The 72,089-nt window shown below is 44.0% G+C and overlaps 2 long non-coding RNA genes across 3 annotated transcripts; both read left to right on the forward strand.

The window, feature by feature from the left end:
- Positions 1 to 5,674: 5,674 nt before the first annotated feature.
- Positions 5,675 to 32,021, forward strand: LOC142476210 (uncharacterized). 2 transcript variants are annotated; one of them, XR_012791429.1, is made up of 14 exons: positions 5,675 to 5,764; positions 7,431 to 7,550; positions 9,700 to 9,803; positions 11,046 to 11,156; positions 13,550 to 13,669; positions 14,690 to 14,785; positions 16,230 to 16,333; positions 17,575 to 17,685; positions 20,070 to 20,189; positions 21,210 to 21,305; positions 22,750 to 22,853; positions 28,341 to 28,451; positions 30,836 to 30,957; positions 31,976 to 32,021. It is a non-coding gene; the product is annotated as an uncharacterized LOC142476210 (long non-coding RNA). The 2 variants fall into 2 exon arrangements; XR_012791428.1 differs by lacking the exon at positions 5,675 to 5,764 and adding an exon at positions 5,975 to 6,248.
- A 1,507-nt stretch (positions 32,022 to 33,528) lies between these two features.
- On the forward strand, positions 33,529 to 52,847 carry LOC142476211 (uncharacterized). Its single transcript, XR_012791430.1, has 10 exons — positions 33,529 to 33,619; positions 34,832 to 34,942; positions 37,341 to 37,462; positions 38,481 to 38,576; positions 40,019 to 40,130; positions 43,754 to 43,873; positions 44,860 to 44,957; positions 46,922 to 47,032; positions 50,345 to 50,456; positions 51,826 to 52,847. It is a non-coding gene; the product is annotated as an uncharacterized LOC142476211 (long non-coding RNA).
- The last annotated feature ends 19,242 nt before the right edge of the window (positions 52,848 to 72,089 follow it).

Genomic DNA, 72,089 nt, shown 5'->3' on the forward strand with positions numbered 1-72,089 from the left:
TTGCTCACAAGTGCTATGTAATGTGGAAAAATGTTGCACACCAAAAATCAAAATAAATCTGAGATACTAATACCAGTGGGAGTCCGAGTGAAAAAATGGAGAGAAGGGAGAGTGAGAGAGAAGGGAGCGAGAAGGGAGTGGGAGAGGGAGAAGAGGTAGAGAGAGGTGATTAAAGATTGATTAGTTTGAGTCAGGGGAAGTGAGGCAAGGGTCATATAGAAGGAGATAAAGGGGGAGTGAGTGATAAAGGGAGAGAGAAAAGTTGAGAGATAAAGGGGGAGAGAATGAGCACTAAAAACAGGACTGCTATAACGTCTTGAAAGCCTAAGAAATCAGATCAACATACATAGACCTGAAAATGGAGGATTTTTTAAACCGATCGAATTGGCAGAACCAGACTGAAACAGCTTCTTATCAGCCGTCTACCACTGAGATGTATATTCTTTCAGTGGTAGAGAATGTATCATACCCTCCATTAGCAGTGTCTGATTACAATGGCTGCAGTGAAAGAAGTTAGGGTTAGGGTATCCTGAAAACCTGGCCTGTTTGCGGCTCTCGAGGACTGGAACTGTGCAGGCCTGGCTTACAGCATAGCAAAGTAGGCCAATTCACATAAAGAGAGCTATTTAGAAGTGGTTTGCCTCACTTCAGAGTTACTAGAATAGGCCACAAAATCCTTTGCGGTGTACAGGAAAAAAGAGGCATAACATACCAAGGCTGCCATCTTTTAATATTACAAGGTTACTAGATGCTCTGCAGAATTTTATAAATGCAGTAATTAATTGAAGCCAACTAAAGTGTCACTAATTTTAAATATCTTGGCATTTGGTTTCACTCCCATTTAAAATTTGAGTTGCATATTGATAATCTGACATCCAAAATCATTGCCAAACTGGGTGTACTTTATAGGAACAAATCCTCCCTAGGCCAAGGTGCATGATGGGTTAACTTTTGTATCTTACAGACATGCTTAAATGTAGTTAGTACTGCATTGCTGTGAACAGGACACATAGTGGAAAGTTACCTTAATTAAGAGAAACTCTCCAGAGTTGTATGGGAGTCTCCTGGGCCCTCCCCTAGGTCATGCTTATAGTGCCAGCAACGCGACTGGCGAAGTGACGGGTGACGTCACCTGCGAAAGTTATAATTTAACTTTCGGGGATGTCGCTGGCGACATGGGCATTGATTGGTTCAGAGGCTGTCACATGTGGCGACAGCCTCTGAAAAATCTGATTTCCCCAGCTCCAAATTTTGAGTCGCCAGCGTTACTCCCGTCGCGTCGCACTTACTATAAGCGCTGCCTAACTGGGATGTATACTGAATGCCTGGATGTGTTCTCTGACACATTTGTACAGCAGAGAAATGTGCCAGACTCTCAACTGTGGCAAAGCTGATAGTATACTCAGGACTGCGTGCAGTAAAAATTGATCACATAATAGCAACTATTGGGAGTCCCCTGGTTGTTGATGACATCATGAGCGCTATCCTGAGTGTCATAGAATGCTGAAATATATCCAAAGCTATGTATCCAATAAATTGAGCAGAAAGAGATAGGGGAAACTGTCCAAGCATTGCTGGAGTCAGAGGTAATATGGACCGCAGCCAGTTTGTTCAACTATCTGGGCTGTGGAAATACCAGATGGGTAGTGTAGGGTGGCTGTGCACTGTAGAACCCTAAACACAGTAGTGCCACTGTTGGTCGCTGTCATCGCTGACGTAGTTACTTTGGTGGAACATATGCTGTGAAGTATGTATATACAATTATACCAAGGTACAAAAATAGGAGAATGAGAAAAGGAACATAGAGTAGTACGTCTTTGGCTAAGAGAAGAAGAAACCACTTGATTGTCTCTCTCTCTCTCTCTCTCTTTTTATATATATATAAAAATATAAAAAAGTGTAAAATGGGGGGGTTTGCGAGGTGTGAAATAGGCCTTGCAACACTACCATTTGAGTAAAAGTTGTGCCCTAAAAAAAATGTCATGGTAGGTGTGCTATGGGGTAGGGAGGGGGGCCTGATCCTTGCATTTGTCCTGGGCCCCAAGATTTCTGCTGGCGGCCCTACTGACAAGGGATTCCTCAAATTGGGCCCAGCAGAAGCTACTTCCCAAGCAAGCAATTGCCTTTTTATATTATTTGTTCTGCTTTTTACTATTATCAGTATATATATGTAACATCGCCAAAAGAAGGGTCGTGCGGTCACTGCTGTATTTCATCTCCTGTCTGCACCGCTGATAAGAGGCATAGAGGAATTTGTGAGGGCGGACCCTCGCTCTCGCAGAGGGGAGGGGTTTGATGTCTGTCTGTCTGTGTGTGTGTGTGTGTGAGAGGGAGAGAGAGAGTGTGTGTGTAAGAGGGAGAGTGTGTGTGTGTGTGTGTGTGTGTGTGTGTGTGTGTGTGTGTGTGTGTGTGTGTGTGTGTGTGTGTGTGTGTGTGTGTGTGTGTGTGTGTGTGTGTGTGTGTGTGTGTGTGTGTGTGTCACCCACCCTGTTTCCCTCTGTCTCACTTTCTGTCGCCCTCTGTCTCACTTTCTGTCACCCTCTGTCTCACTTTCTGTCACCCTCTGTTTCCCCCTGTCACCCTCTGTCTCACCCTGTCACCCTCTGTCTCACCCTGTCACCCTGTGTCACACCATGTCACCCATTTTCTCCCTGTCAACCTCTGTATCTCTCGGTATCACCCTGTCATTCTCTGTCTCACCCTGTCACCCTCTGCCTCACCCTGTCACCCTCTGCCTCACCCTATCTCACACACTCTCTGTGTCTCACACACTCTCTGTGTCTCACACACTCTCTGTGTCTCACACACTCTCTGTGTCACACACACACGCACACTCTCTCTGTGTCACACACACACTCTTAACAAGGACTAATTGTAGTATAATGTAATACAATAAATAAACATGTCAAAAACGAATGTTGTTCTTACTAGGAATTTATTCAATTTTTTTTAAAGCGGGCCTGGGGCGGGGCTAGGTGATGAGTAGATTTTTTTGTTCAGCGAGTAGATTTTTGGGTGATTTGTCAACCACAATATATATATATATATATGTAAGGGGGCCACTCCCGGCTTCCCTGATGTTCCTTTGCCCCTTGCCTTACCCCTGTGGCAGTGGGGGAAGGGGATGGCGACTTTTCCCAGTTGGCGCTGCTATCTGTGCCGGCGCCGTCGGGGGCCCTGATGCTCGAGCATGCGCAGATAGCCACAGCGGCCATGTTGTGTTTGGTGCGAGGTTCGCGCAATACGCAGAGGTTGGCAAGGGTAGTGGTGGCCATTACAAGTGTACAGGAGATCTGGTAGGTTGCGCAGGTGCAGTTATGTGTAGCGGTGGCCACTACAGCTTTGCACAGGTGCAGTAGAGACCGCGCACACAGTCCCCATAGGAAAGAGGTTCTGAGTGGACTACATCCCCCAGCAGCCTCTGGTGAATGCCCTATGTTCCCTGTCACCTGCAACCAACCAGCCACTGAGACTTGCAGATTCTCTGCAGCAGGGAATTTGATACATTGTTTTGTGCAGTCAGGAAGCAGACTGGGAAGCACGTGAGTGAGTGAGACTTAGGGGACAAAGGGGGAAAGAAGGTGGGCAGAGAGCTGCGAGATTCTGCCCTAGGCCAGAAATCCCCAGGCTAGAGTTGAGGCCCTGACTTCCCACTAGTGAGGGTGGGTGGTCACAGGGACAGGCCCTAGTACAGGAACCTGTCACTTTAGAGAGAGAGAGAAGTGAAGGAAGCAGAGACTGTCGCAGCACCATTACAGAGGTTTAGGATCAGACCTCTTCAAGCACAGCAGCAACCAACCGGGTGGGATCGCCCTGGAAGGTAACCCTGACGTATCTTCACCGTCGGATCCTTTGCGAAGTCTGTTTGCAGGTCCTAGCGCTGGAGCGCTCGGCAGGTAACATCCATAAGTGCACCAACTATAAATCAGTACATAGTGGCTGTGCAGTCACACACACACATACCTTATTTTGGGGGTGGGGTTGTGGTGTGGGGAGTTGGACATGGTGTGGGTACACGGTGAGGGGTTGCATCCTGCGAGACACGTGAGTTACTGTGTCTCCTAGAAGAGAGACACTTAATGTATGACATGCATAGTTATGTTACTGTTAGAAAAGTCACTGTTCTTTTATATGCTGTGTGCGTGATATTATATTATTGTCCTGTGAGGAACAACTCCCGCTCTGCTTGGAGCCATCACAGGTGGAGGCGCTGCACCATATAGTATTGTTCAGGAGGATACACCCCAGGCTCTCATTGGCGGAGGCTCAGGCCTCCTGTGAGCCTCACAGGTAAAGCACCACACTGGTAATACATATAGCTCCCCTCACATGCACCCTATCTGCGATTGGGTGGGGGAATATGGGTTACATATATATATTATATATATATAGTACCGACACACTTTATTCGAGTGTGGCCGGTACCGCAAGCCGGGAGATTTCCCGGCTTGCTAGTGGCCGCCCCTCGGCGTGCCGCGTGTCATAGACGCGCGGTCACGCGTCTTCGGGAGCGTGCGCCCCCTGCACGCGCGTCCAGGGGCTCCCTGAGGGAGCCCTGGTGTCCCGCGATCGCGGGACAGCGGCAGGGGGTTCCGGGGGACCCGGCGGACCCGGCAGCGGTAGGGAGAGCGCCCCGATCGGAGGGCGCTCTTCCGCTGCTTCGGCGCGCGCCCGTCACTCTCGGGCGCGCGCCAGGCTACTGCTGCGGCCAAGAACGGGCAAATGCTCGAATAAACTTGGCCGCAGCAGTATATATATATATATATATATATATATATATATATACTTATTATTAGGCTATAACTGCAGCACTGATTATTGTGCTACCTAGTTCTTGTTGGTTCTTAATAGATTGCTATGAGGGATATTGTTATATGCACTTATGATATAATACACCTCATTTAGCAATCAGGATGCCACACTCCATATATTTTAGCACCCTCCCCATCAGTTACATATGTTGCTGGTACCATGGTTTTTTACCTCACTACTTCTTATTGGGACTCACACTGGTACTGTCATTTAGCGCATGAATATTTATTTTGTTCTAACAAAATTAACACAGTATAGGAAAATATGCATTTGTCAGAGGGAAAGGCCAATAATCTGGAGTCAGGTCACCCTAATGTATATTAAAAATAAACACAGGCCTGTCTGATACTCCCTGATATTATAAAGTAAAGAGGCCACTCTATAATAAATATTTACACAGGCCTTTTTAAGTCTGTCCCTAATAATCTGTAATCAGGAGGTCATTATAAGTGTTAAAACAGTAGTGGTACTGTGATATTAAAGTGACAATCCCATACAAGTTTAATTCAGCCCAAATCCACACAATAATGTTAATAAATGCATTATAAATATCACATGACCATATGTATACTGACTTAGTTCATGGCTGTGTTATTACATCATTACATGTGTAATTAAATCCGTGACATTCTCAGGCTCCCCCCTTCTGTGACAATCATACAGCCGGGCCGTTACATTGCAGACACAAATCCCGCCCCTAGTGACATCACCTGATCAGTAACCAGTCAGAGAAGCTAGCAGGCAAAGAACTACATTTCCCACAATGCACCTCGTGGAGTGTGGCTAGCAGCTACACCTTCTCTCACTAGTTTGTCTCCTGCGAGCTTCCGTACACAGCGTCTTGTTAGAGTGGGGCGTGGACATGTGTAAACTTCAATGGTGGGAAAATGAGACAGTTTTAGCTGCTAGCTGAGCAGTGGTACAGCGCTCTGTAGAAGGCGCTCTCAGTCGGGTGAGTGATTTTTCAATGTGTGTGTTTATTTCATTTCTCATTTTACTTTCACTTTAAGTACTGCATGCTTATTTTTTTCTTTGGGCATTTAGAGATTTAAGTGCTCCGTGAGCCGAGTCCTCCATTGAAGGAGGAGCTATGAGGCCAACCTATCACAGCTACTGTACCATCTTCAGTTGCTTTCAGTATACTGATTAATCCACGGCACAGAATATGCAACTTCAAATACATCTATCAACTGTCTATATGTTAAGCCCCCGGACAAGCAAGTGGTGAAACATGCATGTCAGGACTTGTCTGTCTCATCTAGGATGTGGTGGTGATCTCAGCTGTTTCTCCTTCTCTCCGCTGAATCTTGCAGTCTGTGCTCCAAGCAAAGGAGCATGTGCTGAGACTCACTCTCCCTGTACCTACGAGCAGTTAAGCTGTGGATATATGCTATCACTCTGCTGGACACTTTGCTGTACACTCAGGACTGGTCTAAGTACTTTTGCTACCTATTTTGGCTTGTTAGTTATATCTGCCAATTTTTTGCTCATCTGTGTGTTTCATATCTATAGGCTTGGATCATATTACTAACTTATATAATTAACTTATTCATTTCCTTGCTTGTTAGTTATACACTAGTTTCATACAAGCACTTCACACAGGGGGCTTCAACTTAGGTAGTACTTGACCGGCCGGTCTGAGTGTTCTCATTTCCATATATTTCTTGCCTCTACACTTTATTTACATACTTTGTACTTATTACTGCAGTGTAGCATTTTTCCCCACACCTTAAGGTTCAGTTTATAACAGCTTTGTAGGTCACCACTGCTCCTCATTTTAACCATTTATGTGTATGTGATTAATAAACCTTTATTGATACAATTTGTGTATGTTAGAGTGCTATTCAGGGGATTCTTTTTTTCTGTGTTAGTTTTCATATATATGTGTGTGTGTGTGTGTGTGTGTGTGTATATATGTATATATTTATGTATATATATTTGTGTGTGTGTGACCTTGGGCAAGTCACTTCATATCCTCTGTGCCTCAGGCACCAATGTCATAGATTGTAAGCTCTATGGGGCAGGGACTTGTGTCTGCAAAATGTCTCTGTATAGCGCTACGTAAAACTAGCAGCGCTTTAAAAGAACATGCTGTTATTATTATTATATATAAATGTGTATGTATTTATTTATATAGCACTATTAATGTATATAGCGTTTCACAGTAGTAATACATGTGAAAATCCTATAAATAACAAATACAAATATCAGGTCATGGGAATAAGTGATTTGGACATAAAAGTAACATTTCGGAAGTGTGGACAACTAATACATCTTGTAGATTGCCTTTACAGTGTGATGTCATTGATTCAGTAGATTGTGTGCAGACCAGGACTGCAGTACAGTGTCACTCACATGGATGACTTGCGTGGTAGAAGCTCAAGAACAAGGATGTCAAACTCCAGTCCTCGAGGGCAGCAAACAGGCCAGGTTTTCAGGATATCCCTACTGAAAACCTGGCCTGTTTGGGACCCTCGAGGACTGGAGTTTGACATGCATGCTCTAGACGGAGCACAGCTGTGGGTGGGAGGTGGATTTGCTTTGCATCAAATGGTTTGGAGCAAGGTTTATTGTATGTATTATCATAATAACAATGCAATGCTTAACTTTTATTTCAGGAGGGATGACTGCAGAACAGAAGTGAATATTGAAGCCATGTGTTCCTTTTCTTGCAAAAGAGAAAATTTGAAGGACAGTTGAACAGAATGAAAATTACTACACAGAGACAGATAAGCAATGTGTATATTTCTCATTTACCATTTAGTATTTGTCGTTTTATTGACTCCACACAATCCAGCTGCTACGGGTTTCACATTGAACATTTTCATCTCTACTCTACCCCTTCCTGTGATCTGAACCATGCAAGTTTTCATTGATTCAATACATCATGAGTAGAGTGTGGCTACAGTATGAAGTAAAGACCCAAGGACCACATCTACTACCATTCATAACAAGAACATGTGCAGTAGCGCACAGCTGCAGTTCTATGTGATTGTTATGAAAGGTTGAGGTGGTTCAATTCTATGAATCTGGAGTGGGATGGATCCTGTTTGCATCACATGGTTTCATCTAGGCCAGTAGATTATATAACTCTCAGTACAGGTTACACATGGCATCAGTATTAGTGATGTAAAGAGGAGGAAAGCTTCAATGTGGAGTACAAAGCCAAGTAATGTTGAAGTTACTCCTTTTACCATTTACTTGGTCAGTCTGTACTGTCTACTCCCCACACAGCTGCTAAGGGTCTTCCATTTTAAATACTTTCACCTCCTATTCTGCACTGCTTTGCTGCCCATTATTTAGAAATGCGTTCCAGTCATGTTTACCACTCTGAATCTCTCTGCAGTCATTGATTCAGCACATCATGGGTAGAGCATGGCTACAGATACAGCAAGCTATTATTATTTTACCGGCTGATCACCCATAATATTGCATTAAAACATAGAATATCACTTAATTTCCAAAAGATTCAGTGATGCTGATAATGCAGAATCTCACAACATTTCCCATCATAATGCCATAATGCACCAGAGGAAGAAATAATCCTTGCTATATCTGTACATTGTGTGACGTATTACCTCCATGACCATTGATAGCAAGTACATCTTCTGTATAGAGCGGCTGTGTTATGATGCAGTTATTGATCATCATTGACATAATCACAAGAATCTTATGCAAAGGGAAATTGTCCGCAGCGAAGTGAGATGTGTGCCTGTTTTAAGTCCTCCAGCTTAACGCCCCTACACCTCCCACTACACAGACATACTTACTTATGCATACACTGACATCTGGCATACCTACACACACCCCAGGGCCACTTCCTTCCCCTGATGTCAGGGAGAGGATGGGCATGCAGAGTGCAGTAAGTCTCCACGTTACTCTGGCCAACAGTCTTGGCCTACCCCCAGCATCTGTCACCCACAACATCTGTTCCCTCCTTGTAAAGTGCTGAACTATCTCACCTGGGTCAGTGCTATAGCTGATCACAGTGCCCGATCATGATGTCACTGTGACAGGCAGCAGTGCAGATTGACCGGTCAATCAATGCAGTGCCGCACCATATGCACTAAATGAGATTTCCGTGCCCCCTGTCAGGTTACTCCCTGGGCAGTGACCCTGCTCACCCCCTCCCCTAGTTCCACCTCTGACCACAATTATCTCTCTTGGAGAGTGTAGCAAATTGGTGTTGGTGGAATCTCACCTCTGCCATGCATGGTCACAATCTGGGCACAGGACCCAAATAGTGGGCAATGTGGCACTTCTTACAGTAGAGAATAAGTAACTATATTCTTTACTTGTGTATTAAGGACCTTATTTGCATTAAAATTCAGTCCCCATGGGACCAAGACTTTCTGGCTTACTGAACAAAGTGGAATTATTTCGTAGAGGGTGGAGAATTGTATTTTATCTGAAATTACCCCCTCTGCACAAAATACAAACAATTATACACATACATGTACCTTGTGGAAGTTGTTGCCCTCTATCTTCCTGTGGTCTCTCCCTGTTTCTCACCGTGCCTCCTCCCATTTCCTTGCACCTCTGCGTCTCCGCATATATCCCTATACTCAGAGCCGGCTCCGGTCAGTGACATGGGATGCCCAAATATGAGCATATCCATACATGGGCATCCATGCCACTGACCGGAGCCCACTCTGTTGCGGATATGGAGAGAGACTGGGAGATTTACATCCCCTTATAATTCATATGGTGCATAGTACCGGCACGTATTGTTTTACCGTTACTGTGTACCTTCCTACTTTCACACTGGTACAGTATGTGCTGCAGTGGGACTGAGAGGGATATATTGGTAACACATAGTTATTGTTGGGGGAATTCAATCCATTTTGAAAATAGTAATGCAATGTTTTATACTTTTTTTTTTTGCAGTAATGAAGAATGAAAAAGTTCTGTTAAAATTGAATTGGAGGTGAACTGGAATCATCATCAACTCTGCACCAGTGTGAATTGATGTTCTTTAATGTTCTGATAAGGTACATGCAACATCTCTTCCTCAACCCCTACACCACTCTCTGCCTCTTGCCTCTCTCTCTCCACCTCCCTGCTAAGCGTATTAACCCATCTAATGTAATCCACATTCCATGTCTCACTTTACTCTTCACTTCTCACGTGCCCTCTGGAATGTCTGCTCTCTGACTAACAAGGTCTATTTGTACATGACCTCTTCTGCTCTCATCATCCACCACTTCTCATTCCCCTCACCCCTGTCCTACTAGATACCTCAGCTTAATTGAACTCTCTCCTCTGACATCTACCCTTATCTCTAACCTCTCCTCACTTTCTGCTTAAACTAACTATCTTGTTAACTTTTACAATGCTATCATCTCCTCCTCCTCCCTCCTCCTCCCTCCTCCCTCCTCCATTATATATTTATATGCCCCTTCTAGGCTCTGACACACTCATCCCTCTAAGGCCATGATTATCATGGGCACATGCTTGGTCATCCACAGTGCGTGCGAGCGATGCAGAGCCGCCTCGGACCTCAGTGCAGGGATTGCTGCATACCCCAGCATCTGTCACCCACAAACAATACACACACTAATACTCCCCACAATACACACTATAATACCTCCTCAATACTAATCTCTCCAATAATATTATAGCTCCAAACACAATATACACAACACCCTTACACAAGATACACAATCTAGTACTCTCCTCTGCACCTCTACACACAATATAATACTCCCACACACACAATATACACACTACCCTCCTACCCCCATAAAATACAACCAATAATACACACACACTTTGTGGATGTTGGGACCAGCTCCCGGCATGCACCAGTGAAAGAGAGAGGCCAGCAGAAGCTCGGAAGAACTCCCTCTCTCCATCCATGCCTCCCTCCGTTTCCCATCTTCTCCCTGTCTCTCTCCCTCCCTTTCCTTGCATCTCCCTGCGTCTTTACGTATACCCAGTCAGTGACGGCTCTGGTCACGTGATGCCTTAATATGGGCTTATCCATATATGTTCATCCACGTCACTAATGTGATGCCCGCACTGTTGCGGAGCTGGTACTTACGACGCGCACTTATTGTTTTATCAGTACTGCGTACCTGACTCTACCGGCCTACTTTCAACACTAGTACAATAAGTGCTTCACTACGAGTGAGTGGGGAATATTGGCATCACACAGTCACTGTTGAATATGCCATTCAATCCATTTTGAAAATAGTAATGCAATGTGGTTTTGTTTTGTTTGCTTTTTGCAGTAATGAAGAATGGATAAGTTATATTAAAATTAAATTGGAGGGGAACTGGATTCAGCATTTCATCATGAACTCTGCACTTGTGAGAATTTACCTTCTTGAATGCCCTGACAGGTACACGCAACTTTAAGACTATAATCTGCTGTGCAAGCTTTCGTGCTATACCTCCCCCTCAGGTTTTGATTTATACATTTGCTCCCTCAAGTCATGTCCTCTAATATTTGAAAGCTCTCTCCTAGCATTTTCTCTCTACCACAGAACGTCATCCCAATGTAACCTCTCTCTTGTTCTCTCTGCTTGCTGTTTCCTCACTCCTCTGTTAAACTTTTCTAATTTCTCTAACTTCCACACTCCTGCTTTTATCCACATGTTCTCTTTCCTTCCCCTACCTTTGCATGTGTCTACACACTGCACCATTTGTACAGACCTCTATTGCAGCTATTTCTGCACTGCTCAATGAAAAGCACTCTTTAATATCCTATTCTCTGTGCCCCCTCTCTCTGCGCCCCCTCTTTTGGCGCCTCCTCTCTCTGCGCCCCCTCTCTCTGCGCCTATCTGTCTCATTCTCTCTACGTCCCTCTCTCTCTACATAGAGCTATCTCTGTCTCTCTCTACACCTATCTCTGTGTCTCCTTCTATGTTTGCTGATGTGTGGGATATCTCTTATAATCTTGAACCTGCTCATATACACATCGGGCCTCCCTGCCTCTGCCTCCCTGCTAAGAGTGTTAACCTATCTAATGTAATCCACATTCCTTTCCTTACTTTTCTCTTCCCTTCTCCTGTGCCCTCTGGAATGTCCACTCTTACTAACAAGGGTCTAGTTGTACATGACCTCTTCTGCTCTCATCATTCACAATCAGTCATTCCCCTCACCCCATCTTACCTGTCCCACTGATTTTCCTCTGCTTAATTAAACTCTCCTCTGACATCTACTCTAACCTCTCTGCTCTCTCTCTCTCTTTCTGCTTAAACTGACAATCTTATTAACTCTTACAATGCTATCCTCTATATGCCCCTTCAAGCTCTGACACACTCGTCCCTCTAACCCACACCCTTGGCTAAATTCCCAAACATGTTCATCACACTTCCACTCGCTGTTCTTAATGCCTATGAAGGAAATCTCACACTTGATGTTTGATTTTTCTACAGTAAAAATGTCTCCAGTCCTGTATAAAGCTGCTCTCTGGGGCCAAACCACACTACTTTTTTTCCATATTCATCAACACACAAATTTAATTTACGCTGTCTTTTTTCCCCTGTATTTGACTCCCTCCACTAACCTTCTTCTCACACTTGTCATCCTTCCTTCACTTCTCCTCAAGCATTTGACTACTTCAGAGGCAAGGTGGATGCCACCCACAAGGAGATTCCTTCTGTCCCTTCCCCCTTCTCTCCTTCTACCTAATTCTCCTTCTGCATTTGACTCCTTTTCTTCTCTTACAGAGCTGGAAGCTAATCATCTTCTCTTCTCCCTCTACCACATGCCCTCTAGATCGTATCCCCTCACACCTTACTGCATCTCTTAGTCCCCACTCTCACCCACATCTTCAATTCCTCCCTATTCTCTGGCTCTTTACCCTCTTACTTTAAGCCTGTAGTGGTCACCCTTTTCTCAGAAACAACCTACACCCTATACTAACCCTATACTAACTACCGCCCTGTATCCCTCCTGCTGTTTGTCTCCTAATTGCTAGAATGTCAACATTCTTAAATCACATTCCCTCCTGGATCCTTTACAACCTGCCTTTCGTACAGCTCGTTCTACAGACTGTGCTTAAAGCAAATTCCCAAGGTCACTTTTCCCTACTAATCCTACTTGATCTATCTGCTGCGTTTGATGCTCTCAATCACTCTCCTCCTTCATATTCTAAACTCTCTCTTGGTATCCGTAACACAGTTCTATCCTGGTTTTCATCATAACTTTCCTGTCACACATTCTCCATCTCTGTTGCTAACATGTCTTCGTCTTCTATTGATCTGTCTGTGGGTATACATCAGGGCTCTGTTCTGAGATCTCTCTTTCTCTCTACATACTATCATTTGGTGACCTCATCAACTCTTTGTGACAATCCTATAAATAACAAATACAAATATCAGGTCATGGGAATAAGTGATTTGGACATAAAAGTAACATTTCGGAAGTGTGGACAACTAATACATCTTGTAGATTGCCTTTACAGTGTGATGTCATTGATTCAGTAGATTGTGTGCAGACCAGGACTGCAGTACAGTGTCACTCACATGGATGACTTGCGTGGTAGAAGCTCAAGAACAAGGATGTCAAACTCCAGTCCTCGAGGGCAGCAAACAGGCCAGGTTTTCAGGATATCCCTACTGAAAACCTGGCCTGTTTGGGACCCTCGAGGACTGGAGTTTGACATGCATGCTCTAGAAGGAGCACAGCTGTGGGTGGGAGGTGGATTTGCTTTGCATCAAATGGTTTGGAGCAAGGTTTATTGTATGTATTATCATAATAACAATGCAATGCTTAACTTTTATTTCAGGAGGGATGACTGCAGAACAGAAGTGAATATTGAAGCCATGTGTTCCTTTTCTTGCAAAAGAGAAAATTTGAAGGACAGTTGAAGAGAAGGAAAATTACTACACAGAGACAGATAAGCAATGTGTATATTTCTCATTTACCATTTAGTATTTGTCGTTTTATTGACTCCACACAATCCGGCTGCTACGGGTTTCACATTGAATATTTTCATCTCTACTCTACCCCTTCCTGTGATCTGAACCATGCAAGTTTTCGTTGATTCAATACATCATGAGTAGAGGGTGGCTACAGTATGAAGTAAAGACCCAAGGACCACATCTACTACCATTCATAACAAGAACATGTGCAGTAGCGCACAGCTGCAGTTCTATGTGATTGTTATGAAAGGTTGAGGTGGTTCAATTCTATGAATCTGGAGTGGGATGGATCCTGTTTGCATCATATGGTTTCATCTAGGCCAGTAGATTATATAACTCTCAGTACAGGTTACACATGGCATCAGTATTAGTGATTTAAAGAGGAGGAAAGCTTCAATGTGGAGAACAAAGCCAAGTAATGTTGAAGTTACTCCTTTTACCATTTACTTGGTCAGTCTGTACTGTCTACTCTCCACACAGCTGCTAAGGATCTTCCATTTTAAATACTTTCACCTCCTATTCTGCACTGCTTTGCTGCCCATTATTCAGAGATGCGTTCCAGTCATGTTTAGCACTCTGAATCTCTCTGCAGTCATTGGTTCAGCACATCATGGGTAGAGCATGGCTACAGATACAGCAAGCTATTATTATTTTACCGGCTGATCACCCATAATATTGCATTAAAACATAGAATATCACTTAATTTCCAAAAGATTCAGTGATGCTGATAATGCAGAATCTCACAACATTTCCCATCATAATGCCATAATGCACAAGTGGGAGAAATAATCCTTGCTATATCTGTACATTGTGTGACATATTACCTCAATGACCAATGAGAGCAAGTACATCTTCTGTATAGAGCGGCTGTGTTATGATGCAGTTATTGATCATCATTGACATAATCACAAGAATCTTATGCAAAGGGAAATTGTCCGCAGCGAAGTGAGATTTCAGCCCCCAAACGTCTGTAATATTAATGCAATGTCTTACTTTTGTTGCAGTGAACACTGAAGAGACGGATCTACTACAACACTGTACAGGATGAGCATACGCTACAAGCAGCAAAATGATCTTGCAGTTGACAGTATGTTGTTCTGGTAATGTGCACAATTATTATTTATGGGCTACACACCACAGTGCTGGACATATTCTGTTAACTTCAACTCTACTCCTAACATGGAGATGTCTTCCTGGTGTTACTGATTCAGTACATCATATGCACAGTGTGGTTATGATATGATGGATTGATTTAATGAACCCACCAACCAATGATGACATCTGCATCATCTTCTGTAAAGTGCAGCTACAGCATGATATTATCAGCATTTGGTGCGGTATAATCAGAGGTATCTATGTGCTTTTGTGCCTGTTTTAAGTCCTCCAGCTTAACGCCCCTACACCTCCCACTACACAGGCATACTTACTTATGCATACACTGACATCTGGCATACCTACACACACCCCAGGGCCACTTCCTTCCCCTGATGTCAGGGAGAGGATGGGCATGCAGAGTGCAGTAAGTCTCCACGTTACTCTGGCCAACAGTCTTGGCCTACCTCCAGCATCTGTCACCCACAACATCTGTTCCCTCCTTGTAAAGTGCTGAACTATCTCACCTGGGTCAGTGCTATAGCTGATCACAGTGCCCGATCAGGATGTCACTGTGACAGGCAGCAGTGCAGATTGACCGGTCAATCAATGCAGTGCCGCAACATATGCACTAAATGAGATTTCCGTGCCCCCAGTCAGGTTACTCCCTGGGCAGTGACCCTGCTCACACCCTCCCCTAGTTCCACCTCTGATCACAATTATCTCTCTTGGAGAGTGTAGCAAATTGGAGTTGGGGGAATCTCACCTCTGCCATGCATGGTCACAATCTGGGCACAGGACCCAAATAGTGGGCAATGTGGCACTTCTTACAGTAGAGAATAAGTAACTTTATTCTTTACTTGTGTATTTAGGACCTTATTTGCATTAAATTCAGTCCACATGGGACCAAGACTTTCTGGCTTACTGAACAAAGTGGAATTGTTTCGTAGAGGGTGGAGAATTGTATTTTATCTGAAATTACCCCCTCTGCACAAAATACAAACAATTATACCCATACAAGTACCTTGTGGAAGTTGTTGCCCTCTATCTTCCTGTGGTCTCTCCCTGTTTCTCACCGTGCCTCCTCCCATTTCCTTGCACCTGTGCGTCTCCGCATATATCCCTATACTCAGAGCCGGCTCCGGTCAGTGACATGGGATGCCCAAATATGAGCATACCCATATATGGGCATCCATGCCACTGACCGGAGCCCGCTCTGTTGCGGATATGGAGAGAGACTGGGAGATTTACATCCCCTTATAATTCATATGGTGCATAGTACCGGCACGTATTGTTTTACCGGTACTGTGTACCTTCCTACTTTCACACTGGTACAGTATATGCTGCAGTGGGACTGAGAGGGATATATTGGTAACACATAGTCATTGTTGGGGGAATTCAATCCATTTTGAAAATAGTAATGAAATGTTTTTTACTTTTCTTTTTTTTCAGTAATGAAGAATGAAACATTTCTGTTAAAATTGAATTGGAGGTGAACTGGATTCATCATCAACTCTGCACCAGTGTGAATTGATGTTCTTTAATGTTCTGATAAGGTACATGCCACATCTCTTCCTCAACCCCTGCACCACTCTCTGCCTCTTGCCTCTCTCTCTCCACCTCCCTGCTAAGCGTATTAACCCATCTAATGTAATCCACATTCCATGTCTCACTTTACTCTTCACTTCTCACGTGCCCTCTGGAATGACTGCTCTCTGACTAACAAGGTCTATTTGTACATGACCTCTTCTGCTCTCATCATCCACCACCTCTCATTCCCCTCACCCCTGTCCTACTCGATACCTCAGCTTAATTGAACTCTCTCCTCTGACATCTACCCTTATCTCTAACCTCTCCTCACTTTCTGCTTAAACTAACTATCTTGTTAACTTTTACAATGCTATCATCTCCTCCTCCCTCCTCCTCCTCCCTCCTCCTCCTCCCTCCTCCATCATATATATGCCCCTTCTAGGCTCTGACACACTCATCCCTCTAAGGCCATGATTATCATGGGCACATGCTTGGTCATCCACAGTGTGTGCGAGCGATGCAGAGCCGCCTCGGACCTCAGTGCAGGGATTGCTGCATACCCCCAGCATCTGTCACCCACAAACAATACACACACTAATACTCCCCACAATACACACTATAATACCTCCTCAATACTAATCTCCCCAATAATATTATAGCTCCAAACACAATATACACAACACCCTTACACAAGATACACAATCTAGTACTCTCCTCTGCACCTCTACACACAATATAATACTCCCACACACACAATATACACACTACCCTCCTACCCCCATAAAATACAACCAATAATACACACACACTTTGTGGATGTTGGGACCAGCTCCCGGCATGCACCAGTGAAAGAGAGAGGCCCGCAGAAGCTCGGAAGAACTCCCTCCATCCGTGCCTTCCTCCGTTTCACATCTTCTCCCTGTCTCTCTCCCTCCCTTTCCTTGCATCTCCCTGCGTCTTTACGTATACCCAGTCAGTGACGGCTCTGGTCACGTGATGCCTTAATATGGGCTTATCCATATATGTTCATCCACGTCACTAATGTGATGCCTGCACTGTTGCGGAGCTGGTACTTACGACGGGCACTTATTGTTTTATCAGTACTGCGTACCTGACTCTACCGGCCTACTTTCAACACTAGTACAATATGTGCTTCACTACGAGTGAGTGGGGAATATTGGCATCACACAGTCACTGTTGAATATGCCATTCAATCCATTTTGAAAATAGTAATGCAATGTGGTTTGGTTTTGTTTGCTTTTTGCAGTAATGAAGAATGGAAAAGTTATATTAAAATTAAATTGGAGGGGGACTAGATTCAGCATTTCATCATGAACTCTGCACTTGTGAGAATTTAACTTCTTGAATACCCTGACAGGTACACGCAACATTAAGACTATAATCTGCTGTGCAAGCTTTCGTGCTATACCTCCCCCTCAGGTTTTGATTTATACATTTGCTCCCTCAATTCATGTCCTCTAATATTTGAAAGCTCTCTCCTAGCATTTTCTCTTTACCACAGAACGTCATCCCAATGTAACCTCTCTCTTGTTCTTTCTGCTGGCTGTTTCCTCACTCCTCTGTTAAACTTTTCTAATTTCTCTAACTTCCACACTCCTGCTTTTATCCACATGTTCTCCTCTTTCCTTCCCCTACCTTTGCATGTGTCTACACACTGCACCATTTGTACAGACCTCTATTGCAGCTATTTCTGCACTGCTCAATGAAAAGCACTCTTTAATATCCTATTCTCTGTGCCCCCTCTCTCTGCGCCCCCTCTTTTGGCGCCTCCTCTCTCTGCGCCCCCTCTCTCTGCGCCTATCTGTCTCATTCTCTCTACGTCCCTCTCTCTCTACATAGAGCTATCTCTGTCTCTCTCTACACCTATCTCTGTGTCTCCTTCTATGTTTGCTGATGTGTGGGATATCTCTTATAATCTTGAACCTGCTCATATACACATCGGGCCTCCCTGCTAAGAGTGTTAACCTATCTAATGTAATCCACATTCCTTTCCTTACTTTTCTCTTCCCTTCTCCTATGCCATCTGGAATGTCCGTTCTCTGACTAACAAGGCTCTAGTTGTACATGACCTCTTCTGCTCTCATCATTCACAATCAGTCATTCCCCTCACCCCATCTTACCTGTCCCACTGATTTGCCTCTGCTTAATTAAACTCTCCTCTGACATCTACTCTAACCTCTCTGCTCTCTCTCTCTTTCCGCTTAAACTAACAATCTTATTAACTCTTACAATGCTATCCTCCTATCTATATGCCCCCTCTAGGCTCTGACACACTTGTCCCTCTAGCCCACACCCTTGGCTAAATTCCCAAACATGTTCATCACACTTCCACTCGCTGTTCTTAATGCCTATGAAGGAAATCACACAATTGATATTTGATTTTTCTACAGTAAAAATGTCTCCAGTCCTGTATAAAGCTGCTCTCTGGGGCCAAACCACACTACTTTTTTTTCACATTCATCAACACTCAAATTTAATTTACGCTGTCTTTTTTTCCCTGTATTTGACTCCCTCCACTAACCTTCTCCTCACACTTGCCATCCTTCCTTCACTTCTCCTCAAGCATTTGACTACTTCAGAGGCAAGGTGGATGCCACCCACAAGGAGATTCCTTCTGTCCCTTCCCCCTTCTCTCCTTCTACCTAATTCTCCTTCTGCATTTGACTCCTTTTCTTCTCTTACAGAGCTGGAAGCTAATCATCTTCTCTTCTCCCTCTACCACATGCCCTCTAGATCGTATCCCCTCACACCTTACTGCATCTCTTAGTCCCCACTCTCACCCACATCTTCAATTCCTCCCTATTCTCTGGCTCTTTACCCTCTTACTTTAAGCCTGTAGTGGTCACCCTTTTCTCAGAAACAACCTACACCCTATGTGCCTTACTAACTACCGCCCTGTATCCCTCCTGCTGTTTGTCTCCTAATTGCTAGAATGTCAACATTCTTAAATCACATTCCCTCCTGGATCCTTTACAACCTGCCTTTCGTACAGCTCGTTCTACAGACTGTGCTTAAAGCAAATTCCCAAGGTCACTTTTCCCTACTAATCCTACTTGATCTATCTGCTGCGTTTGATGCTCTCAATCACTCTCCTCCTTCATATTCTAAACTCTCTCTTGGTATCCGTAACACAGTTCTATCCTGGTTTTCATCATAACTTTCCTGTCACACATTCTCCATCTCTGTTGCTAACATGTCTTCGTCTTCTATTGATCTGTCTGTGGGTATACATCAGGGCTCTGTTCTGAGATCTCTCTTTCTCTCTACATACTATCATTTGGTGACCTCATCAACTCTTTGTGACAATCCTATAAATAACAAATACAAATATCAGGTCATGGGAATAAGTGATTTGGACATAAAAGTAACATTTCGGAAGTGTGGACAACTAATACATCTTGTAGATTGCCTTTACAGTGTGATGTCATTGATTCAGTAGATTGTGTGCAGACCAGGACTGCAGTACAGTGTCACTCACATGGATGACTTGCGTGGTAGAAGCTCAAGAACAAGGATGTCAAACTCCAGTCCTCGAGGGCAGCAAACAGGCCAGGTTTTCAGGATATCCCTACTGAAAACCTGGCCTGTTTGGGACCCTCGAGGACTGGAGTTTGACATGCATGCTCTAGAAGGAGCACAGCTGTGGGTGGGAGGTGGATTTGCTTTGCATCAAATGGTTTGGAGCAAGGTTTATTGTATGTATTATCATAATAACAATGCAATGCTTAACTTTTATTTCAGGAGGGATGACTGCAGAACAGACGTGAATATTGAAGCCATGTGTTCCTTTTCTTGCAAAAGAGAAAATTTGAAGGACAGTTGAAGAGAAGGAAAATTACTACACAGAGACAGATAAGCAATGTGTATATTTCTCATTTACCATTTAGTATTTGTCGTTTTATTGACTCCACACAATCCGGCTGCTACGGGTTTCACATTGAATATTTTCATCTCTACTCTACCCCTTCCTGTGATCTGAACCATGCAAGTTTTCGTTGATTCAATACATCATGAGTAGAGTGTGGCTACAGTATGAAGTAAAGACCCAAGGACCACATCTACTACCATTCATAACAAGAACATGTGCAGTAGCGCACAGCTGCAGTTCTATGTGATTGTTATGAAAGGTTGAGGTGGTTCAATTCTATGAATCTGGAGTGGGATGGATCCTGTTTGCATCATATGGTTTCATCTAGGCCAGTAGATTATATAACTCTCAGTACAGGTTACACATGGCATCAGTATTAGTGATTTAAAGAGGAGGAAAGCTTCAATGTGGAGAACAAAGCCAAGTAATGTTGAAGTTACTCCTTTTACCATTTACTTGGTCAGTCTGTACTGTCTACTCTCCACACAGCTGCTAAGGATCTTCCATTTTAAATACTTTCACCTCCTATTCTGCACTGCTTTGCTGCCCATTATTCAGAGATGCGTTCCAGTCATGTTTAGCACTCTGAATCTCTCTGCAGTCATTGGTTCAGCACATCATGGGTAGAGCATGGCTACAGATACAGCAAGCTATTATTATTTTACCGGCTGATCACCCATAATATTGCATTAAAACATAGAATATCACTTAATTTCCAAAAGATTCAGTGATGCTGATAATGCAGAATCTCACAACATTTCCCATCATAATGCCATAATGCACAAGTGGGAGAAATAATCCTTGCTATATCTGTACATTGTGTGACGTATTACCTCAATGACCAATGAGAGCAAGTACATCTTCTGTATAGAGCGGCTGTGTTATGATGCAGTTATTGATCATCATTGACATAATCACAAGAATCTTATGCAAAGGGAAATTGTCCGCAGCGAAGTGAGATTTCAGCCCCCAAACGTCTGTAATATTAATGCAATGTCTTACTTTTGTTGCAGTGAACACTGAAGAGACGGATCTACTACAACACTGTACAGGATGAGCATACGCTACAAGCAGCAAAATGATCTTGCAGTTGACAGTATGTTGTTCTGGTAATGTGCACAATTATTATTTATGGGCTACACACCACAGTGCTGGACATATTCTGTTAACTTCAACTCTACTCCTAACATGGAGATGTCTTCCTGGTGTTACTGATTCAGTACATCATATGCACAGTGTGGTTATGATATGATGGATTGATTTAATGAACCCACCAACCAATGATGACATCTGCATCATCTTCTGTAAAGTGCAGCTACAGCATGATATTATCAGCATTTGGTGCGGTATAATCAGAGGTATCTATGTGCTTTTGTGCCTGTTTTAAGTCCTCCAGCTTAACGCCCCTACACCTCCCACTACACAGGCATACTTACTTATGCATACACTGACATCTGGCATACCTACACACACCCCAGGGCCACTTCCTTCCCCTGATGTCAGGGAGAGGATGGGCATGCAGAGTGCAGTAAGTCTCCACGTTACTCTGGCCAACAGTCTTGGCCTACCTCCAGCATCTGTCACCCACAACATCTGTTCCCTCCTTGTAAAGTGCTGAACTATCTCACCTGGGTCAGTGCTATAGCTGGTCACAGTGCCCGATCAGGATGTCACTGTGACAGGCAGCAGTGCAGATTGACCGGTCAATCAATGCAGTGCCGCAACATATGCACTAAATGAGATTTCCGTGCCCCCAGTCAGGTTACTCCCTGGGCAGTGACCCTGCTCACACCCTCCCCTAGTTCCACCTCTGATCACAATTATCTCTCTTGGAGAGTGTAGCAAATTGGAGTTGGGGGAATCTCACCTCTGCCATGCATGGTCACAATCTGGGCACAGGACCCAAATAGTGGGCAATGTGGCACTTCTTACAGTAGAGAATAAGTAACTTTATTCTTTACTTGTGTATTAAGGACCTTATTTGCATTAAATTCAGTCCACATGGGACCAAGACTTTCTGGCTTACTGAACAAAGTGGAATTGTTTCGTAGAGGGTGGAGAATTGTATTTTATCTGAAATTACCCCCTCTGCACAAAATACAAACAATTATACCCATACAAGTACCTTGTGGAAGTTGTTGCCCTCTATCTTCCTGTGGTCTCTCCCTGTTTCTCACCGTGCCTCCTCCCATTTCCTTGCACCTCTGCGTCTCCGCATATATCCCTATACTCAGAGCCGGCTCCGGTCAGTGACATGGGATGCCCAAATATGAGCATACCCATATATGGGCATCCATGCCACTGACCGGAGCCCGCTCTGTTGCGGATATGGAGAGAGACTGGGAGATTTACATCCCCTTATAATTCATATGGTGCATAGTACCGGCACGTATTGTTTTACCGGTACTGTGTACCTTCCTACTTTCACACTGGTACAGTATATGCTGCAGTGGGACTGAGAGGGATATATTGGTAACACATAGTCATTGTTGGGGGAATTCAATCCATTTTGAAAATAGTAATGAAATGTTTTTTACTTTTCTTTTTTTTCAGTAATGAAGAATGAAACATTTCTGTTAAAATTGAATTGGAGGTGAACTGGATTCATCATCAACTCTGCACCAGTGTGAATTGATGTTCTTTAATGTTCTAATAAGGTACATGCAACATCTCTTCCTCAACCCCTGCACCACTCTCTGCCTCTTGCCTCTCTCTCTCCACCTCCCTGCTAAGCGTATTAACCCATGCCCTCTAGATCGTATCCCCTCACACCTTACTGCATCTCTTAGTCCCCACTCTCACCCACATCTTCAATTCCTCCCTATTCTCTGGCTCTTTACCCTCTTACTTTAAGCCTGTAGTGGTCACCCTTTTCTCAGAAACAACCTACACCCTATGTGCCTTACTAACTACCGCCCTGTATCCCTCCTGCTGTTTGTCTCCTAATTGCTAGAATGTCAACATTCTTAAATCACATTCCCTCCTGGATCCTTTACAACCTGCCTTTCGTACAGCTCGTTCTACAGACTGTGCTTAAAGCAAATTCCCAAGGTCACTTTTCCCTACTAATCCTACTTGATCTATCTGCTGCGTTTGATGCTCTCAATCACTCTCCTCCTTCATATTCTAAACTCTCTCTTGGTATCCGTAACACAGTTCTATCCTGGTTTTCATCATAACTTTCCTGTCACACATTCTCCATCTCTGTTGCTAACATGTCTTCGTCTTCTATTGATCTGTCTGTGGGTATACATCAGGGCTCTGTTCTGAGATCTCTCTTTCTCTCTACATACTATCATTTGGTGACCTCATCAACTCTTTGTGACAATCCTATAAATAACAAATACAAATATCAGGTCATGGGAATAAGTGATTTGGACATAAAAGTAACATTTCGGAAGTGTGGACAACTAATACATCTTGTAGATTGCCTTTACAGTGTGATGTCATTGATTCAGTAGATTGTGTGCAGACCAGGACTGCAGTACAGTGTCACTCACATGGATGACTTGCGTGGTAGAAGCTCAAGAACAAGGATGTCAAACTCCAGTCCTCGAGGGCCGCAAACAGGCCAGGTTTTCAGGATATCCCTACTGAAAACCTGGCCTGTTTGGGACCCTCGAGGACTGGAGTTTGACATGCATGCTCTAGAAGGAGCACAGCTGTGGGTGGGAGGTGGATTTGCTTTGCATCAAATGGTTTGGAGCAAGGTTTATTGTATGTATTATCATAATAACAATGCAATGCTTAACTTTTATTTCAGGAGGGATGACTGCAGAACAGAAGTGAATATTGAAGCCATGTGTTCCTTTTCTTGCAAAAGAGAAAATTTGAAGGACAGTTGAAGAGAAGGAAAATTACTACACAGAGACAGATAAGCAATGTGTATATTTCTCATTTACCATTTAGTATTTGTCGTTTTATTGACTCCACACAATCCGGCTGCTACGGGTTTCACATTGAATATTTTCATCTCTACTCTACCCCTTCCTGTGATCTGAACCATGCAGGTTTTCGTTGATTCAATACATCATGAGTAGAGGGTGGCTACAGTATGAAGTAAAGACCCAAGGACCACATCTACTACCATTCATAACAAGAACATGTGCAGTAGCGCACAGCTGCAGTTCTATGTGATTGTTATGAAAGGTTGAGGTGGTTCAATTCTATGAATCTGGAGTGGGATGGATCCTGTTTGCATCATATGGTTTCATCTAGGCCAGTAGATTATATAACTCTCAGTACAGGTTACACATGGCATCAGTATTAGTGATTTAAAGAGGAGGAAAGCTTCAATGTGGAGAACAAAGCCAAGTAATGTTGAAGTTACTCCTTTTACCATTTACTTGGTCAGTCTGTACTGTCTACTCTCCACACAGCTGCTAAGGATCTTCCATTTTAAATACTTTCACCTCCTATTCTGCACTGCTTTGCTGCCCATTATTCAGAGATGCGTTCCAGTCATGTTTAGCACTCTGAATCTCTCTGCAGTCATTGGTTCAGCACATCATGGGTAGAGCATGGCTACAGATACAGCAAGCTATTATTATTTTACCGGCTGATCACCCATAATATTGCATTAAAACATAGAATATCACTTAATTTCCAAAAGATTCAGTGATGCTGATAATGCAGAATCTCACAACATTTCCCATCATAATGCCATAATGCACAAGTGGGAGAAATAATCCTTGCTATATCTGTACATTGTGTGACGTATTACCTCAATGACCAATGAGAGCAAGTACATCTTCTGTATAGAGCGGCTGTGTTATGATGCAGTTATTGATCATCATTGACATAATCACAAGAATCTTATGCAAAGGGAAATTGTCCGCAGCGAAGTGAGATTTCAGCCCCCAAACGTCTGTAATATTAATGCAATGTCTTACTTTTGTTGCAGTGAACACTGAAGAGACGGATCTACTACAACACTGTACAGGATGAGCATACGCTACAAGCAGCAAAATGATCTTGCAGTTGACAGTATGTTGTTCTGGTAATGTGCACAATTATTATTTATGGGCTACACACCACAGTGCTGGACATATTCTGTTAACTTCAACTCTACTCCTAACATGGAGATGTCTTCCTGGTGTTACTGATTCAGTACATCATATGCACAGTGTGGTTATGATATGATGGATTGATTTAATGAACCCACCAACCAATGATGACATCTGCATCATCTTCTGTAAAGTGCAGCTACAGCATGATATTATCAGCATTTGGTGCGGTATAATCAGAGGTATCTATGTGCTTTTGTGCCTGTTTTAAGTCCTCCAGCTTAACGCCCCTACACCTCCCACTACACAGGCATACTTACTTATGCATACACTGACATCTGGCATACCTACACACACCCCAGGGCCACTTCCTTCCCCTGATGTCAGGGAGAGGATGGGCATGCAGAGTGCAGTAAGTCTCCACGTTACTCTGGCCAACAGTCTTGGCCTACCTCCAGCATCTGTCACCCACAACATCTGTTCCCTCCTTGTAAAGTGCTGAACTATCTCACCTGGGTCAGTGCTATAGCTGATCACAGTGCCCGATCAGGATGTCACTGTGACAGGCAGCAGTGCAGATTGACCGGTCAATCAATGCAGTGCCGCAACATACTGCTGCGGCACAGTTTATTCGAGCATTTGCCCGTTCTGTGCCGCAGCAGTAGCCTGGCGCGCGCCCGAGTGTGACGGGCGCACGCCGAAGCAGCGGAAGAGCGCCCTCCGATCGGGGCGCTCTCCCTACCGCTGCCGGGTCCGCCGGGTCCCCCGGAACCCCCTGCCGCTGTCCCGCGATCGCGGGACACCAGGGCTCCCTCGGGGAGCCCCTGGACATGCGTGCAGCGGGCGCACGCTCCCGATGATGCGTGACCGCGCGTCTATGACGCGCGGCACGCCGAGGGGCGGCCACTAGCAAGCCGGGAGATTTCCCGGCTTGCGGTACCGACCACACTTCAATAAAGTGTGTCGGTAGTGTATGCACTAAATGAGATTTCCGTGCCCCCAGTCAGGTTACTCCCTGGGCAGTGACCCTGCTCACACCCTCCCCTAGTTCCACCTCTGATCACAATTATCTCTCTTGGAGAGTGTAGCAAATTGGAGTTGGGGGAATCTCACCTCTGCCATGCATGGTCACAATCTGGGCACAGGACCCAAATAGTGGGCAATGTGGCACTTCTTACAGTAGAGAATAAGTAACTTTATTCTTTACTTGTGTATTAAGGACCTTATTTGCATTAAATTCAGTCCACATGGGACCAAGACTTTCTGGCTTACTGAACAAAGTGGAATTGTTTCGTAGAGGGTGGAGAATTGTATTTTATCTGAAATTACCCCCTCTGCACAAAATACAAACAATTATACCCATACAAGTACCTTGTGGAAGTTGTTGCCCTCTATCTTCCTGTGGTCTCTCCCTGTTTCTCACCGTGCCTCCTCCCATTTCCTTGCACCTGTGCGTCTCCGCATATATCCCTATACTCAGAGCCGGCTCCGGTCAGTGACATGGGATGCCCAAATATGAGCATACCCATATATGGGCATCCATGCCACTGACCGGAGCCCGCTCTGTTGCGGATATGGAGAGAGACTGGGAGATTTACATCCCCTTATAATTCATATGGTGCATAGTACCGGCACGTATTGTTTTACCGGTACTGTGTACCTTCCTACTTTCACACTGGTACAGTATATGCTGCAGTGGGACTGAGAGGGATATATTGGTAACACATAGTCATTGTTGGGGGAATTCAATCCATTTTGAAAATAGTAATGAAATGTTTTTTACTTTTCTTTTTTTTCAGTAATGAAGAATGAAACATTTCTGTTAAAATTGAATTGGAGGTGAACTGGATTCATCATCAACTCTGCACCAGTGTGAATTGATGTTCTTTAATGTTCTGATAAGGTACATGCAACATCTCTTCCTCAACCCCTGCACCACTCTCTGCCTCTTGCCTCTCTCTCTCCACCTCCCTGCTAAGCGTATTAACCCATCTAATGTAATCCACATTCCATGTCTCACTTTACTCTTCACTTCTCACGTGCCCTCTGGAATGACTGCTCTCTGACTAACAAGGTCTATTTGTACATGACCTCTTCTGCTCTCATCATCCACCACCTCTCATTCCCCTCACCCCTGTCCTACTCGATACCTCAGCTTAATTGAACTCTCTCCTCTGACATCTACCCTTATCTCTAACCTCTCCTCACTTTCTGCTTAAACTAACTATCTTGTTAACTTTTACAATGCTATCATCTCCTCCTCCTCCCTCCTCCTCCTCCCTCCTCCATCATATATATGCCCCTTCTAGGCTCTGACACACTCATCCCTCTAAGGCCATGATTATCATGGGCACATGCTTGGTCATCCACAGTGTGTGCGAGCGATGCAGAGCCGCCTCGGACCTCAGTGCAGGGATTGCTGCATAACCCCAGCATCTGTCACCCACAAACAATACACACACTAATACTCCCCACAATACACACTATAATACCTCCTCAATACTAATCTCCCCAATAATATTATAGCTCCAAACACAATATACACAACACCCTTACACAAGATACACAATCTAGTACTCTCCTCTGCACCTCTACACACAATATAATACTCCCACACACACAATATACACACTACCCTCCTACCCCCATAAAATACAACCAATAATACACACACACTTTGTGGATGTTGGGACCAGCTCCCGGCATGCACCAGTGAAAGAGAGAGGCCCGCAGAAGCTCGGAAGAACTCCCTCCATCCGTGCCTTCCTCCGTTTCACATCTTCTCCCTGTCTCTCTCTCTCCCTCCCTTTCCTTGCATCTCCCTGCGTCTTTACGTATACCCAGTCAGTGACGGCTCTGGTCACGTGATGCCTTAATATGGGCTTATCCATATATGTTCATCCACGTCACTAATGTGATGCCCGCACTGTTGCGGAGCTGGTACTTACGACGGGCACTTATTGTTTTATCAGTACTGCGTACCTGACTCTACCGGCCTACTTTCAACACTAGTACAATATGTGCTTCACTACGAGTGAGTGGGGAATATTGGCATCACACAGTCACTGTTGAATATGCCATTCAATCCATTTTGAAAATAGTAATGCAATGTGGTTTTGTTTTGTTTGCTTTTTGCAGTAATGAAGAATGGAAAAGTTATATTAAAATTAAATTGGAGGGGGACTAGATTCAGCATTTCATCATGAACTCTGCACTTGTGAGAATTTAACTTCTTGAATACCCTGACAGGTACACGCAACATTAAGACTATAATCTGCTGTGCAAGCTTTCGTGCTATACCTCCCCCTCAGGTTTTGATTTATACATTTGCTCCCTCAATTCATGTCCTCTAATATTTGAAAGCTCTCTCCTAGCATTTTCTCTTTACCACAGAACGTCATCCCAATGTAACCTCTCTCTTGTTCTTTCTGCTTGCTGTTTCCTCACTCCTCTGTTAAACTTTTCTAATTTCTCTAACTTCCACACTCCTGCTTTTATCCACGTGTTCTCCTCTTTCCTTCCCCTACCTTTGCATGTGTCTACACACTGCACCATTTGTACAGACCTCTATTGCAGCTATTTCTGCACTGCTCAATGAAAAGCACTCTTTAATATCCTATTCTCTGTGCCCCCTCTCTCTACGCCCCCTCTTTTGGCGCCTCCTCTCTCTGCGCCCCCTCTCTCTGCGCCTATCTGTCTCATTCTCTCTACGTCCCTCTCTCTCTACATAGAGCTATCTCTGTCTCTCTCTACACCTATCTCTGTGTCTCCTTCTATGTTTGCTGATGTGTGGGATATCTCTTATAATCTTGAACCTGCTCATATACACATCGGGCCTCCCTGCTAAGAGTGTTAACCTATCTAATGTAATCCACATTCCTTTCCTTACTTTTCTCTTCCCTTCTCCTATGCCATCTGGAATGTCCGTTCTCTGACTAACAAGGCTCTAGTTGTACATGACCTCTTCTGCTCTCATCATTCACAATCAGTCATTCCCCTCACCCCATCTTACCTGTCCCACTGATTTGCCTCTGCTTAATTAAACTCTCCTCTGACATCTACTCTAACCTCTCTGCTCTCTCTCTCTTTCCGCTTAAACTAACAATCTTATTAACTCTTACAATGCTATCCTCCTATCTATATGCCCCCTCTAGGCTCTGACACACTTGTCCCTCTAGCCCACACCCTTGGCTAAATTCCCAAACATGTTCATCACACTTCCACTCGCTGTTCTTAATGCCTATGAAGGAAATCACACAATTGATATTTGATTTTTCTACAGTAAAAATGTCTCCAGTCCTGTATAAAGCTGCTCTCTGGGGCCAAACCACACTACTTTTTTTTCACATTCATCAACACTCAAATTTAATTTACGCTGTCTTTTTTTCCCTGTATTTGACTCCCTCCACTAACCTTCTCCTCACACTTGCCATCCTTCCTTCACTTCTCCTCAAGCATTTGACTACTTCAGAGGCAAGGTGGATGCCACCCACAAGGAGATTCCTTCTGTCCCTTCCCCCTTCTCTCCTTCTACCTAATTCTCCTTCTGCATTTGACTCCTTTTCTTCTCTTACAGAGCTGGAAGCTAATCATCTTCTCTTCTCCCTCTACCACATGCCCTCTAGATCGTATCCCCTCACACCTTACTGCATCTCTTAGTCCCCACTCTCACCCACATCTTCAATTCCTCCCTATTCTCTGGCTCTTTACCCTCTTACTTTAAGCCTGTAGTGGTCACCCTTTTCTCAGAAACAACCTACACCCTATGTGCCTTACTAACTACCGCCCTGTATCCCTCCTGCTGTTTGTCTCCTAATTGCTAGAATGTCAACATTCTTAAATCACATTCCCTCCTGGATCCTTTACAACCTGCCTTTCGTACAGCTCGTTCTACAGACTGTGCTTAAAGCAAATTCCCAAGGTCACTTTTCCCTACTAATCCTACTTGATCTATCTGCTGCGTTTGATGCTCTCAATCACTCTCCTCCTTCATATTCTAAACTCTCTCTTGGTATCCGTAACACAGTTCTATCCTGGTTTTCATCATAACTTTCCTGTCACACATTCTCCATCTCTGTTGCTAACATGTCTTCGTCTTCTATTGATCTGTCTGTGGGTATACATCAGGGCTCTGTTCTGAGATCTCTCTTTCTCTCTACATACTATCATTTGGTGACCTCATCAACTCTTTGTGACAATCCTATAAATAACAAATACAAATATCAGGTCATGGGAATAAGTGATTTGGACATAAAAGTAACATTTCGGAAGTGTGGACAACTAATACATCTTGTAGATTGCCTTTACAGTGTGATGTCATTGATTCAGTAGATTGTGTGCAGACCAGGACTGCAGTACAGTGTCACTCACATGGATGACTTGCGTGGTAGAAGCTCAAGAACAAGGATGTCAAACTCCAGTCCTCGAGGGCAGCAAACAGGCCAGGTTTTCAGGATATCCCTACTGAAAACCTGGCCTGTTTGGGACCCTCGAGGACTGGAGTTTGACATGCATGCTCTAGAAGGAGCACAGCTGTGGGTGGGAGGTGGATTTGCTTTGCATCAAATGGTTTGGAGCAAGGTTTATTGTATGTATTATCATAATAACAATGCAATGCTTAACTTTTATTTCAGGAGGGATGACTGCAGAACAGAAGTGAATATTGAAGCCATGTGTTCCTTTTCTTGCAAAAGAGAAAATTTGAAGGACAGTTGAAGAGAAGGAAAATTACTACACAGAGACAGATAAGCAATGTGTATATTTCTCATTTACCATTTAGTATTTGTCGTTTTATTGACTCCACACAATCCGGCTGCTACGGGTTTCACATTGAATATTTTCATCTCTACTCTACCCCTTCCTGTGATCTGAACCATGCAAGTTTTCGTTGATTCAATACATCATGAGTAGAGTGTGGCTACAGTATGAAGTAAAGACCCAAGGACCACATCTACTACCATTCATAACAAGAACATGTGCAGTAGCGCACAGCTGCAGTTCTATGTGATTGTTATGAAAGGTTGAGGTGGTTCAATTCTATGAATCTGGAGTGGGATGGATCCTGTTTGCATCATATGGTTTCATCTAGGCCAGTAGATTATATAACTCTCAGTACAGGTTACACATGGCATCAGTATTAGTGATTTAAAGAGGAGGAAAGCTTCAATGTGGAGAACAAAGCCAAGTAATGTTGAAGTTACTCCTTTTACCATTTACTTGGTCAGTCTGTACTGTCTACTCTCCACACAGCTGCTAAGGATCTTCCATTTTAAATACTTTCACCTCCTATTCTGCACTGCTTTGCTGCCCATTATTCAGAGATGCGTTCCAGTCATGTTTAGCACTCTGAATCTCTCTGCAGTCATTGGTTCAGCACATCATGGGTAGAGCATGGCTACAGATACAGCAAGCTATTATTATTTTACCGGCTGATCACCCATAATATTGCATTAAAACATAGAATATCACTTAATTTCCAAAAGATTCAGTGATGCTGATAATGCAGAATCTCACAACATTTCCCATCATAATGCCATAATGCACAAGTGGGAGAAATAATCCTTGCTATATCTGTACATTGTGTGACGTATTACCTCAATGACCGATGAGAGCAAGTACATCTTCTGTATAGAGCGGCTGTGTTATGATGCAGTTATTGATCATCATTGACATAATCACAAGAATCTTATGCAAAGGGAAATTGTCCGCAGCGAAGTGAGATTTCAGCCCCCAAACGTCTGTAATATTAATGCAATGTCTTACTTTTGTTGCAGTGAACACTGAAGAGACGGATCTACTACAACACTGTACAGGATGAGCATACGCTACAAGCAGCAAAATGATCTTGCAGTTGACAGTATGTTGTTCTGGTAATGTGCACAATTATTATTTATGGGCTACACACCACAGTGCTGGACATATTCTGTTAACTTCAACTCTACTCCTAACATGGAGATGTCTTCCTGGTGTTACTGATTCAGTACATCATATGCACAGTGTGGTTATGATATGATGGATTGATTTAATGAACCCACCAACCAATGATGACATCTGCATCATCTTCTGTAAAGTGCAGCTACAGCATGATATTATCAGCATTTGGTGCGGTATAATCAGAGGTATCTATGTGCTTTTGTGCCTGTTTTAAGTCCTCCAGCTTAACGCCCCTACACCTCCCACTACACAGGCATACTTACTTATGCATACACTGACATCTGGCATACCTACACACACCCCAGGGCCACTTCCTTCCCCTGATGTCAGGGAGAGGATGGGCATGCAGAGTGCAGTAAGTCTCCACGTTACTCTGGCCAACAGTCTTGGCCTACCTCCAGCATCTGTCACCCACAACATCTGTTCCCTCCTTGTAAAGTGCTGAACTATCTCACCTGGGTCAGTGCTATAGCTGATCACAGTGCCCGATCAGGATGTCACTGTGACAGGCAGCAGTGCAGATTGACCGGTCAATCAATGCAGTGCCGCAACATATGCACTAAATGAGATTTCCGTGCCCCCAGTCAGGTTACTCCCTGGGCAGTGACCCTGCTCACACCCTCCCCTAGTTCCACCTCTGATCACAATTATCTCTCTTGGAGAGTGTAGCAAATTGGAGTTGGGGGAATCTCACCTCTGCCATGCATGGTCACAATCTGGGCACAGGACCCAAATAGTGGGCAATGTGGCACTTCTTACAGTAGAGAATAAGTAACTTTATTCTTTACTTGTGTATTAAGGACCTTATTTGCATTAAATTCAGTCCACATGGGACCAAGACTTTCTGGCTTACTGAACAAAGTGGAATTGTTTCGTAGAGGGTGGAGAATTGTATTTTATCTGAAATTACCCCCTCTGCACAAAATACAAACAATTATACCCATACAAGTACCTTGTGGAAGTTGTTGCCCTCTATCTTCCTGTGGTCTCTCCCTGTTTCTCACCGTGCCTCCTCCCATTTCCTTGCACCTGTGCGTCTCCGCATATATCCCTATACTCAGAGCCGGCTCCGGTCAGTGACATGGGATGCCCAAATATGAGCATACCCATATATGGGCATCCATGCCACTGACCGGAGCCCGCTCTGTTGCGGATATGGAGAGAGACTGGGAGATTTACATCCCCTTATAATTCATATGGTGCATAGTACCGGCACGTATTGTTTTACCGGTACTGTGTACCTTCCTACTTTCACACTGGTACAGTATATGCTGCAGTGGGACTGAGAGGGATATATTGGTAACACATAGTCATTGTTGGGGGAATTCAATCCATTTTGAAAATAGTAATGAAATGTTTTTTACTTTTCTTTTTTTTCAGTAATGAAGAATGAAACATTTCTGTTAAAATTGAATTGGAGGTGAACTGGATTCATCATCAACTCTGCACCAGTGTGAATTGATGTTCTTTAATGTTCTGATAAGGTACATGCAACATCTCTTCCTCAACCCCTGCACCACTCTCTGCCTCTTGCCTCTCTCTCTCCACCTCCCTGCTAAGCGTATTAACCCATCTAATGTAATCCACATTCCATGTCTCACTTTACTCTTCACTTCTCACGTGCCCTCTGGAATGACTGCTCTCTGACTAACAAGGTCTATTTGTACATGACCTCTTCTGCTCTCATCATCCACCACCTCTCATTCCCCTCACCCCTGTCCTACTCGATACCTCAGCTTAATTGAACTCTCTCCTCTGACATCTACCCTTATCTCTAACCTCTCCTCACTTTCTGCTTAAACTAACTATCTTGTTAACTTTTACAATGCTATCATCTCCTCCCTCCTCCATCATATATATGCCCCTTCTAGGCTCTGACACACTCATCCCTCTAAGGCCATGATTATCATGGGCACATGCTTGGTCATCCACAGTGTGTGCGAGCGATGCAGAGCCGCCTCGGACCTCAGTGCAGGGATTGCTGCATACCCCCAGCATCTGTCACCCACAAACAATACACACACTAATACTCCCCACAATACACACTATAATACCTCCTCAATACTAATCTCCCCAATAATATTATAGCTCCAAACACAATATACACAACACCCTTACACAAGATACACAATCTAGTACTCTCCTCTGCACCTCTACACACAATATAATACTCCCACACACACAATATACACACTACCCTCCTACCCCCATAAAATACAACCAATAATACACACACACTTTGTGGATGTTGGGACCAGCTCCCGGCATGCACCAGTGAAAGAGAGAGGCCCGCAGAAGCTCGGAAGAACTCCCTCCATCCGTGCCTTCCTCCGTTTCACATCTTCTCCCTGTCTCTCTCCCTCCCTTTCCTTGCATCTCCCTGCGTCTTTACGTATACCCAGTCAGTGACGGCTCTGGTCACGTGATGCCTTAATATGGGCTTATCCATATATGTTCATCCATGTCACTAATGTGATGCCCGCACTGTTGCGGAGCTGGTACTTACGACGGGCACTTATTGTTTTATCAGTACTGCGTACCTGACTCTACCGGCCTACTTTCAACACTAGTACAATATGTGCTTCACTACGAGTGAGTGGGGAATATTGGCATCACACAGTCACTGTTGAATATGCCATTCAATCCATTTTGAAAATAGTAATGCAATGTGGTTTTGTTTTGTTTGCTTTTTGCAGTAATGAAGAATGGAAAAGTTATATTAAAATTAAATTGGAGGGGGACTAGATTCAGCATTTCATCATGAACTCTGCACTTGTGAGAATTTAACTTCTTGAATACCCTGACAGGTACACGCAACATTAAGACTATAATCTGCTGTGCAAGCTTTCGTGCTATACCTCCCCCTCAGGTTTTGATTTATACATTTGCTCCCTCAATTCATGTCCTCTAATATTTGAAAGCTCTCTCCTAGCATTTTCTCTTTACCACAGAACGTCATCCCAATGTAACCTCTCTCTTGTTCTTTCTGCTTGCTGTTTCCTCACTCCTCTGTTAAACTTTTCTAATTTCTCTAACTTCCACACTCCTGCTTTTATCCACATGTTCTCCTCTTTCCTTCCCCTACCTTTGCATGTGTCTACACACTGCACCATTTGTACAGACCTCTATTGCAGCTATTTCTGCACTGCTCAATGAAAAGCACTCTTTAATATCCTATTCTCTGTGCCCCCTCTCTCTGCGCCCCCTCTTTTGGCGCCTCCTCTCTCTGCGCCCCCTCTCTCTGCGCCTATCTGTCTCATTCTCTCTACGTCCCTCTCTCTCTACATAGAGCTATCTCTGTCTCTCTCTACACCTATCTCTGTGTCTCCTTCTATGTTTGCTGATGTGTGGGATATCTCTTATAATCTTGAACCTGCTCATATACACATCGGGCCTCCCTGCCTCTGCCTCCCTGCTAAGAGTGTTAACCTATCTAATGTAATCCACATTCCTTTCCTTACTTTTCTCTTCCCTTCTCCTATGCCATCTGGAATGTCCGTTCTCTGACTAACAAGGCTCTAGTTGTACATGACCTCTTCTGCTCTCATCATTCACAATCAGTCATTCCCCTCACCCCATCTTACCTGTCCCACTGATTTGCCTCTGCTTAATTAAACTCTCCTCTGACATCTACTCTAACCTCTCTGCTCTCTCTCTCTTTCCGCTTAAACTAACAATCTTATTAACTCTTACAATGCTATCCTCCTATCTATATGCCCCCTCTAGGCTCTGACACACTTGTCCCTCTAGCCCACACCCGTGGCTAAATTCCCAAACATGTTCATCACACTTCCACTCGCTGTTCTTAATGCCTATGAAGGAAATCACACAATTGATATTTGATTTTTCTACAGTAAAAATGTCTCCAGTCCTGTATAAAGCTGCTCTCTGGGTCCAAACCACACTACTTTTTTTTCACATTCATCAACACTCAAATTTAATTTACGCTGTCTTTTTTTCCCTGTATTTGACTCCCTCCACTAACCTTCTCCTCACACTTGCCATCCTTCCTTCACTTCTCCTCAAGCATTTGACTACTTCAGAGGCAAGGTGGATGCCACCCACAAGGAGATTCCTTCTGTCCCTTCCCCCTTCTCTCCTTCTACCTAATTCTCCTTCTGCATTTGACTCTTTTTCTTCTCTTACAGAGCTGGAAGCAAATCATCTTCTCTTCTCCCTCTACCACATGCCCTCTAGATCGTATCCCCTCACACCTTACTGCATCTCTTAGTCCCCACTCTCACCCACATCTTCAATTCCTCCCTATTCTCTGGCTCTTTACCCTCTTACTTTAAGCCTGTAGTGGTCACCCTTTTCTCAGAAACAACCTACACCCTATGTGCCTTACTAACTACCGCCCTGTATCCCTCCTGCTGTTTGTCTCCTAATTGCTAGAATGTCAACATTCTTAAATCACATTCCCTCCTGGATCCTTTACAACCTGCCTTTCGTACAGCTCGTTCTACAGACTGTGCTTAAAGCAAATTCCCAAGGTCACTTTTCCCTACTAATCCTACTTGATCTATCTGCTGCGTTTGATGCTCTCAATCACTCTCCTCCTTCATATTCTAAACTCTCTCTTGGTATCCGTAACACAGTTCTATCCTGGTTTTCATCATAACTTTCCTGTCACACATTCTCCATCTCTGTTGCTAACATGTCTTCGTCTTCTATTGATCTGTCTGTGGGTATACATCAGGGCTCTGTTCTGAGATCTCTCTTTCTCTCTACATACTATCATTTGGTGACCTCATCAACTCTTTGTGACAATCCTATAAATAACAAATACAAATATCAGGTCATGGGAATAAGTGATTTGGACATAAAAGTAACATTTCGGAAGTGTGGACAACTAATACATCTTGTAGATTGCCTTTACAGTGTGATGTCATTGATTCAGTAGATTGTGTGCAGACCAGGACTGCAGTACAGTGTCACTCACATGGATGACTTGCGTGGTAGAAGCTCAAGAACAAGGATGTCAAACTCCAGTCCTCGAGGGCCGCAAACAGGCCAGGTTTTCAGGATATCCCTACTGAAAACCTGGCCTGTTTGGGACCCTCGAGGACTGGAGTTTGACATGCATGCTCTAGAAGGAGCACAGCTGTGGGTGGGAGGTGGATTTGCTTTGCATCAAATGGTTTGGAGCAAGGTTTATTGTATGTATTATCATAATAACAATGCAATGCTTAACTTTTATTTCAGGAGGGATGACTGCAGAACAGAAGTGAATATTGAAGCCATGTGTTCCTTTTCTTGCAAAAGAGAAAATTTGAAGGACAGTTGAAGAGAAGGAAAATTACTACACAGAGACAGATAAGCAATGTGTATATTTCTCATTTACCATTTAGTATTTGTCGTTTTATTGACTCCACACAATCCGGCTGCTACGGGTTTCACATTGAATATTTTCATCTCTACTCTACCCCTTCCTGTGATCTGAACCATGCAAGTTTTCGTTGATTCAATACATCATGAGTAGAGTGTGGCTACAGTATGAAGTAAAGACCCAAGGACCACATCTACTACCATTCATAACAAGAACATGTGCAGTAGCGCACAGCTGCAGTTCTATGTGATTGTTATGAAAGGTTGAGGTGGTTCAATTCTATGAATCTGGAGTGGGATGGATCCTGTTTGCATCATATGGTTTCATCTAGGCCAGTAGATTATATAACTCTCAGTACAGGTTACACATGGCATCAGTATTAGTGATTTAAAGAGGAGGAAAGCTTCAATGTGGAGAACAAAGCCAAGTAATGTTGAAGTTACTCCTTTTACCATTTACTTGGTCAGTCTGTACTGTCTACTCTCCACACAGCTGCTAAGGATCTTCCATTTTAAATACTTTCACCTCCTATTCTGCACTGCTTTGCTGCCCATTATTCAGAGATGCGTTCCAGTCATGTTTAGCACTCTGAATCTCTCTGCAGTCATTGGTTCAGCACATCATGGGTAGAGCATGGCTACAGATACAGCAAGCTATTATTATTTTACCGGCTGATCACCCATAATATTGCATTAAAACATAGAATATCACTTAATTTCCAAAAGATTCAGTGATGCTGATAATGCAGAATCTCACAACATTTCCCATCATAATGCCATAATGCACAAGTGGGAGAAATAATCCTTGCTATATCTGTACATTGTGTGACGTATTACCTCAATGACCGATGAGAGCAAGTACATCTTCTGTATAGAGCGGCTGTGTTATGATGCAGTTATTGATCATCATTGACATAATCACAAGAATCTTATGCAAAGGGAAATTGTCCGCAGCGAAGTGAGATTTCAGCCCCCAAACGTCTGTAATATTAATGCAATGTCTTACTTTTGTTGCAGTGAACACTGAAGAGACGGATCTACTACAACACTGTACAGGATGAGCATACGCTACAAGCAGCAAAATGATCTTGCAGTTGACAGTATGTTGTTCTGGTAATGTGCACAATTATTATTTATGGGCTACACACCACAGTGCTGGACATATTCTGTTAACTTCAACTCTACTCCTAACATGGAGATGTCTTCCTGGTGTTACTGATTCAGTACATCATATGCACAGTGTGGTTATGATATGATGGATTGATTTAATGAACCCACCAACCAATGATGACATCTGCATCATCTTCTGTAAAGTGCAGCTACAGCATGATATTATCAGCATTTGGTGCGGTATAATCAGAGGTATCTATGTGCTTTTGTGCCTGTTTTAAGTCCTCCAGCTTAACGCCCCTACACCTCCCACTACACAGGCATACTTACTTATGCATACACTGACATCTGGCATACCTACACACACCCCAGGGCCACTTCCTTCCCCTGATGTCAGGGAGAGGATGGGCATGCAGAGTGCAGTAAGTCTCCACGTTACTCTGGCCAACAGTCTTGGCCTACCTCCAGCATCTGTCACCCACAACATCTGTTCCCTCCTTGTAAAGTGCTGAACTATCTCACCTGGGTCAGTGCTATAGCTGATCACAGTGCCCGATCAGGATGTCACTGTGACAGGCAGCAGTGCAGATTGACCGGTCAATCAATGCAGTGCCGCAACATATGCACTAAATGAGATTTCCGTGCCCCCAGTCAGGTTACTCCCTGGGCAGTGACCCTGCTCACACCCTCCCCTAGTTCCACCTCTGATCACAATTATCTCTCTTGGAGAGTGTAGCAAATTGGAGTTGGGGGAATCTCACCTCTGCCATGCATGGTCACAATCTGGGCACAGGACCCAAATAGTGGGCAATGTGGCACTTCTTACAGTAGAGAATAAGTAACTTTATTCTTTACTTGTGTATTAAGGACCTTATTTGCATTAAATTCAGTCCACATGGGACCAAGACTTTCTGGCTTACTGAACAAAGTGGAATTGTTTCGTAGAGGGTGGAGAATTGTATTTTATCTGAAATTACCCCCTCTGCACAAAATACAAACAATTATACCCATACAAGTACCTTGTGGAAGTTGTTGCCCTCTATCTTCCTGTGGTCTCTCCCTGTTTCTCACCGTGCCTCCTCCCATTTCCTTGCACCTCTGCGTCTCCGCATATATCCCTATACTCAGAGCCGGCTCCGGTCAGTGACATGGGATGCCCAAATATGAGCATACCCATATATGGGCATCCATGCCACTGACCGGAGCCCGCTCTGTTGCGGATATGGAGAGAGACTGGGAGATTTACATCCCCTTATAATTCATATGGTGCATAGTACCGGCACGTATTGTTTTACCGGTACTGTGTACCTTCTTACTTTCACACTGGTACAGTATGTGCTGCAGTGGGACTGAGAGGGATATATTGGTAACACATAGTCATTGGTGGGGGAATTCAATCCATTTTGAAAATAGTAATGCATTGTTTTTTACTTTTTTTTTTGCAGTAATGAAGAATGAAAAAGTTCTGTTAAAATTGAATTGGACGTGAACTGGATTCAGCATTTCATCATCAACTCTGCACCAGTGTGAATTGACGTTCTTTAATGTTCTGACAAGGTACATGCAACATCTCTTCCTCTACCCCTACACCACCCTCTGCCTCTTGCCTCTCTCTCCACCTCCCTGCTAAGCGTATTAACCCATCTAATGTAATCCACATTCCTTGTCTCACTTTACTCTTCCCTTCTCACGTGCCCTCTGGAATGTCTGCTCTACGACTAACATGGTCTATTTGTACATGACCTCTTCTGCTCTCATCATCCACCACTTCTCATTCCCCTCACCCCTGTCCTACTCGATACCTCAGCTTAATTGAACTCTCTCCTCTGACATCTACCCTTATCTCTAACCTCTCCTCACTTTCTGCTTAAACTAGCTATCTTGTTAACTCTTACAATGCTATCATCTCCTCCTCCCTCCTCCTCCATCATCTATATGCCCCTTCTAGGCTCTGACACACTCATCCCTCTAAGGCCGTGATTATCATGGGCACACGCTTGGTTGTCCACAGTGCGTGCGAGCGATGCAGGGCCTCCCCGTCGCCTCGGACCTCAGTGCAGGGATTGCTGGAGCGACAGGCATGCGCTAACTTTGCCATCTGTTGCGTGCTTACTATAGACGCAGCCTAACCCATGCATTGGTTTAATTCACAAGCACGCTCTCATCACACTTCATCACATCACACTGCTGCTCTTAACACCTATGGAGGAAATCTCACAGTCTGATTTTCTACACTAAACCTTTGTCCTGTTCTGTAAAACTCTGCTCCTTTTTTTAAGGTCAAACACTACTTTTTCCTCACTCATCAACACTCCAATTTCATTCACACTGTCTTCTATGTATTTGAGTCCCACCACTGACTTTCTCCTCCCACTTAACATCCATCCTTTATTTCTCCTCAAGCCTTTGCTCACTTGAGGCAAGGTGGATGCCATCCACAAGTAGATTCGTTCTCTCCCTTCCCCCTCTCTCTTTTTCTATCTAGATCTCATTGCACTCTTGACTCCTTTTCTCCTGTCACAAAGCTGGAACCTGATCTTCTCTTCTCCCTCTACCACATGCCCTCTCAATCCTATATTCTCACTCTCACCCACATCTTCAATTCCTCCATATCCTTTGGCTCTTTCAACTCTTCCTTTTAAGCATGCAGTGGTCACCCCTATTCTCAAAAATAACCTTGACCTTGTGTGAATTTCTAACTATCGCCCTGTATCCGTCCTACCATTTGCCTCCTAATTGCTAGAACGTCTTGTGATCTCCCGTTTGATCAACATTCTTAAATCACATGCTCCTCTGGGCCCTTCACAATCTGCCTTTCCCAATGTAACCAATTATGTACATAAAGAAAATTCCCAAGGTCCATTTTACTTACTAATCCTGCTTGATCTCTCTTCTGCTTTTGATACTGTCAATCACTCTTCTCATTCATATTCTAAACTCTTTCTTCGTATCCGCAGCAAACTTATATCCTGGTTTTCATCATACTTCTCCATCACACATTCTCCATCTCTGTTGCTAACGTGTCTTTGTCTCCTGTTGTTTTGTCTGTTGGTATACCTCAGGACTCTGTTCTGGGACCTCTCTCACTACATACTATCACTAGTTGACCTTATCAACTATTTTGGCCCTTGATATCATCTCTATGCAGATGATACACACACCTATCCACCCTACCGTCACTCCTGCAATTTAGTTCCTAGTTTCGGGTCGCCTCCTGGCTATATCCTCCATGGATGACACTCTTCTGCCTTAAACCTAATGTCTAAAACTGAGCTCCTCATATTTCCCCCTAAATCTGGCCTAATATCACCTTTCTCCATCGCAGTAAACAGTACTACCATCATCCTGTCATGAAAGCACATTGCCTAGGAGTAACATTTGACTCTTCCCTTTCCATCTTCATTCACGACACTGGCTAAAGTTTGTCGATTCTTTCTCTGTAATATTTCCAAGATTTGCCCTTTTCTCTGTCAATCTACTGCTAAAACGCCAATGCATGCCCTTATCGTATGGGTTAACATACTGCTAACAGGGCTCCCTGCTTCACAACTTTCTCATTTGCAATCTATCCAAAACTCTGCTGCTTGAATAATTTCCCTTTCTCCCACAACAGTATCTGCTCATCTCCTCCTCCTCCTTAAATCCCTCTCCTTGCTTCCCATCAAGTTTCAGATCACCTACAAAGTTCTCCTCCTTACCTTTTTGTTAAGGTTCTCTATTAGTGGTGTACCGAGTACCCGGCGTTACCCGACACATTTCCAGCTACCCGGACATTACTCGAAACCGGCCACTGAGAAGTGGACTTGGCCGGGTAATACCCGGCGTCGGGTAATGTCAGGGCAGCTGGAAATAATCTTTTATACTTACCTTTCCTAAGACATCTAGGATCAGCAGCAGCAGTCCTCTGATGTTGGCAGCATCAGAGGTGTCTTCACCTGGCGGGGGGAGCTGCAGGAATCACTTCCACAGCACCGAAGCAGGTAAGCTGTGTCTGTGAGCCTGCAGCTCCCCCGCCGGCTGAAGACACCACAGATGCTGCCACCGTCACAGGACTGCTGCTGATCCTAGATGTCACCGCCACCCGGAAGGTAAGTGCCAAACCGTGTACCCGACCGGGTAGAACCTTTCATTTTGGCCGGGTACCCGTTACCCATTTTTTTATAGTTGAGGACCCAGTCCAACACTATTCTCTATTCATCTGCTCCTTCCTACATATCATCTTTGGTCTCGTTATGCCCTTCCTCGTCTCCTAAGCTCTACTAATAGCTGTCTCCATTATACTTCTTACACCTCTACTGCGCACTCGCTCTCTTGCCTGAAACCCTTTCCCATCAATTTACCTGTGAAACTCACACACACTCAGTATATGCCAACATACCCTCTTCCACCCACATTTAAGATCAACCTTAAAATTCACAACTTAAATGAAGCATTTCAATAGCTTTTACTCGTTGCTACTGTCACTCATTCAGTCACTAACTATTGTTCCCAAGAAGTGCTTTATACTACAAGTACCCACCATTAAGGACAAGCATTGTCATCTACTGCACTTGTTCCCCCACCTGTTGTCTCTCTGTAAGTCTCCTTACATTTCTCTTAGATTGTAAACTACCCAGGACAGGGATTTACTTTCCTATTGTCTGTTTTTGTTTGTTGAACTTATTGTATAATAATTTCCTGTACTTTTTGGTCTCTCTTGTAAAGCGCTGAGTACACAATGGGTGGTATATAAATAGAGATATATGCAGAGTCTAGAGACAAGGCACACGTGTATAGGTAGCTACAGTTTATCCGGGACCGTATGCATCCTTGAAGTGCCTGTCCCAGTTATTTTCTATTGATTGCAATGTAGGAGTGTCTGTCCTGTCTTATTTTTTTTATTATTATTATTATTATTATTATATATACAAAGATATATACAAAGATTGTTTCCTGTCGTTAGCATGACATTGTGTGACACAGTGTGATGTCATTGATTCAGTAGATTGTGTGCAGACCGGGACTGCAGTACAGTTTCACTGACATGAATAACTTGTGTGGTAGAAGCTCTAGAAGGAGCACAGCTGTGGGAGGGAGGTGGATTTGCTTTGTATCACATGGTTTGGAGCAAGGTTCATTGTATGTATCGTCAATAATAATTATAATAATAATAATGCAATGCTTAACTTTTTTATTTCAAGAGGAAAGACTGCAGAACAGAAGTGAATATTGAAGCCATGTGTTCATTTTCTTGCAAAATAGAAAATTGAAGGACAGTTGAAGAGGAGGAAAATGACTACACAGAGACAGATAAGCAATGTGTATATTTCTCATTTAGTATTTGTCGTTTTATTGACTCCAAAAAATCCGGCTGCTAAGGGTTTCGCATTGGACATATTCACCTCTACTCCACCCCTTCCTGTGATCTGTACCATGCAGATTTTTGTTGATTCAATACATCATGAATAGAGTGTGGCTACAGTATGAAGTACTGACCCAAGGACCACATCTACTACCATTCATAACAAGAACATGTGCAGTAGCGCACTGCTGCAGTTCTATGTTATTGCTATGAAAGGTTGAGGTGGTGCAATCATATGAATCTTGAGTGGGAGGGATCCTGTTTGCATCATTTAATTTGATCTAGGCCAGTAGAGTATATAACTCTCAGTACAGGTTACATATGGCATCAGTATTAGTGATTTAAAGAACAGAAAAACAGGAGTGGAGAACAAAACCAAGTAATGTTGAAGTTACTACTTTTTACTATTTACTTGGTCAGTCTGTACTGTCTACTCCCCACACAGCTGCTAAGGGTTTCCATTTGAGATACATTCACCTTCTACTCTGCACTACTGTGCTACCCTCTATTCAGAGATGAGTTCAAGTCATGTTTACCACTCTAAATCGCTCTGCAGTCATTGATTCAGCACATCATGGGTAGAGCATGGCTATAGATACAGCAAGCTTTATTTTACCCTAATATTGCATTAAAAAATAGAATATCACTCAGTTTCCTACAGATTTACTGATGCTGATAATGCAGAATCTCACCCTCCCATCATAATACACCAGAGGAAGAAATAATCCTTGCTATATATGTACATTGTGTGACATATTGCCTCCATGACCATTGATGGCAAATACATATTCTGTATAGAGCAGCTGTGTTATGATGTAGTTGTTATTGATCATCATTGAGATATAATCACAAGAATCTTATGCAAAGGGAAACTGTCATTAGCATAGTGGGATTTCAGCCCCCAAACTTCTGTAATATTAATGCAATGTCTTACTTTTATTGCAGTGAACACCGAAGAGACGGATCTACTACAACACTGCACAGGACAAGAGTATACACTACAAGCAGCAAAATGATCATGCAGTTGACAATATGTTGTTCTGGTAATGTGCACAATTATTATGTATGGGCTCCACACCACAGTGCTGGACATATTTTGTTAACTTCAACACTACCCCTACCATGGAGATGTCTTCCTGTGATTGGTGTTACTGATTCAGTACTGCACCGACACACTTTATTCGAGCAAATACCCAGTATGTACCTGGCAGATACCTGGAATGCGCCGCTCCTCACCTCTGGCAAGCCCCGTTGCATTTGCCTTCCCAGCCTGGGTTCATGCCTGGCTGATGGGCGGCTGATCTGTTAAATGATAATGATTAGGATTTAATAGGCTGCAATGCTTCGCGTGTCTACCAGATGGCATAAATTCATGAATTGTAATGCAGTATATATATATGTACTGTGCAGTATTGCAGCCAGCGGGAATAAAATGCTTCAATCCCTGCCGGAAAATAACTCAATGCACTCGGGCAGAAAACAGTCACAAACCTCAATACACCCGGGTATACCCGAATTCGTGGGACTAGCCGAGCTCGAATAAAGTGTGTCGCCAGTGTACATCATATGCATAGTGTGGCTATTATATGATGGATTGATTTAATGAACCCACCAAACACTGATGACATCTGTATCATCTTCTGTAAAGTGCATCTACAGCAGGATATTATCAGCATTTGGGGTGATATAATCAGAGGCATCTATGTGCTTTTGTGCTGGGTAAAGTCCTCCAGCTGAACCGCCCCCCGCCCCCCACCCCCCTACACCTCCTGCCACACAGGCAAACTTACTTACACACACAGCACACTTACTTATGCACACTGACACTTGGCATACCTACACACACACACCCCACAGCCACTGGCATGCATGCAGAGTCCTGGGCATGCAGGATGGGCATGCAGAGTACAGAATATCTCCACCTTGCTCTGGCCCGTACTCTTGGCCTACCCCCAGCATCTGTCACCCACAACCTCTGTTCCCTCCCTGTAAATTGCTGCACTAACACACCTTGGTCAGCGCTGCAACCGATCACAGCACCGGATCATGTCACTGTGATAGGAAGCAGTGCTAATTGACCGGTCAATCAATGCCACGTGGCAACATACGCACCAAAAGAGATTTCCATGCCCCCTGACAGGCTACTCCCTGGGCAGTGACCCTGCTCATCTTCCACCTCTGATCACAATATTCTCTCTTGGAGAGTGTAGCAAATTGGAGTTGGGGGAATTTCACCTCTGCAGTGCATGTAGAGTCCTGTATGCAGAGTACAGAAAGTCTCCACCTTAGTCTGGCCCGTACTCTTGGCCTACCCACAGCATCTGTCACCCACAAATAATACATACACTAATACTCCCCACAATACACACTTTAATACCTCCTCAATAATAATCTCCCCAATAATATTATAGTCTTAAACACAATATACACAATACCCCCTAACACAAGATACCCAATCTAACACTCTCCTCTGCACCTCAACATAATATACACACTATAATACCCTACACACAATATAATACTCCCACACACACACAATATACACACTATCCTCCTACCGCCATAAAACACAACCAATAATACACACACACTTTGTGGATGTTGGGACCAGCTCCTTGCATGCACCAGTGAAAGAGAGAGGCCTGCCATCCGTGCCTCCCTCCGTTTCCCATCTTCTCCCTGTCTCTCTCCCTCCCTTTCTTTGCATCTCCCTGCATCTTTGCGTATACCCAGTCAGTGACGGCTCCGGTCACGTGATGCCTTAATATGGGCTTATCCATATATCTGTTGCAGAGATGGAGAGAGACCTGGAGATTTTACATTTCCTTATAATTCATATTGGTACTTAGTACGGGCACTTATTGTTTTATCAGTACTGGGTACCTGACCGTACTGGCCTACGAGTGAGAAGGCAATATTGGCATCACACAGTTACTGTTGAATATGTCATTCAATCCATTTTGAAAATAGTAATGCAATGTGGTTTTGTTTTGTTTGCTTTTTGCAGTAATGAAGAATGAAAAAGTTATATTAAAATTAAATTGGAGGGGAACTGGATTCAGCATTTCTTCATGAACTCTGCACTTGTGAGCATTGACCTTCTTGAGTGCCCTGACAGGTACACGCAACTTTAAGACTATAATCTTCATCAACTGCTGTGCAAGCTTTCGTGCTATACCTCCCCCTCCGGTTTTGATTTATACATTTGCTCTCTCAATTCATGTCCTCTAATATCTGGAGGCTCTCTCCTAGCATTTCTCTCTACCACAGCACGTCATCCCAATGTAACCTCTCTCTTGTTCTTTCTGTTTACTGTTTCCTCACTCCTCTGTAAAACTTTTCTAATTTCTCTAACTTCCACACTCCTGCTTTTATCCACATGTTCTATACACTTTCCTTCCCCTACCTTTGCATGTGTCTACACAAAGCACCATTTGTACAGACCTCTATTGCAGCTATTTCTGCACTGCTCAATGAAATGCACTCCTGCACATCCTATTCTCTTCCACCTTCCCTCATTCTCTACGCCCCCCTCTCAAAGCCCCCTCTCTCTATGTCTCCTCTCTCTACGCCTATCTGTCTCATTCTCTTGACGCCCTTCTCTCTCTACATATCCCTATCTCTGTCTCTCTCTACACCTATCTCTGTGTCTCCTTCTATGCTCGCTGATGTTGGGGGATATCTCTTATAATCTTGGACCGGCTCATATACACATCAGGCCTCCCTACTAAGAGTGTTAACCTATCTAATGTAATCCACATTCCTTTCCTTACTTTTCTCTTCCCTTCTCCTGTGCCCTCTGGAATGTCCACTCTTACTAACAAGGCTCTAGTTGTACATAACCTCTTCTGCTCTCATCAGTCACAATCAGTCATTCCCCTCACCGCATCTTACCTGTCCCACTGATTTGCCTCTGCTTAATTAAACTCTCCTCTGACATCTACTCTAACCTCTCTTCTCTCTTCTCTCTCTTTCTTTCTGCTTAAACTAACAATCTTATTAACTCTTACAATGCTATCCTCCTATCTATATGCCCCCTATAGGCTCTGACACACTCATCCCTCTAACCCACACCTTTGGCTAAATTCCCAAACACACTCATCACACTTCCACTCGCTGTTCTTAATACCTACGGAGGAAATCTCACACTTTGTTTGATTTTTCTACAGTAAAAATGTCTCCTGTCCTGTATAAAGCTGCTCTCTAGGGCTAAATACACTACTTTTTTCCACACTCATCAACACTCAAATTTAATTTACGCTGTTTTTTTTCTCTGTATTTGACTCCCTCCACTGACCTTCTCCTCCCACTTGCCATCCTTCCTTCACTTCTCCTCAAGCATTTGACTACTTCAGAGGCAAGGTGGATGCCACCCAAAAGGAGATTCCTTCTGTCCCTTCCCCCTTCTCTCCTTCTTCCCAAATCTCCTTCTGCACTTGACTCCTTTTCTTCTCTTACAGAGCTGGAAGCTAATCATCTTCTATTCTCCCTCTACCACATGCCCTCTAGATCGTATCCCCTCACACCTTACTGCATCTCTTAGTCCCCACTCTCACCCACATCTTCAATTTCTCCCTATTCTCTGGATTTTTGCCCTCTTACTTTAAGCCTGTAGCGGTCACCCTTTTGTCAGAAACAAACTACACCCTATGTGCCTTACTAACTACCGCTCTGTATCCCTCATGCTGTTTGCCTTCTAATTGCTAGTGTCAACATTCTTAAATCACATGCCCTCCTGGATCCTTTACAACCTGCCTTTCGTACAGCACGTTCTACAGACTGTGCTTAAAGCTAATTCCCAAGGTTTTTCCCTACTAATCCGACTTGATCTATCGGCTGCGTTTGATGCTCTCAATCACTCTCCTCCTTCATATTCTAAACTCTCTCTTGGTATCAGTAACAAAGTTCTATCCTGGTTTTCATCATAACTTTCCTGTCACACATTCTCCATCTCTGTTGCTAACATGTCTTCGTCTTCTATTGATCTGTCTGTGGGTATACATCAGGGCTCTGTTCTGAGATCTCTCTTTCTCTCTACATACTATCATTTGGTGACTTCATCAATGCTTTTGGCCTTAGATATAATCTCTATGCGGATGATACACACACAAATCTATCCACCCCTGTTCTCACTCCTGCAATCCAGTCCCTACTCTTGGGTTGTCTCCTGGCTATATGCTCATGGATGGCACTCCACTGCCTTAAACTTAATGTCTAACACTGGGCTCATATTATCCCCTTTCTCCATCACAGTAAACAGTACTACCATCTATCTTGTCATCAAACATGTTGCATAGGAGTAACATTTGGCTCTTCAATTCCATCTCCATTCACATGCACGGCTATGGGTAAAATGTGTTGCCTCTTTCTCTGTAATATTGCCAAGATCTTCCCTTTCCCCTCTCAACCTACTGCTAAAACTCCAATGTATACTGTTATCCTATAGGTTATTTTAACATACTACTAACAGGCCTCCATGCTTCACAACTTTCTCCTATGCAAAACTCTGCTGCTTGAATTATCTCACTTTCTCCCACAACAGTCTCTGCTCATCTCCTTAAATCCCTGTCCTGGCATCCCATCAAGTTTTTGTATCACCTACAAAGTTCTCCTCCTTACCTTTTTGTTAAGGCTCTCCATTAATCTGCTCCTTCTTGCATATCATCTTTGATCTCTCGTTATGCCCTTGCTTGTCTCTTGCACTATAACCATAACTGTCTCCTGTAAACTTCTTTCACCTCTACTGTTCTCTCACTTGCCTGAAACCATTTTCCATCACTGCACCGTACATGTGAAACTTCCTCACACTCAGTATATGCCAACATAACCTCTTCCACCCACATGTAAGACCAATCTTAAAATTCACGACTTAAATCAAGCATTTAAAAAACTTTGACTCGTGGCTACTGTCCCACACCCACAGTCACTGCTAACAACTATTGTTCCCAAGATGTGCTTTCTACTAATTGTACCCACCATTAAGGACAAGCATTGTCATCTACTGCACTTCTTCCCCCAACTGCTGCCTCTCTTTAAGTCTTCTAACATTTCTATTAGATTGTAAAGTTCCCAGGGCAAGGATTTACTTTCCTATAATCTGTTTTTATTTGTCGCACTTATTTTTTAATTATTTTTCCCCTCTCCCCTAATGATATACATATAGGTTTTCCTGTCATTTGCATGACAGAGTTATTATGGTTAACTATTGCATCATGTAGACTGCCTTTTCAGTGTGATGTAATTGATTCAGTACTTTGTGTGCAGACTGTGACTGCAGTACAGTGTCACGAACATTAATGACTTGTGTGGTAGAAGCTCTAGAAGGAACACAGCTATGGGAGGGAGGTGGATTTACTTTGGATCACATGGTTTGGCGCAAGGTTCATTGTATGTATGATCATAACCATGCAATGCTTAACTTTTATTTCAGGAGGGAAGAACAGTGAATATTGAAGCCATGTGTTTCTTTTCTGTCAGAAGAGAAATTTTGAAAGACAGTTGAAGAGGAGGAAAATGACTACACAGAGACAGATAAGCAATGTGTATATTTCTCATTTAGTATTTGTCGTTTTGTTGACTCCACACAATCCAGCTGCTAAGGGTTTCGCATTGGACATATTCCCCTCTACTCTACCCTTCCTGTGATCTGTACCATGCAGGTTTTTGTTGATTCAATACATCATGAGTAGAGTGTGGCTGCTGTATGAAGTATTGACCCAAGGACCACATCTACTACCATTCATAACAAGAACATGTGCAGTAGCGCACTGCTGTAGTTCTATGTGTTTTATTAAAGGTTGAAGTGGTGCAATCATATGAATCTGGAGTGGGATGAATCCTGTTTGCATCATATGGTTTCATCTAGGCCAGTAGAGTATATCTCTCAGTACAGGTTACACATGGCATCAGTAGTAGTGATTTAAAGAACAGAAAAAACAAGAGAAACTTCAATGTTGATAACAAAGCCAAGTAATGTTGAAGATACTCCTTTAACTATTTATTTGATCAGTCTGTACTGTCTACTCCCCACACAGCTACTAAGTCTTCCATTTGAGATACATTCACCTCCTACTCTGCACTGCTGTTCTGTCCTCTATTCAGAGATGAGTTCCAGTCATGTTTACCACTCTGAATCACTCTGCAGTCATTGATTCAGCACATCATGGGTAGAGCATGGCTACAGATACAGTAAGCTTTATTTTACCGGCTGATCATCCATAATATTGCATTAAAACATAGAATATTACTCAGTTTCCAAAAGATTCAGTGATGCTAATAATGCAGAATCTTACAACACATCCCATCATAATGCACCAGAGGAAGAAATAATCCTTGCTACACTACCGACACGTTTTATTGAAGCACGGCTAGCACCGCAAGCCGGGGGATGCCCCGGCGTGCTAGCCGCACTCCCTCAGCGTGCCGCGCATCACCGATGCACGGTCACGCGTCATCGGGTGCCTGCGCCCCCTGCACGCGCGTCCAGGGCTCCCCGAGGGAGCACTGGTGTCCCGCGATGTGGGGGACAGCGGCAGGGGGTTCCGGGGGACCCGACGGACCCGGCAGCGGAAGGGAGAAAGCCCCGATCGGAGGGCGCTCCTCCGCTGCTTCGGCGTGCGCCCGGCACCCTCCGGTGCGCGCCAGGTTACTGCTGCGGCCAAGAACGGGCAAATGCTCGAATAAACTCGGCCGCAGCAGTATATCTGTACATTGTGTGACGTTTGGCCTCCATGACCATTGATAGCAAATACATATTTTGTATTGAGCGGCTGTGTTATGATGTAGTTGTTATTGATCATCATTGAGATATAATCACAAGAATCTTATGCAAAGGGAAAATGTCTGCAGCATAGTGGGATTTCAGCTCCCAAACTTCTGTAATATTAATGCAATGTCTTACTTTTATTGCAGTGAACACTGAAGAGACGGATCTACGACAACACTGCACAGGACAAGAGCAAACACTACAAGCAGCAAAATGATCTTGCAGTTGCAAGTATGTTCTGTAATGTGCACAATTATTATTTATGGGCTACACACCACAGTGCTGGACATATTCTGTTAACTTCTACCCCTACCATGGAGATGTCTTCCTGTGATTGATTCAGTACATCATATGCACAGTGTGGCTATGATATGATGGATGGATTTAATGAACCCACCACCCACTGACATCTGCATCATCTTCTGTAAAGTGCAGCAGGATATTATCAGCATTTGGGGTGGTATAATCTGGGGCATCTATGTGCTTTTGTGCCTGGATAAGTTCCTCCAGCTGAACCACCCCCCTATACCTGCCACACAGGCATACTTACAGAGCACACTTACTTATGCACACTGACACTTGGAATACACACACACACACACACACACACACACACACAGACACTGTCATGCATGCAGTGTCCTGTATGCAGAGTACAGAAAGTCTCCACCTTACTCTGGCCCGTACTCATGGCCTATCCCCAGCATCTGTCATCCACAACCTCTGTTCCCTCCCTGTAAAGTGCTGCACTAACACACCTGGGTCAGCGCTGCAGCTGATCACAGTGCCGGATCATGATGTCAATGGGATAGGCAGCAGAGCTGATTGACAAGTCAATCAATGCAGCTCCGCAATATATGCACCAAAAGAGATTTCTGTACCCCCTGTCAGGCTACTCCCTGGGCAGCGACCCTTCTCACCCCTCTCATTCCACCTCTGATCACAATAATCTCTCTTGGAGTGTGTAGCAAATTGGAGTTGGGGGAATCTCACCTCTGTAGTGCATGGTCACAATCTGGGCACTGTACCCAAATATTGGGCAATGTGGCACGTCTTACAGTAGAGAATAGAATAAGTAACTATATTCTTTACTTGTGTATTAAGGAACTTATTTGCAATAAAAATTCAGTCCACCTGGGACCAAGACTTTCTGGTTTTCTGAACAAAGTGGAATTGTTTTCCTATAATTTTATATTCTCTGAAATGTAACATCACAATAAAGTACTCCTATTTTTTTCCTTTGTGCTTTTTTATGGACTATTCCTTTATGTATTTCACTTAATGGGACTAATTACCTTACGATTAGATTTCACTTGTATTTTCTTGGGTTACTCTTTGGAATTTCTCTCTGTGTTCATTTATACTATCTTATTTAGAGCAGTCTTTGCCATTGGACCCCATTTCTTGCCAGAGAGATCTGTAACACAGAGTATTGAAGAGAGTACAGAACAGTGGTGAAGTAGATTTTTATGCTTCTAGGCAGCCTCCCTTCTCACCATGTATTCTGCCCCCGACGGTCTCTTGCACTGCTCCCTCCTACACCCACTCTCCTCACTCTTCCCTCCCCTCCCTGCTATCACTCAATGACCCCCTCTCATTCAATCCTGCTCCCTTACTCCCCCCTCACTCATTCTTCCTTCTGCACACACAATCCTCCCGAATATCACTCCCAAACAACACACACACTAATTCTCCCCACAATACACACTATAATACCTCCTTGTGACGATAGCTTCCACAGGCTTATTAATATTACACAAAAATAATTGGGTTTGAACTGAACGAGGCTTAAGATATAATAAATTGTATTTATTCCTTCGAATATAGGTGAACACAACAGATAATACAGTAACGAACAAGAAGTACACTTACTTAAGGGTTGGGGAATGAGAAGTATGATGTAGCATTTCTTTCAGCAGTGAGGAAATCATTCAGGTGATATCAGGTAACCATATCAGCAAACAAAGACAAAGGATATATGGGTGGACAGCAGTTTATAAACCATTCTCCTTCTATTCTTAACCTTAAGCACAGGGGATTGGTTTACAATTACCTCCAGCCACTCACTAACGTGGGAAAGCATTCTGACCCATGCCCCCCTGCTAGTTGGCACATGCGCAGTAGAACTCTGGGGGTCTCATTTCTGAAGCCCCACATTTACGTCAGGAATGCCAGACAGTCTACCATTTGGAGTTCTGGCAGGAAAACCTTTGTTGAAAGGTGTTAACTGGAACACTTAAGACCTGCCCTGGTTTGGGCTTCGGATAAACAGTGAGGGTGATAAAACTCTTTGAACAGCACTTAAATCCTAGACATAGCGGCGTCCCCAGGGCCATCTGCTACCTTATGGCCCAAAAGAATCTCTTCTGGGTCTTTGTCCATACCTTAAGATACACTATTAAGCATAAAACATAAACGTATTAAAATATCCGGTTCCGTTAGGTTTAGCAGGTCCAAACTTCCCAGTTCGCATTGCCAGAACTGGGACACCATATGGTCCAAAAAGCGACTTGCTACGACCTAAGAAACCGAAGTTACACCAATGCACATTAAATCATTTTAATACAAAAATCTCCATTGAAAAAGAAATCTCAGCTTTTCACTAAATCCCCATTGAAAACAACGGGCAGCTCCGCCATAGACTTTCAATGGTAAATCGCCGCCATTGAAGTCAATGGGGGTTTTCTGCCATTGAAGTTTATGGGAAAAGTCCCGAACTTCAAGGGGGTCCATACTCCGTCGGGTTGGTCCAAGCGGGTCAAGGATGGTTCTGCAGCGATGCCGGAGCAGTGGCTACAGATACCCCAAACCCTGATCCGCTGAACCCTCCGGAACCGGAGATATGGATTCCTAAAATTCAGCATTTCTCACTTAGTCATTTTTCTGAGCCGTTTCTGCCGCCGCCGGCAAAGCCTATGGCGCGACCCGCTCTATCTGGTTCGACCCTTATCGGGGGTCCAGGATTCGGGGACCCGGTGGTGGTCGAGTGGGGGGACGCTTAGGAACTAGGGGCAAAAATAATTTTATCCCTAGGTGCCCTAAAACAGTTTATTTCCCCGCTAATTGACGTTGAACTTGACCCAGTGATTTTAGCTCTTTTGAAGGACATTGTATCCGCTTTGCGGTTTGCGGTCTGGACGGCAGCCAACTAGGTTACCTCGAGGCATCTCCATTGAAGTCAATGAGCCCATTGACTTTCAATGGGAAACCGCCGCTCTCCCTCTCGGACGCCACCTGCTGGTCACTACAGGAAACAGGACGAAAACAGCACAAATTCCTATTGAAATGCATTGAGCCCTAATGGCGGCCAATGGGGACCTGCAAAATGGTGCCCGAAAAGGCGGGAAACTTACACAAAGAGCTATAATCATTAAAGAATTATTAACCCTTGTGCTCCCGGATGGATTCTAGTGTGTGTGTGATGCAAACACTGAGTAACCAGACATTACAATGGAACAGGGGAAAATACATTTACATGTCATAACAAGGGTTACATCACATTTCTGGACCTCAGCCCAGTTAACCCCTTGTCTCCCTGGTGCGGTCAGGGGTGGCCAAATGGGGTGCAACCCCTTTAATACCGGGCCACCCCCTCTCTCCCTCTACACCTCCCCTTCTTAATGCGTGTCCTGTGGCCCACTGGCCCTGACGGGGAGTGGGGCACTGCTGGCACCATTAATGAATTCAGTCTCAGAGGGATAGTCCTGGCGTGAAAGTCCATCAGCATTGCTGTTTTCACTACCCTTTTTGTGCTGAATGGTGAATTCAAATTCTTGCAAAGCCAAGCTCCATCTCAGCAGTTTGGCATTTTCCCCTGATACCCTCTGTAGCCAGCTCAGGGGATTGTGGTCGGTAATGACCGTGAAAGCGCTCCCATAGACATAGGGCTGGAGCTTTTTGAGTGCCCACACAATGGCCAAGCACTCCTTTTCAATGGTGGCATATGCCACCTCCCTGGGGAGCAGTTTGCGACTGAGATACACCACAGGGTGCTCTTTGCCGTCGTCCCCCACCTGGCTCAACACAGCCCCCACACCAAAGTCTGAGGCATCAGTCTGAATAAGAAAATGCTTGGTATAATCTGGGGCAGCCAGGATGGGGGCCTCAGCAAGCGCAGCTTTCAGTGCCTGGAAAGCAGTTTCACAGCAGGAGACCAGGTAATAAGCACAGGCAGTTGCTTCTTAGTCAGATCAGTCAGGGGTTTGGCCACGGCGCTGTACTGTGGGACAAATTTCCTGTAGTACCCTGCGGTGCCCAAAAAGGCCATGACCTGTTTCTTGGTTTTTGGAACAGGCCACTGAACTATGGCTTCTACCTTGGCTGGCTCTGGCTTGAAATGCCCTCCACCCACCCTGTGCCCTAAGTACAGGACTTCTGCCATACCTACCATACACTTAGTGGGTTTTAAGGTAAGCCCAGCCTCCCTGATTCTATCCAGCACCGCAGCTACATGTCCTATGTGGGATTCCCAGGAATTACTAAAGACAGCAATGTCATCTAAGTAAGCCCTGGCATAGCTCTGCATCCCTTCCAGTAACCTATTGACCAGGCGTTGGAAGGTAGCCGGGGCATTCTTCATCCCAAATGGCATCACCAAAAACTCATAGAGGCCACTTGGAGTGAAGAATGCTGACTTCTCCCTAGCCTCCAGGGTCAGGGGAATCTGCCAGTAGCCTTTGCTCAGATCCATGGTGGTCAGATACTTTGCCCCCGCGAGTTCATCTAGTAACTCATCCATGCGGGGCATGGGGTAAGCATCTGACACCGTCCCAGCGTTGAGCAACCGGTAGTCCACACAAAACCGGGTGGTTTTGTCCTTCTTAGGCACTAGGACTACTGGACTTGCCCAAGGGCTCTGGGACGGAGTAATTACCCCTAGGGTCAGCATCTCCTCAATCTCTCTCTCCATACTTGTCTTGACCTCTGCTGACACTCTATAAGCGTGCTTATGCAGAGGCTGCAGGTCCCCTGTGTGTACTGGGTGTTTGGTGAGATGTGTGGTCCCTGGCATGTCAGTGAAGAGGGCGCTATACTGAGCTAGCATGTCCCTGGCTTCTCCCTTCTGCCTAGCACTCAACTGTGCCCCGATCTCTACCTGCTCAACAGTGTTTCCTTGCTTTGCCTCCCCTAGGAGATCAGGCAGAGCATTGCTCGCCGGATCCTCCAGCAGTGGGCTACAAATGGCCATTACTGCTCCCATACTCGGTGCTCTGTATTCCTTTAACATATTAATGTGATATGTCTTGTGCCTCTCAGGCGCTACCTGTACAACATAGTTGCACTCATTCACCTTTCGGATAACCGGGTACGGTCCCGACCAGGCAGCCATCAGCTTGTTCTCCCGAGTGGGTTTGAGAACAAGCACCTGCTGTCCTGGGATGAATTCTCTGCTACGGCCTGCTGGTCATACCATTGCTTCTGCTTGGTCTGAGCAGCCCTGAGGTGGTCCTGGGCCACCCCCATAAGCATCTCTAACCGGTCTCTGAGATCTACTACATACTGGATCACTGAAGCATCAGTAGCAGTAGTCTCCCCCTCCCATCCCTCACGGAAGAGGTCCAGAGGTCCACGTACCCTGCGGCCATATAGTAGCTCGAAGGGGGAGAAGCCTGTAGATTCTTGCGGTACCTCTCGGTATGCAAACAGCAAGTGCTGCAGGTGAATCTCCCAGTCTTTCCCCTCCACCTCTATAAAGGTCCGAAGCATCTGCTTCAGGGTACCATTAAACCTCTCACATAATCCGTTTGTTTGGGGATGGTAAGGGGAAGTGCGCTGGTGCTGTACACCGCAGGCATCCCAGAGACAATGTAACAGTTCACTCATGAACTGCGACCCCTGATCAGTTAGGATCTCACTAGGGAAACCTACCCTAGCAAAAATGTTCAGCAAAGCTGCTGCCACTGTCTTGGCACTTATGGTGCCCAGCGCTACCGCCTCAGGGTACCGGGTGGCAAAATCCACCACCGTGAGGATGTAGCACTTCCCTGACCTGCTAGGAATCATGAGGGGTCCTATCAGGTCCATCGCTACCTTCTGGAAGGGTTCCCCTATTATCGGTAGGGGTCTCAGGGGTGCCTTCACACGGTCGCCCGCCTTACCTACTCGCTGGCAGGCATCACAGGAGCGGCAGAAATCAGCCGCATCCCTGGATGCCCCCGGCCAGAAATAACGCTGCAATAACCGGGCTCGCGTTCTGGTGACCCCCTGATGTCCCGCTAACGGAATAGAGTGAGCTACCCGTAACAATTGCTGTCGGTACCCCTGGGGTACTACTAGCTGTCGCTTACCGGTCAATCCCTTCTCTATTCTCGGGTTCCCTTCTTCTCTGTATAGGAGTCCCTTATGCCATAGGCAGCGCTCAGTGCCCTCCCCTGCCTGAGATTCGGACGCCCGAAGTCTCACGCCGGCCAGGGTAGGGTCTGCCTTCACTGCCTCCCTAAACTGGGCTCCTAAATCTGCCCCCCCCCCCAGTTATGTCATTGTCAGGGGAAGGGGACACGGTAAGGGGGAACAGTAAGTCAGCCTGTGGTTGCAACTGATCCTGGCTTACCTCCCTGGGCTCCTCTGTGCCCTCCGCTAACGTTGGTCCCAAAGGCTGGGGGACTGGGGTGGCCACCGCCGACATTGCCGCGGTCTGGCTCCGGGTAACCGCCGCCACTGCAGCGGGCTGGGGCACACGGTCGTAGGTGCAGGTCATCGGTCCCAGGTCATTGCCCAAAAGAATTTCAGCATCCAAACCTGGTAAAACCCCCACCTCCCGCACACCCTTGCCCACCCCCAATCCAAAAAAATGCGGGCCACCTGCAGGAAACGTGGCTCTCCGTCAGCCACAGTGATCTGTATCCCAGGGCCTGGGATCAATTCCTCTGGCCGGACCATATCAGGTCGGACCAGGGTCACTGCAGCTCCTGAATCAAGTAAGCCAACTGCTTGCCGGTCACCGACTGTGACCGGGGTGAGATGCTTGCTCCTGCCGTCCGTCTGCTGCAGGTCTGTGCTGTGATGTCCTCCGCTCCTGGCTGTAGGCACTGAAGAAACCGGGGTAGGGGTGACATGGGACGTCTCGCTGGGAGTTGTTTCCATGACCGGTCCTGGTTCTTTGGTGGAAGCCACCCGCACGCGGGCTACCGGCTTTGCAGCTGGGGTGCGTTGCCCTCGATAGGGTCCGTTGGAACGCAGGGGTTCCGGGCAATCTGGTCTGATGTGACCAGTGCTGTTGCAATTGTAGCACCGGCGCTCATGCCGGAGCTCTCCCGCCTTCTGTGACCCGCTGCCCGCAGGCGGCTTTTGGGTCCACTGGGGGGTACTCACAGCTTTCTTGGCCGGCGCCGGTGGGGTTACCGCTTTGGCTGGTACCTTGGCGGTCATCTGGGACCGGCTGACCACATAGTCATCTGCCATCCTCGCCGCCTCGGTGTAGGTCTTGGGCTTTTTATCATACACAAAAGCCCTCACCGCCGGCGGGCACTGCTGCATGAGCTGCTCCTGAAAGATGAGGTCCAGCAGGCGTTGGTAAGTCTTGGCCTCAGAGCCCTCCACCCAGTGTAACCCATACAAAGCCATGCGGGTCACATAAGTGACATAGGTCTCCTGAGGGTGCCTCTCCTCCAGCCGGAACTTACCCCGGTAAGCTTCAGGGGTAAAACCATGCTGAAACAGCAAAAGTTCTTTCAGGTGGTCATAGTCATCAGCAAACTCCTCTGTAAGCGCCATCAAAGTCTGTTTAGCCAAGCTGGAGAGTAGCGGGTCCAGGCGTGCAACCCTATGCTGGGGAAGCACCCCGTACCACCGGCACTGCGTTTCAAAGTTCCTTAGAAACATGTCAATCCGATCAGTGCCCTCCACATACTTGGTGAGACTGTGCTTGTCCAGTTGGAGTCCATCTCTGGGGGGTCGGACCGGGGGGCAATAAGCGGGTCTGTTCATTGCCATAGAGATAAACGTTAGGGTTAGGGTTAGGGTTATAGGGGAATACGAAAATTTAGGTATGTGACTCAGCTGGGTACTAACCAATCAGAGAAGAGTTAGGGTTGAAAGTTAGGGTTGAAAGTTAGGGTTGAAAGTTAGGGTTGACACTTAGGATTATTTTTCTATTTTTGTTTGGCCCAGGGTTATAGGGGAATACGAAAATTTAGGTATGTGACTCATTTGGGTACTAACCAATCAGAGAAGAGTTAGGGTTGAAAGTTAGGGTTGAAAGTTAGGGTTGAAAGTTAGGGTTGACACTTAGGATTATTTTTCTATTTTTGTTTGGCCCAGGGTTATAGGGGAATACGAAAATTTAGGTATGTGACTCATTTGGGTACTAACCAATCAGAGAAGAGTTAGGGTTGAAAGTTAGGGTTGAAAGTTAGGGTTGAAAGTTAGGGTTGAAAGTTAGGATTATTTTTCTATTTTTGTTTGGCCCAGGGTTATAGGGGAATACGAAAATTTAGGTATGTGACTCATTTGGGTACTAACCAATCAGAGAAGAGTTAGGGTTGAAAGTTAGGGTTGAAAGTTAGGGTTGACACTTAGGATTATTTTTCTATTTTTGTTTGGCCCAGGGTTATAGGGGAATACGAAAATTTAGGTATGTGACTCATTTGGGTACTAACCAATCAGAGAAGAGTTAGGGTTGAAAGTTAGGGTTGAAAGTTAGGGTTGAAAGTTAGGGTTGAAAGTTAGGGTTGAAAGTTAGGATTATTTTTCTATTTTTGTTTGGCCCAGGGTTATAGGGGTATACGAAAATTTAGGTATGTGACTCATTTGGGTACTAACCAATCAGAGAAGAGTTAGGGTTGAAAGTTAGGGTTGAAAGTTAGGGTTGAAAGTTAGGGTTGACACTTAGGATTATTTTTCTATTTTTGTTTGGCCCAGGGTTATAGGGGAATACGAAAATTTAGGTATGTGACTCATTTGGGTACTAACCAATCAGAGAAGAGTTAGGGTTGAAAGTTAGGGTTGAAAGTTAGGGTTAGGGTTAGGGTTAGGGTTAGGGTTAGGGTTAGGGTTAGGGTTATAGGGGAATACGAAAATTTAGGTATGTGACTCATTTGGGTTAGGGTTAGGGTTAGGGTTAGGGTTAGGGTTATAGGGGAATACGAAAATTTAGGTATGTGACTCATTTGGGTACTAACCAATCAGAGAAGAGTTAGGGTTGAAAGTTAGGGTTGAAAGTTAGGGTTGAAAGTTAGGGTTGACACTTAGGATTATTTTTCTATTTTTGTTTGGCCCAGGGTTATAGGGGAATACGAAAATTTAGGTATGTGACTCATTTGGGTACTAACCAATCAGAGAAGAGTTAGGGTTGAAAGTTAGGGTTGAAAGTTAGGGTTGACACTTAGGATTATTTTTCTATTTTTGTTTGGCCCAGGGTTATAGGGGAATACGAAAATTTAGGTATGTGACTCATTTGGGTACTAACCAATCAGAGAAGAGTTAGGGTTGAAAGTTAGGGTTGAAAGTTAGGGTTGAAAGTTAGGGTTGAAAGTTAGGGTTGAAAGTTAGGATTATTTTTCTATTTTTGTTTGGCTCAGGGTTATAGGGGTATACGAAAATTTAGGTATGTGACTCATTTGGGTACTAACCAATCAGAGAAGAGTTAGGGTTGAAAGTTAGGGTTGAAAGTTAGGGTTGAAAGTTAGGGTTGACACTTAGGATTATTTTTCTATTTTTGTTTGGCCCAGGGTTATAGGGGAATACGAAAATTTAGGTATGTGACTCATTTGGGTACTAACCAATCAGAGAAGAGTTAGGGTTGAAAGTTAGGGTTGAAAGTTAGGGTTGAAAGTTAGGGTTGAAAGTTAGGGTTAGGGTTAGGGTTAGGGTTATAGGGGAATACGAAAATTTAGGTATGTGACTCATTTGGGTTAGGGTTAGGGTTAGGGTTAGGGTTAGGGTTATAGGGGAATACGAAAATTTAGGTATGTGACTCATTTGGGTACTAACCAATCAGAGAAGAGTTAGGGTTGAAAGTTAGGGTTGAAAGTTAGGGTTGAAAGTTAGGGTTGACACTTAGGATTATTTTTCTATTTTTGTTTGGCCCAGGGTTATAGGGGAATACGAAAATTTAGGTATGTGACTCATTTGGGTACTAACCAATCAGAGAAGAGTTAGGGTTGAAAGTTAGGGTTGAAAGTTAGGGTTGACACTTAGGATTATTTTTCTATTTTTGTTTGGCCCAGGGTTATAGGGGAATATGAAAATTTAGGTATGTGACTCATTTGGGTACTAACCAATCAGAGAAGAGTTAGGGTTGAAAGTTAGGGTTGAAAGTTAGGGTTGAAAGTTAGGGTTGAAAGTTAGGGTTGAAAGTTAGGATTATTTTTCTATTTTTTTTTGGCCCAGGGTTATAGGGGAATACGAAAATTTAGGTATGTGACTCATTTGGGTACTAACCAATCAGAGAAGAGTTAGGGTTGAAAGTTAGGGTTGAAAGTTAGGGTTGAAAGTTAGGGTTGAAAGTTAGGATTATTTTTCTATTTTTGTTTGGCCCAGGGTTATAGGGGAATACGAAAATGTAGGTATGTGACTCATTTGGGTACTAACCAATCAGAGAAGAGTTAGGGTTGAAAGTTAGGGTTGAAAGTTAGGGTTGAAAGTTAGGGTTGAAAGTTAGGGTTGAAAGTTAGGGTTGACACTTAGGATTATTTTTCTATTTTTGTTTGGCCCAGGGTTATAGGGGAATACGAAAATTTAGGTATGTGACTCATTTGGGTACTAACCAATCAGAGAAGAGTTAGGGTTGAAAGTTAGGGTTGAAAGTTAGGGTTGAAAGTTAGGATTATTTTTCTATTTTTGTTTGGCCCAGGGTTATAGGGGAATACGAAAATTTAGGTATGTGACTCATTTGGGTACTAACCAATCAGAGAAGAGTTAGGGTTGAAAGTTAGGGTTGAAAGTTAGGGTTAGGGTTAGGGTTAGGGTTAGGGTTAGGGTTAGGGTTATAGGGGAATACGAAAATTTAGGTATGTGACTCATTTGGGTACTAACCAATCAGAGAAGAGTTAGGGTTGAAAGTTAGGGTTGAAAGTTAGGGTTGAAAGTTAGGGTTGAAAGTTAGGGTTGAAAGTTAGGGTTGAAAGTTAGGATTATTTTTCTATTTTTGTTTGGCCCAGGGTTATAGGGGAATACGAAAATTTAGGTATGTGACTCATTTGGGTACTAACCAATCAGAGAAGAGTTAGGGTTGAAAGTTAGGGTTGAAAGTTAGGGTTGAAAGTTAGGGTTGACACTTAGGATTATTTTTCTATTTTTGTTTGGCCCAGGGTTATAGGGGAATACGAAAATTTAGGTATGTGACTCATTTGGGTACTAACCAATCAGAGAAGAGTTAGGGTTGAAAGTTAGGGTTGAAAGTTAGGGTTGACATTTAGGATTATTTTTCTATTTTTGTTTGGCCCAGGGTTATAGGGGAATACGAAAATTTAGGTATGTGACTCATTTGGGTACTAACCAATCAGAGAAGAGTTAGGGTTGAAAGTTAGGGTTGAAAGTTAGGGTTGAAAGTTAGGGTTGAAAGTTAGGGTTGAAAGTTAGGATTATTTTTCTATTTTTGTTTGGCCCAGGGTTATAGGGGAATACGAAAATTTAGGTATGTGACTCATTTGGGTACTAACCAATCAGAGAAGAGTTAGGGTTGAAAGTTAGGGTTGAAAGTTAGGGTTGACACTTAGGATTATTTTTCTATTTTTGTTTGGCCCAGGGTTATAGGGGAATACGAAAATTTAGGTATGTGACTCATTTGGGTACTAACCAATCAGAGAAGCGTTAGGGTTGAAAGTTAGGGTTGAAAGTTAGGGTTGACACTTAGGATTATTTTTCTATTTTTGTTTGGCCCAGGGTTATAGGGGAATACGAAAATTTAGGTATGTGACTCATTTGGGTACTAACCAATCAGAGAAGAGTTAGGGTTGAAAGTTAGGGTTGAAAGTTAGGGTTGAAAGTTAGGGTTGAAAGTTAGGGTTGAAAGTTAGGGTTAGGGTTAGGGTTAGGGTTAAGGTTATAGGGGAATACGAAAATTTAGGTATGTGACTCATTTGGGTACTAACCAATCAGAGAAGAGTTAGGGTTGAAAGTTAGGGTTGAAAGTTAGGGTTGAAATTTAGGGTTGAAAGTTAGGGTTGAAAGTTAGGGTTGAAAGTTAGGGTTGACACTTAGGATTATTTTTCTATTTTTGTTTGGCCCAGGGTTATAGGGGAATACGAAAATTTAGGTATGTGACTCATTTGGGTACTAACCAATCAGAGAAGAGTTAGGGTTGAAAGTTAGGGTTGAAAGTTAGGGTTGAAAGTTAGGGTTGAAAGTTAGGGTTGACACTTAGGATTATTTTTCTATTTTTGTTTGGCCCAGGGTTATAGGGGAATACGAAAATTTAGGTATGTGACTCATTTGGGTACTAACCAATCAGAGAAGAGTTAGGGTTGAAAGTTAGGGTTGAAAGTTAGGGTTGAAAGTTAGGGTTGAAAGTTAGGGTTGAAAGTTAGGGTTAGGGTTAGGGTTAGGGTTATAGGGGAATACGAAAATTTAGGTATGTGACTCATTTGGGTTAGGGTTAGGGTTAGGGTTAGGGTTAGGGTTAGGGTTAGGGTTAGGGTTATAGGGGAATACGAAAATTTAGGTATGTGACTCATTTGGGTACTAACCAATCAGAGAAGAGTTAGGGTTGAAAGTTAGGGTTGAAAGTTAGGGTTGAAAGTTAGGGTTGAAAGTTAGGGTTGACACTTAGGATTATTTTTCTATTTTTGTTTGGCCCAGGGTTATAGGGGAATACGAAAATTTAGGTATGTGACTCATTTGGGTACTAACCAATCAGAGAAGAGTTAGGGTTGAAAGTTAGGGTTGAAAGTTAGGGTTGAAAGTTAGGGTTGAAAGTTAGGATTATTTTTCTATTTTTGTTTGGCCCAGGGTTATAGGGGAATACGAAAATTTAGGTATGTGACTCATTTGGGTACTAACCAATCAGAGAAGAGTTAGGGTTGAAAGTTAGGGTTGAAAGTTAGGGTTGAAAGTTAGGGTTGACACTTAGGATTATTTTTCTATTTTTGTTTGGCCCAGGGTTATAGGGGAATACGAAAATTTAGGTATGTGACTCATTTGGGTACTAACCAATCAGAGAAGAGTTAGGGTTGAAAGTTAGGGTTGAAAGTTAGGGTTGAAAGTTAGGGTTGAAAGTTAGGGTTGAAAGTTAGGATTATTTTTCTATTTTTGTTTGGCCCAGGGTTATAGGGGAATACGAAAATTTAGGTATGTGACTCACTTGGGTACTAACCAATCAGAGAAGAGTTAGGGTTAGGGTTAGGGTTAGGGTTAGGGTTAGGGTTAGGGTTATAGGGGAATACGAAAATTTAGGTATGTGACTCATTTGGGTACTAACCAATCAGAGAAGAGTTAGGGTTGAAAGTTAGGGTTGAAAGTTAGGGTTGAAAGTTAGGGTTGAAAGTTAGGGTTGAAAGTTAGGGTTGACACTTAGGATTATTTTTCTTTTTTTGTTTGGCCCAGGGTTATAGGGGAATACGAAAATTTAGGTATGTGACTCATTTGGGTACTAACCAATCAGAGAAGAGTTAGGGTTGAAAGTTAGGGTTGAAAGTTAGGGTTGAAAGTTAGGGTTGAAAGTTAGGGTTGACACTTAGGATTATTTTTCTATTTTTGTTTGGCCCAGGGTTATAGGGGAATACGAAAATTTAGGTATGTGACTCATTTGGGTACTAACCAATCAGAGAAGAGTTAGGGTTGAAAGTTAGGGTTGAAAGTTAGGGTTGAAAGTTAGGGTTGAAAGTTAGGGTTGAAAGTTAGGGTTGAAAGTTAGGGTTGACACTTAGGATTATTTTTCTATTTTTGTTTGGCCCAGGGTTATAGGGGAATACGAAAATTTAGGTATGTGACTCATTTGGGTACTAACCAATCAGAGAAGAGTTAGGGTTAGCGTTGAAAGTTAGGGTTAGGGTTAGGGTTAGGGTTAGGGTTAGGGTTAGGGTTATAGGGGAATACGAAAATTTAGGTATGTGACTCATTTGGGTACTAACCAATCAGAGAAGAGTTAGGGTTGAAAGTTAGGGTTGAAAGTTAGGGTTGAAAGTTAGGGTTGAAAGTTAGGGTTGAAAGTTAGGGTTGACACTTAGGATTATTTTTCTATTTTTGTTTGGCCCAGGGTTATAGGGGAATATGAAAATTTAGGTATGTGACTCATTTGGGTACTAACCAATCAGAGAAGAGTTAGGGTTGAAAGTTAGGGTTGAAAGTTAGGGTTGACACTTAGGATTATTTTTCTATTTTTGTTTGGCCCAGGGTTATAGGGGAATACGAAAATTTAGGTATGTGACTCATTTGGGTACTAACCAATCAGAGAAGAGTTAGGGTTGAAAGTTAGGGTTGAAAGTTAGGGTTGAAAGTTAGGGTTGAAAGTTAGGGTTGAAAGTTAGGATTATTTTTCTATTTTTGTTTGGCCCAGGGTTATAGGGGAATACGAAAATTTAGGTATGTGACTCATTTGGGTACTAACCAATCAGAGAAGAGTTAGGGTTGAAAGTTAGGGTTGAAAGTTAGGGTTGAAAGTTAGGGTTGAAAGTTAGGGTTGAAAGTTAGGATTATTTTTCTATTTTTGTTTGGCCCAGGGTTATAGGGGAATACGAAAATTTAGGTATGTGACTCATTTGGGTACTAACCAATCAGAGAAGAGTTAGGGTTGAAAGTTAGGGTTGAAAGTTAGGGTTGAAAGTTAGGGTTGAAAGTTAGGGTTGAAAGTTAGGGTTGAAAGTTAGGGTTGACACTTAGGATTATTTTTCTATTTTTGTTTGGCCCAGGGTTATAGGGGAATACGAAAATTTAGGTATGTGACTCATTTGGGTACTAACCAATCAGAGAAGAGTTAGGGTTGAAAGTTAGGGTTGAAAGTTAGGGTTGAAAGTTAGGGTTGAAAGTTAGGGTTGACACTTAGGATTATTTTTCTATTTTTGTTTGGCCCAGGGTTATAGGGGAATACGAAAATTTAGGTATGTGACTCATTTGGGTACTAACCAATCAGAGAAGAGTTAGGGTTGAAAGTTAGGGTTGAAAGTTAGGGTTGAAAGTTAGGGTTGAAAGTTAGGGTTGACACTTAGGATTATTTTTCTATTTTTGTTTGGCCCAGGGTTATAGGGGAATACGAAAATTTAGGTATGTGACTCATTTGGGTACTAACCAATCAGAGAAGAGTTAGGGTTGAAAGTTAGGGTTGAAAGTTAGGGTTGAAAGTTAGGGTTGAAAGTTAGGGTTGAAAGTTAGGGTTGAAAGTTAGGGTTGACACTTAGGATTATTTTTCTATTTTTGTTTGGCCCAGGTTAGGGTTAGGGTTAGGGTTAGGGTTAGGGTTATAGGGGAATACGAAAATTTAGGTATGTGACTCATTTGGGTACTAACCAATCAGAGAAGAGTTAGGGTTGAAAGTTAGGGTTGAAAGTTAGGGTTGAAAGTTAGGGTTGAAAGTTAGGGTTAGGGTTAGGGTTAGGGTTAGGGTTATACGAAAATTTAGGTATGTGACTCATTTGGGTACTAACCAATCAGAGAAGAGTTAGGGTTAGGGTTAGGGTTAGGGTTAGGGTTAGGGTTAGGGTTAGGGTTATAGGGGAATACGAAAATTTAGGTATGTGACTCATTTGGGTACTAACCAATCAGAGAAGAGTTAGGGTTGAAAGTTAGGGTTGAAAGTTAGGGTTGAAAGTTAGGGTTGACACTTAGGATTATTTTTCTATTTTTGTTTGGCCCAGGGTTATAGGGGAATACGAAAATTAGGGTTAGGGTTAGGGTTAGGGTTAGGGTTAGGGTTATAGGGGAATACGAAAATTTAGGTATGTGACTCATTTGGGTACTAACCAATCAGAGAAGAGTTAGGGTTGAAAGTTAGGGTTGAAAGTTAGGGTTGAAAGTTAGGGTTGAAAGTTAGGGTTGAAAGTTAGGATTATTTTTCTATTTTTGTTTGGCCCAGGGTTATAGGGGAATACGAAAATTTAGGTATGTGACTCATTTGGGTACTAACCAATCAGAGAAGAGTTAGGGTTGAAAGTTAGGGTTGAAAGTTAGGGTTGAAAGTTAGGGTTGACACTTAGGATTATTTTTCTATTTTTGTTTGGCCCAGGGTTATAGGGGAATACGAAAATTTAGGTATGTGACTCATTTGGGTACTAACCAATCAGAGAAGAGTTAGGGTTGAAAGTTAGGGTTGAAAGTTAGGGTTGAAAGTTAGGGTTGAAAGTTAGGATTATTTTTCTATTTTTGTTTGGCCCAGGGTTATAGGGGAATACGAAAATTTAGGTATGTGACTCATTTGGGTACTAACCAATCAGAGAAGAGTTAGGGTTGAAAGTTAGGGTTGAAAGTTAGGGTTGAAAGTTAGGGTTGAAAGTTAGGGTTGACACTTAGGATTATTTTTCTATTTTTGTTTGGCCCAGGGTTATAGGGGAATACGAAAATTTAGGTATGTGACTCATTTGGGTACTAACCAATCAGAGAAGAGTTAGGGTTGAAAGTTAGGGTTGAAAGTTAGGGTTGAAAGTTAGGGTTGAAAGTTAGGATTATTTTTCTATTTTTGTTTGGCCCAGGGTTATAGGGGAAGACGAAAATTTAGGTATGTGACTCATTTGGGTACTAACCAATCAGAGAAGAGTTAGGGTTGAAAGTTAGGGTTGAAAGTTAGGGTTGAAAGTTAGGGTTGAAAGTTAGGATTATTTTTCTATTTTTGTTTGGCCCAGGGTTATAGGGGAATACGAAAATTTAGGTATGTGACTCATTTGGGTACCAACCAATCAGAGAAGAGTTAGGGTTGAAAGTTAGGGTTGAAAGTTAGGGTTGACACTTAGGATTATTTTTCTATTTTTGTTTGGCCCAGGGTTATAGGGGAATACGAAAATTTAGGTATGTGACTCATTTGGGTACTAACCAATCAGAGAAGAGTTAGGGTTAGCGTTGAAAGTTAGGGTTAGGGTTGACCCTTACGATTATTTTTGTATTTGTGTTTGGTTAAAAAAGAATAGAACATTTTTAGTTATGTGACTCATTTAGGTACTTGGCCAATGAGAGTTAAGTTCTGAACAATTTAGGGAGGGTGTGGTTTGGGGTTGAAAGTGTGGTAAGAAAAAGTGTAAGTGGGTAAGCACGTGAGGGAGGTTGTGGGTAGGTGGGTGAGGGAGGTTTAGGGATGTATGGTGGGTGTGGGTAAGGAGGTTGAAGGTTTTTGAGGGAAGGTGGATGATGAAGAGAGTGGGTAGGTGGTGTTGAAGGTGGATTAGGGAGGGTGAGTAAATGTGTCTGGGAGGGTGAGGATGAAGGTGGGTGAAAAAAGTGTGGGTCAGTTCAGGTATGGGTGAGTGGGCAAGGGTGAGGCTGGGTATTGGTGTGCAGGTAAGGGTGGTGAAGGTGAATTTTAATATGGATGATGAGGGTAGAAGGTGGGTGAGGGAGGTTGGGTGAAGGAGGGTGTGGGAAGGTGATGTTGAAGGTGGGTGAGGGATGGTTAATATGGGTATAGGAGGCTTTGTAGGTAAGGTTGAGGCCAGTAAGGTAGAGTGAACGTGGGTGAGGGAGGGTGAGGATTAAGGTGGAAGAGGGAGGGTGTGTTTAAGTGGGGTTAAAGGTTGGTGAATGTAGGTGAGGTAGGGGGATGAGTGAAGGTGTGGGTGAGTGAAGGTGTTGGTGAGGGGGCAATGGTGGGTGGGTGAAGGTGGATGAGTGTGAGGGTGAAGGTGGATGAGGTGGTGGGTGATAGTGAACATGGGTCAAGAGCGGGTGAGGGAGGGCATGGAATCAGTCTGTGAGCCTGCCCTTTCTATTTTGTTGTATATATTCTATTCCCTATCCAATTGACATGTTGCATTTATATGCAGTTAGTCATTCAAAAATTTGAAAACTCTTGCATTCGTTGCATGTTAGCGAGAGGCACCCTTAGAGGTAAAGAGCTAGCTTTTACCTCACTACTAAGTACTTGGACATTGAGGACTAGATCCGTTTTGTACAGAGCGGAGCTTCTCCTCTGCCGTATGCTAGGAGTGAAGAAGCACTACTGTCTATCGTCCGTAAAGGGGTATGCTTTCTTCCCCCAATTTACAGTCGAGCTAGCGCTGCAGATGGGACAGTAGCGAAGAGTTCACTGCCTGACTCTAAAAGGGCACACTCGTGTAAAGGGAGAGAAATCAACTCAAAGCTTTATATCCTGAGAGATAAAAGCAATGCATTGTGTAAGTGTACTCACTTACCTCAACTACTTACCTCCTTGTTAGTATGTCCTTTGTGAACATCATCTTGATAGACGAACTTACCTATTTTCATACTGCAAATAAATTTTACCCAAGATAAGTGAAAAAATATAATGCAATCCCCTTTAGAGCAATGCAGTTGAGGACCCTCTTTCACTGATGAACTAAATAAACAATGCTTAGACTGAGTGAGAGAGGGGTTTGTGAGAGAGAGGGGAGAGTGGTAGTCCTTGAAAGAGAGAGAGAAAGAAAGGACATTTGTGAGAGTAAAATACAGGTGATTTAGAAGGAGCAGGGATGCTAGTCAGGGAGAGTAATAGAGAGCAGGGAGAGAAAGAGAGGGTTTGAGAAAGAAAAAGAGAGAGAGAGAAGTGGAAGAAAGAAATGTGTGTGAGAGCAAGAGACGGGTTGAAGTGAAAGAGATAGAGTGGGAGTAAGAGAGAAAAAAATTGAGAGAAGGGAGAGGGAGAGAGAAGGGAGAGGGAGAGAGAAGAGAGGGAGAGAGAAGGGAGAGAGAGAAAGCAGGGAGAGACAAGTGTGAGAGGAGGGACAGAGAAGGGAGAGGGAGAGAGAAGGGAGAGGGAGAGAAAAGGAAAAGGGAGAGAAAATGAAAAGGGAGAGAGAAGGAAATGGAGATAGAAGGAAAAGGGAGAGAGAAGGAAGAGGGAGAGAGAATGGAGAGACAAGGGAGAGGGAGAGACAAGGAAAGGGAGAGAGAAGGGATAGTGAGAGAGAAGGGAGAGGGAGAGAGATGGAAGTGACAAGGGAGAGAGGAGGGAGAGAGAAGGGAGAGGGAGAGCGAAGGAAAGGAGAGGGGAAAGGAAAAGGGAGAGAATGGAGAGACAAGGAAAAGGGAGAGAGCATGGAAAGTGAGAGAGAAGGAAGAGGGAGAGAGAAGGAAGAGGGAGAGAGATGGGATAGGGAGAGAGAAGGGAGAGAGAAGGCAGAGGGATAGAGAAGGGAGTGAGAAAAGGGAGAGAGAATGGAGAGAGAAAGAAAAGGGAGAGAGAAGGGAGAGGGAGAGACAAGGAAATGGAGAGAGAAGGGATAGGGAGAGAGAAGGAAGAGGGAGAGAGAGAAGGGATAGGGAGAGAGAGAAGGGATAGGGAGAGAGAGAAGGGATAGGGAGAGGAAGAAGGGATACGGAGAGAGAGAAGGTAGATGTAGAGAGAAGGGAGATGGAGAGAGAAGGGAGAGGGAGAGAGAAGGGTGAGGGAGAGAAAAGGAAAAGGGAAAGAAAAGGAAAAGGGAGAGAAAAGGAAAAGGGAGAGAAAAGGAAAAGGGAGAGAAAAGGAAAAGGGAGAGAAAAGGAAAAGGGAGAGAAAAGGAAAAGGAAGAGAAAAGGAAAAGGGAGAGAAAAGCAAAAGGGAGAGAAAAGCAAAAGGGAGAGAAAAGGGAGAGAAAGGGGAGAGAAAAGGGAGAGAGAAGGCAAAATGAGAGAGAAGGTAAAGGGAGAGAGAAGGAAAAGGGAGAGAGAAGGAAAGGGAGATAGAAGGAAAAGGGAGAGAGAAGGAAGAGGGAGAGAGAAGGAAGAGGGAGAGAGAATGGAGAGACAAGGGAGAGGGAGAGACAAGGAAAGGGAGAGAGAAGGGATAGGGAGAGAGAAGGGAGAGGGAGAGAGATGGGAGTGACAAGGGAGAGAGGAGGGAGAGCGAAGGAAGAGGGAGAGAGAAAAGGGAGAGAGAGACAAAAGGGAGAGAGAGAGAGAAGGGAGAGAGAGAGAGAGAGAGTGATGAGGGAGTGACAAGGAAAAGGGAGAGAGAAGGGAGAGGGAGAGAGAAGGGAGAGGGAGAGAGGAGAGAGAGAGAAGGGAGAGGGAGAGACAGAGAGAAGGAAGAGGGTGAGAGAGAAGGGAAAGGGAGAGAGAGAGAAGGGAGAGGGAGAGAGAGAGGTAGAGGGAATTATGAGGGAGTTATAAGGGAGAGGGAGAGAGAAGGGAGGGGGAGAGAGAGAGAGAAGGGAGTGGAGAGAGAGAGAAGGGAGAGGGAGAGCGAAGGAAAGGGGAGGGGAAAGGAAAAGGGAGAGAATGGAGAGATAAGGAAAAGGGAGAGAGCATGGAAACAGGAGAGAGATGGGATAGGGAGAGAGAAGAGAGAGAGAAGGCAGAGGGATAGAGAAGGGAGTGAGAAAAGGGAGAGAGAAAGAAAAGGGAGAGAAGGAAGAGGGAGAGAGAAGGAAAAGGGAGAGAGAAGGAAAGGGAG

This window comes from Ascaphus truei, unplaced genomic scaffold, assembly GCF_040206685.1.
Source record: "Ascaphus truei isolate aAscTru1 unplaced genomic scaffold, aAscTru1.hap1 HAP1_SCAFFOLD_1493, whole genome shotgun sequence".
Lineage (NCBI taxonomy): Eukaryota > Metazoa > Chordata > Amphibia > Anura > Ascaphidae > Ascaphus > Ascaphus truei.